Genomic DNA, 72089 nt, shown 5'->3' with positions numbered 1-72089 from the left:
TGTCTCAAAACTAAAAAAAAAAAAAAAAAAAAAGATAAAACAAAAGTCATTACAAGAGAAGAGGAGTAAGCACATTCTTTATGTTAAACTTGTACTTTCATATTGCTTCCTTTCTGTTTCTTTGGGATTTTTTTTGGACATGAGCCTGAATCTTTGTTTTTGATTTTAATTTTGTTTTAGTACATGTTTGCCAGTAAATACAAGAAAAAATGTTAAACATCTCTGGTCGTTAGAGAAATGCAAATTAAAATACTAAGATTCCAGAAAAGAATGGCAATCATTAAGAAATCGAACAATAGGAAATGCTGGTGAGGCTGTGGGGAAAGGGAATCCCACATTGTCGGTGGCAGTGTAAACTAGTACAACCATTATGGAAATCAGTATGAAGATTCCTCAAAAAACTAAAATTAGACATTCCATTTGACCTAACTGTTCCCCTTCTAAGTAACTTCCTGAGTTAAAGACATATTATAGTGCATATCCGTGTTTACAGCAGCACCCCTATTAGCTAAAATCTTAGAAGTTAACTATACGTCAGTAATTTATTCTTGAGTGAGTAGGGTAAGATTATTCTCCCTTCACTGTAGCAGATCTGCCCTGGGACACTAACTCCTCCTAGACTGTTCACATTCCCACTCAGACCTGGCAAAGACTGGTAGTACAGTAAATGTTTGTGCTTCTGCCTGTACTAAGGGCAAGAAGCATATGCCTCATGGGGAAGGAAAGTTTCATACACATTAGCCTCACCCAAGCCTAACTTATGAAATTTTGTCTTAACAATGATAAAATAAAATCAGAAAATTTCAACACCACCATAAAATTGCAGCAGTCATTATTCTATATTCTGTTGAGCTGGGTTTGCACTCTAATGGACACCATTTTGTTTAAAAAAAAAACAAAACAGTGTTTACAGATGAAATTTTATGTACAGCAAGATTGAGTGCATGTGCTTGTCGAGGCACAAAAGTGTTCTTATTTCTAAATCAACTAGTCATCCAAAATGAAGAACTCCATGTCTCTGTTTACCAAGTCGTACACTGGTAGGTCCTTTCATATATGTTGTATCATATAATCCACATGACAGTTATTAAAAGCTTCAGTGATCTTAATATTCTAGATATTGAAACTGAAGCTGCGAGAGCTTATGTAAAATTTTCAGTTTGCTTTCTCCACAGCCTCTGCCATTTTCTTTCTGTGAGTAAAATGGTGGGACATTTATGCTACCTACCATTACATGTAATAAGATTTTTTGTGTGTGTGCCAGGAATCAAACTCACGACCTCACACTTGCCAGGCAGGCACTGTGCCACTGAGCTACATCCCTGGCTAGATTTAAGAAAGATTTGCACTTGTGTTTCGTAGTTATTGATAGAAAAAGTGGCATATTCCTTTTCAGATAAACTTTCTGTTGTATTGGCATACACGTACCTTCGTTTACTGGAGGAAAGAGAATCTCCTGATCAGCTCTTCCTTGATTTTTCTCATGTTTGACGATACATTTGTGTTGTTTGTCCATTGAAGCCCCAGTCACTGTTAGCCAGCTAAGCTTCATGTAAGTGTCTTTCGTCTTCATGGTGTCCCCCTGCTGGGATCTGAGAATTGAATTCCCATCCTTTTCTTTCCAATATACCGTAATAACATCCGGGAAAAATTTCTCCAGAAGACAAAGATATGTCCCAGCCTTATGGAGATTTATTTCAGCAATTGAAGGAAGAAAAATTGTGGGCTTAGGGGAAGTGTCTCCATCAGAACTTTCATCTGTGGGGAGAATGGAACATCAGTAAGGAGAATTATTAGATAAATGTAAATACTGAATGATTTGGAAACAGCAATAGGGAGACAGGGTAGCACTGATGGTGTGCCTACTGTGACCTTTCATCCCAATAGATTGCAAGGTTGCCGTTATTGTCCTTACTTTATAGGTGTGCAAAGAGGTTCGAGGGATTAAGTACCCTGCAAAAAAGTCACCACTGTGAAGGGACAGAGTCTGAAGCAAACCTGGCCTTTGTCCTTTCTCCACATACTAAGATGTAGGATATTTAACTGTTCATCGCCAAGGCTTCCAACATTCGTCAACCCTTTTAAATGTTTACATTTACTTCATTTTCTCATATGTTTTCCTGGTGGATGTCAGGATACAGGAGGAGACCAGGTCATCTGGGTGATCCCTCTATGGATGAAGATTCCTTGTAAAGAACTCCTCTTTCCCATCCTTTATCATATGACCAAGTAACTCACACCCTTCTGCTCGGCAGTTCTATTCAATCCACTCTTCACTTAGCTGATTCTAGGATGTATCCTATTTGTCTAACTTTCATACGAATAAATGTCAAAAGGTAGGGGTTTGTTTTTGTCCATAATAATACACTGTCATTTGTTTTAATGAAAATCTGCTTCTACATATACTAATAATCTACCAGGTTGATCTCTGAGCTCCTACTGTAGATCCCATATCAAGTTCTGAAGTTCTAGTTAATCTCTATTTTTATACAAAATCTCACCTTTACGTCTGAACTACCATAAGGTTTTTGGAACAGGCAATATTTAAACTGCACTTCAATGTATTCATAACATCCTGCCTTTAGAAGCAAAGTAGAGATATTTCCACAATTTGAATTAAAAATTTATTTTTAATTTTTAGTAATGCTCCTCAGGTAGTCTTACCATTAATGTACATCTCTAAATTCTGTTTTGCTTTAGAAAATGCTCACTGAAACCACACTTTATTTTAGAATTTCATTTATTTGAAGTTGAAGCATTACTAACTCTATACCAGAAATGCATTTTTCATACTTGTCTTAAAACAAATTGAGCACCTTAGGGAGAGGATGTATCCAGAGCATATTTGGACCATCCCCAAATTAGTATCTACGCCATGGCTATGCTGTATTTTGGAATTTCTTTTATTCTCGATGTTAAAAGTTTGGTTCCAGAGTTGTTGCAGACACAGCATCAAACTATAACACAAAGCCTCATCTTGTTTAAAAACACGCATGTATCTGCATTATAACAGAGTATGTATTTTTAATCTAAAGATTTATTATAAATGTTGAAAGGCTTTCTAATGTGATTTGCAACTGATGTGCAAATGCTTTGCCAATATTTTTTTCATACTAATTTGAAGTTATTGTACCAATTCATGGATACATTTTTGAGAAAAGAGTTGAGTTTCTCATTTGAGAAGAAAAGACAAAAGTTTTTGAGGCTCTCTGCCTATTTCAGCAAAGTTCCTGTTGTTGTTTTTTTTTTGTTGTTTTTTTTTTTACAGAATACGTAAGTATATATTGTGAATATTTCTGAGTATGTAATAAAGATAATGGGGTAATAATGTGCTTATTTTATCTGCATCTTGCTTTTAATTCAAATAGTCTATATTTCTCTAGCTATGCACATTATTTGCAGTTTAAAAGCATGTTATAAAAAGAAGACTAAATTTTCCATTGTGCTGTTATCGTTCTAGCCTGTCAATATATTAAATCCAATTTTCATCATAGGAACACATGTTTCTTCAGAAATGCTTTATTTTCATTGTAAAAAAGAAACTGAAAATCAGCTGATGAACTGGAAAATATTTATGTACAATAGCACACTCTTCATTGCCTCTTGTTGCTTTTCCTTAGAAATATTCTTTGAAGTGTCATACTTTTGAGTAAAAAATAAAATTTATCTTCCATAACTTTCACATTACAGTAGTTAGCTAAGGCTTAGTGTACTTGATTTATATGGTTATTCCTTACACTCTGGATTTTTATATTCCCCACTGTCTTTTTAAACGTGACTTTTAAATATTAAGAATGTTTTTTGTGGGAAATTTGTTTTGTCATCTATACAGTGGCATCTATTCTATCTTATTTGAATAATGAAGAGAATAGCTTCCATAGATTTTATTTATTAAAAAATAAATCTGATTCATTTGTGTATGTTCTTTTACCTATTTATACAATACATTCTGAGTTAAATTCCCTAACTTTGTATTTTAACATGCAATGATTTGAATTACATATAAATTTACCAAATATCAGTGGCATTTTTTTCTTGAAGGTATGATATTACAAATCTGCATATGAAAGTTCATGCGCTCTAGTTTTTGTTTTTTTCTTTCACCAAACCATTATAGCTATTTTATATTTAAATATGTATTTTAGATTTTTTTTTTTTTTTTTTGGTACTGGGAATCTCACTCAGGACGTCACACTTCCCAGGCAAGCTCTATGCCGCTGAGCTGTATCCCCCAGCTGTATTTCAGATTTATGACTAGTTTCCAACTATATTTAATTGATTTTGTAACTTGAGTATTTTCTGTATGAATTTAAAGTTTTTTCTGACCAATATAGTGAGAAGCCTCATTTTATTGGCTAAAAATTTTGGGAGTAATTAAGACTAATTTTAGAGATATTAACAAAGATAAAGATAAAGACTTATAGCACATAGAACAAGACAATTTTTACAAAATGTCTTGTGATTTAATATTTTGCCAACTGATGGAAAACTTCCAAGGAGAAAGAAATATCTCCAGATTCCATTTCTTTTTGTACAAGTGGATGTTAAAATTAACCTTTCATTTGAGCAGCCAGAAATACAGCTGAATCCTATAGAGAATATCTTCTCTGTAAATTAATTTGCTGAAAACTGTTCTGCAAATTGGACAAAACATACTCTTTATATTTGAATTGGAAGAACATTTATCAGTCTCCTGTTATATGTTGGACATCAGTCTAAGAACTTTATTCACAGAATTTCACTCAATTACTATATACATTCAGTTCACACTGGTTTAAAAAACTCAAGCCAAACAAAATGATCACCCACATTTAGTACGCTACGTGTGGTGTAGCTAGTGCTCCAGGTCTGCCTCCCTTGAAACTCAGACTCACAACACACTTGGCCATGAGAAAAGGGAATGAGTGTGCTTTAGTAATCTATCACAGACATCAAATAATAGTGAACTTTGTCCCAGAGTCAAACACTATAATGGCATCATTATGTATAGTATATGTGAGCACTTTATAGAAGGTTCACATGTCCACATAACCAAACCCTAATATTTGCTCATACAGCATTGCCTACAATTTCCTTTAGTATATGCATTTGTATCAGAATCTCTAAGATTTGTACATCAAATTCCCTTCAAATTCCTCTTTTTTTCTAAACATTCTTACTGTTATTCCAAAAAAAAATCAAGCTTTTTCTTCCCTCTAATACCTTGGAAATACCTTCTTCAGATACTCACCTATGACAACAACTTTTGTTCCTCCACCGAAGACTTTCTTAGCATAATTCCACAGTGATTGAACACATATCAAAAACTGAAAAGTAGTTTAGGGACCCTGAGTTCTCATCCTGAGGAAAGAGGATGACCTGTGGTTCTGTAGACACTAGGATTCCTGTCGTGGTTCATTTTGCTCATAAACAGTTCAGTGGCTGAGCACATTGGGTAATAAGTTTGTAGTGTTTTATTTGTCTTAATATTAGAATAAATCAACATCACTACCAGCACTAAAGTGACACCAAAGTGAAATGGTGTAAAGAGCAATTTGATTAACAATATAGTATTGGAACACAACAGGACGTTATTATTATCATTGTTATTAATAATTTACTCTGACTATTCCAACATGACATTTTACTCTCATAGAACAAAACCTCACCTTTACTTAGAACCCCACATTCTGAGTTGCTGCTAGCTCCATGGCTTTGAAGGGAGGAGACACATTCATCTGTCCTGGGTTAACAGTCAGCTTTGCTCTCAAAGCCATCACGGGAAATACGCCTTTTGCATACTCAAGTTTTAGTAGGCTCTTACCTATCTTTTCTGCACATTAAGACCATCAAAGGGAGCCCTGCTCGAGCTACTAGGTGAGTAGGGCTGGGAAAACACTTTGTGTTGTCCAGGACCATGGCTCTTTCCCAATCAGTAGCACAACCCATGTGAATTCAAACCTTTCACCAGAAAGTTCAGCATTCTGTCAGCTCATGCCAAAGCCAAGCTTGCAATTCCCATCTCAGCCTTCCCAGGTGGAATAATTACATAATTCGCAGGAGACCCGGTCCTCAAAGACATCTTAGATCATTAAATGTTGTTTGTGTGACCCTGTGTGCAGAGGCCCCCATCCCGGCATGGCACTGGGTGTTGGAAGACCCACAGCACCGATGCCATAGTGATGTGAAGTGGGTTTGTTTAAAGACCATTTCCTCAGTTTCCCAAATGGATGTGGAAAATAATGTCCATTGCCCACTTCACTTTCCTCTTTGAAGTTCTTTTCTAATTTTAGAATGAAAACTATCATATATGATAGTTTGTTACCACTTATCAAATGATAGAAAGTATGGACTCCACTACATTCTCCTTTCATCTTTCAGCATGAAGTCTTACTGTAATTTTTTTTTTTTTTTTTTGCTAGATAATCACAGGCGACAGGCATGTTTTCTTCTACTTGCCGTACAACTTTTGCCTTCTATTCTTATTTCATGGTCATTGTACTTACATATTTTATTTTATGTCTTTTCAAATAGGTTTTCAAAACAGTTTAAATTAAGATCCACATATGTGCCTTTTAACATGTTTGTCTTTTGCCACAGGTGTTCATTTTGTTGTAAGGTGTAGCACAAATAAGGCACGGGGAATGGAAGATATGTTTGCAAATCCTAACTTTGTGATAAAATCACAGACATGATGAATTTAAACAGACTGAGAGTGCAGTAACATACCATGAGGGTTTCATTCCTTAAATTATCCCTTATGATGCAGGGATTGCTTTGTGAAACAGTCTGTGTATAGCCTGTCATGAAAAGATGCTCTTCCAGCATTCTGATCTAAAAATACAACTTGGGTACACATCAACCTAAAATGAACCCAGTTTAACACTGGTATTTGGAGATAGCACTAAGAAGAGAAAAAAAAAATAAATAAAAGGAATTGAACATGGCTTTGGTCTTATTACTTGAGACTAAGGTCTCAAATAATTTATACTTACTTCATACATATATAGACTGATAATTAATGAAAAATGCTTCCTTTTTGTTATATGTAAAGATAATTGGTTTGGGGGCTAAAATATCCACTGACACCTATCATGGTATGGGGATTCTAAATGGATACTCTGATATGGGGTGACTTAGAAAGTTGCTCTTAGGAAGATGTTTTAGATATAGGTGCATGAATCACTTCCCGGCTTTTTGGTTAAGATCAAATGTAGATGCAGGTGAAGCCTGGGCAAAATTTCTAATGAAATTTGGGAGGAAAAAAGCAATACTTTTAGTTGATTGTTGTTTTAAAATAATTTTCACTCTCTACACATATACCGATTTAAAAGTTATATATTATAGGTACAAATTGGACTATTATCTATTTAAGTTTATATACACAAGGTAAAAGAAAATATATTTAATTTTTAGAAGTTGATACCCCTGGGAAATGAAGGATCACCTTGTATTCAGGAAGGTAATATTGTAAAATCATGCATATGACTTTCTAATCATGTTTAGAAGCAAGTACTATTAGTCTTACAGATAAAAAGCAAGTTGCACATACTAACCATTTATTCTAATATGAGCTGTAGATTATATGTTTAATAAATTTGTCTGTATTCCTGAGTTTATATAGGACTGTAATGAGTAGTAATTTGAATTGTGGAAAAGAATTAGCATTCCATCTCCTACCAACTGCCAGCCATTGGGTTAGGAACTTTCCATACTTAATTTCAATTAATCCTTATAATATATTCTTGTAGCAAATCACATTTTTATTGCACAGATAACTAGAAATAAAAAATCCTGAAACTTTCTCAGTTATTGAATGATGTTAAGGACATCAGAGAAGAATGTCCATGAAGTACTGTTAAATACAACTCAATCAGATTCATTATTGTGTATCTAGTGTGCCTTAAGTTTTTACAACAAAAATCAAATATACATAGATAAAATATTTGAATGAAAATATAACAGATTGATAACGGTTATAAATGACAATATGAATTTAAGGTTTTAAATATTTTTTCATAATTTTACGGTTTTTAAATGGTTAGCAAGAATTTTAATGATTTTAAAAACATAACCACTGTTGACTCTAAATTTACTTGTTATAGGATAGGTAATAGGAAGGGGTAGCCCCAGAAATCATTTTCCAGAATTAAGCTATATCTATCCTTATACTCCTAAAAATTATTTCTTAGAGAACTTATGAATTATGTTTGTGTCATCATTAATTTTGTTGCCATAGTTGAATACTTTAAAAAAATCAAAATTAGTTTTCAATTTATAAGTTAATTTGTTTATATTCTCTTAATCAGTAAAGAAATAAAAATTATAATGTATTTCCATTTTTCAGTGCTGTATCAACTTAATGAAAACATCTCTGAAAATTTCTATTTCAGTGGATCCAAAGCAAAATAGTCATCTCTTGGATGAAATGTTCTCCCTCACTCAAGCAAAATTGCATCTTTTAAGACTAATTAAAAAATGAACCAACTGAATGAGCTGTTGATTTGAATTTAAAAAATTAAAATGAACCTTTTGTCATTCTTGAATAGAGTCGTAAAGAGAAATGTTTTGACACTTGATATTAAGTACCCTAGTGTCAAAGTAACCCTATTTAATTTTTTCTATAACCAAATGATAATTTCAGCAGATTTTGGTTTTGCTTTTTCCCCTGACTGCTTTTAGAATTAAGCAAATAAAATACAGAATCCAAACTGATTCATGAAATCTGTACAGCAGAGATCCTTTCCCTGCAGATTCTCAATGACTCTAAACTCCTTGCTGATATCTCCCCTGCCAGGTCAGGGAGAGCACTGCTTCTTAGAACCTGGACTAAGTCCCTTGGCCTCTGCAGAGGTCCCACTGTGATGCGGGTCCAAACCAGGTGCAATTCCAAGAACTTGAGCCAGCCCCTGCCCGGGGCCCAGACCACCTGCATTCCTGCATCTCCCCTTCCCACTGCACCTTGCAGAATGGAAAGGAAATTTACCTGGAGTTTTGTGCTAGTACCAAAAAATTGATGATCCTGCCCTTCGTTTAGGTACTGCCTTAAAAGCCTTTACCTAATTTTTTCTTTTCACTTGTTTCAAAATTCTGCCAATATTTTTTTTTAATATTGAAAGTTGGCTCTTCTGAAATTAAACAATAACAAAACTCAAATACAATCAGTTTAATCTAAATATGATAAGGAATGGAAGGAATTTAAGTTCCACTCTTCCTAGGGAGCTTGAATATGGCAGTTCTTTTGCATCACATATGTCTGAACATGTATCTCCTTCCTTAGAATGTGTCAGAATATTCTAAATCTCCTCCCTTAACAGATTTCCAAGTATGAAGTCAATTCTTGATCTACAGTATAATTTACAATTGTTTAATATTTCTTCAATTTAAAAAAGAACCAATAAAAATAATCATATGTTTGAGTACTTGACAGTGTTCAATATGGTTTATAGATGTTTTGTGATTCATATGCATGGAAGGATAGACATGTGCATTGATTATAAAGCAATTTCTTTTTGGAATCCAATTGCCCTTGATAGAAGATTTGCTAAGTTGTTCCAAAATGTCAATACTCAGTGATGATCTGATAAACAGTTCATGCTCTGAAGCTAAGAATGTGTCAGATTCAGATAAAGTTGATGGTAAATCATTGTTTTCTCAAAAACATCTGTCAGTTTTTCACTATTGGGGTAAAAATGCAAAACTGTACTTACCAGGAGTGGTTACAATGAGTTTAGGTCCTTCTGCAAATATCTTGAGCCAGCCTGCACTATCACACTATTCACAGTCAAATCTCAGCTTTCACCTCAGCATCAGGACGTGGTGATCAGTTTAACAACTTGTCCTGGTATCAATCTTCTGAGTTCCTTTGAAAATCCTTGAATGTAGGTTTTGTGTCATAATAGAGTTTGTAAATTTCCTCATGAACTTATTTTATACACTATGCATTTCCATTGAGGCAATGACTATCAGAAAACACTAGAGAAAATAAAAATACTAAAAGCAAGAAAAAAAAGGATCTGATCCAACTGGTCAACCTACTTTTCTAAGTTACCAGTCAAATTATTCTGAGAAATAAGTTGGGTTTTTTGTTTTGCTTTTATTGTTTTGTTTTTTAATTTCCAGGTATTCAATTGTGTTGAAACTGCTCAGAGATTCTATCAAAGGAAAGGGCTTTATGGTCTCACAAACACCAGGGCTTCTCTGTTGGCAATTTGGGAATAAATTTCTGAAAAGAGGAAGCATGTTAGTAACTGAAAATGAAAATGTGCCAACACAGTGGAGAAATGTCAACGAAGATCTCCACTTTCAATAGAGCCACATTTACCGCAAAGCATGAAGATTCATTATCAGGACAAAACCAAAGGAGGAAATTGGTTCTGTGATGACTTCTTACTCTGCTGGAATAACAGAATAACATGTAGAATTATATCTCTGATGACATTACAGATTTCTTGTTTAAATTCTAATGTGAAAAAAATTTTCCAGCTTCTTGGAATCAGTTCTGTGTTCTTAGGTCACTCATCTCAGAGTTAAGAACAAGAAACTGCCAGAATCATCCAAGTTCTCCCAGAGTACAGATGAGGTGTCCAATTGTAAACACCAAAAAGAACAATCCCCAGTGACCCCCATATCCAATCTAAGCCCACTGTATCAAGGCACAGTTTCAAGAATAGACATGGTCTCTGCCCCTAAGTGTGGAGAGAGGAAGGGAACCATAGTGGACTACAAACATGGTACAAATCTCCTCTGAGACTCAAGGCAAACTCTTAGCTGTAAGTCATACAACAATCCAAAAAGCAAGTTACCTTATTCCAGGAGACAATGACACAAGGTTAACAGTCCCATTCCAGAAGGGAAAAATAGGAAAATAGAAAAGAACTGGACTAAAGTGGGACCCAAACTGAGAAAGGAATATATTAAGTCCTATAGTTTCACATCTGGCATCCAGGGCACATGATATGGTAATGTGAGTTGCGGAGGGCTTGGACAGGCCCACAACTATGACCTTATTTGTTGCAATATACAAGACCTATTTCTTGCACTGGCTCCACTCACTGTGCCTTTCTTTGGCTAATGTTCCATGTAACTGGCGTCGTCATCTTCCAGGGGTCTTCACTGAATCTTTAGCTTCACTTTCAGAACTTCACATATCATCCTTTCATAGACTTCTGGTAGAGAATCTGATGTTGTCACACATATTAGCCCAGCATCCCAAACCTTCCTTTGAAATTCAGGTGGAAACCTTCATGACCCCAAAACTTTTCCATTCCACATGCATTCAAAACCAGCTTTATGTGGAGGATGCCAAAGCCTGCCAGAAGCTTGAACAGTAGCCAGTCCACTTTGGACCTTTGAGTACCTGGATGGCTGAACACAGTGAAACTGAATCCCAGGGAAGTAGTTCCCTAGACAACTCTTCTTGACCAGGGGGCCAGGGACTCTTTTGAAATGAAAGTTTTACATTCTTACACCCATAAACCTACAATGGGTGGAAGTTTTTATGATTCCCTGGATGCCCTCAAGTCATCTTTCTTCCTGTTTCTGTAAAAAGTCCTCGACTTCCTTTTAATGACAGCAGTTTTTCCAGAAACTTCACCTTCTTTGGTTCCAACTTCCCATGTAAATCTTTTTTATATAGAATTTAAGTTTTTCAAGTCTTTCTGCTCTACTTTTTCTCCCATTTCTCAGTATAAATTTAGCAAAAAGCAGCCAGCAATAGTCATGCCACAACCTGAACTTTGGACTGACTTGAAATTTCTTTTGCCAGATCAGCTAGCCTTCCATGTTTAAATTCAACCTCATGCAAAGTTTTAGAAAATGAAAAAAATACAGACAAATTTTTGAGCCAAAATGTCACATACATTGCCTCAAATCCAATTTTCAACAGAATCCCTATTCTCAATTGAAACTGCACGAACCTGGCCTTTACTGTCTACATTCCTATCTGCATTCTGTCCTTCTTCACTGCTGGGAAATTGAACCCAGAACCTCATATATGCTAGGCAAGTGCTCTGCTACAGAGCTACAACCCCAGCCCCACATTCTGGTCTTCTGGGGTCTAACCAAAACTACCCATCAAGTTCTACTTACAACATTCTAGAATTTTTCTGTTTCACATCTCCAAACATTTACAAACTTCTCCTACTAACATTTTCCAGAATCTTCTCAAACATCTAGTCATATGTAGTCAAGCAACCTCTCCACTTCTCTGGTGCCTATTTTCTATAGTGATCACTTTTTCATTGTTAAGACAAGTACCTGACATACACTACTTACAGGAGAGGGCCAGGGATATAGCTCAGCAGCACAACACCTGCCTGGCAAGTGTAAGATCCTGAGGTCAATTCTTGGTACCCTCCCAGAAAAGGGAGAAAGTGTTTACTTTGGCTCATGGTTTCAGAAGTTTCAATCAATGATTGGTGGGCTCTAAGGAAGTAACACCAGAGTGGAAGAGTACAATAGAGCAAAATTACTCAGTTCATATCAGTTGGGAAGCAGAGCACTTCAGTGTTAGTGAGAGATATGCCCTCAAAAGGCATGTCTTCAGTGATCCACCTCACATTGAGCACTACTTCCTTAAAGCATGTCAAACGATAAACTTTAGTGGATTAATCCATTGACTATAGCACCCCAGTGATCCAATGACATCTTCAGGGCCCTCTTAATCTAATCAGGTTTACAATTAAGGTTAACTGGTAAAAAAAAAAAAAGGTGTGAAGATCCATCTCATTTTTTATTTCAAGTTTTGGTTGAAACAAAATGGGATTGTATACATTGTCTTCAAATTTGCTCATCTAAAAATACCGATGACTTTTAATGAAACATGGTACAATAATACATGCCAGAGATTTCCAGTGAGGCATATAAAAAGACCATTGCCTTTAGCAAAGTAAACGTATTAATGTGGCATCTACAAGACTACTTCTATAAACCATTCATATTCACATTCTGACATAATTTTGATTTTACTTATACCAACACTTAAGCATCACCAGATATATTTTACATAAAACAGTGGATCATTGGAAAGTACTAAGCTTACTCATTTATAAAAAAGTCAAGGGAGCAGTTCATGGAAGAAGCCAGGTTACTTCATTTTCAAGCAATATCTCTTTAGTGATTTTACTTTACTAGAGAGATTTTACTTTGCTAGAGAGAATGAGGTGGATCCTTCTGAGTCAGATGATCTTTTAGTCTCTTAGAGCTTCTGTTACACTTTGAGTGCTTCACATGGCCCTACCTCTATTACAGATACTTCATAGTTTGTGCGGCACCCACAGACAAACATGGCTGTGCAGCCTCTTTTCTTTTTTGGGAACAGGAAATGTTTGTTTTTCTCTTCTGAACGTGATGCATGAGAGGCACTTCTGCATGGAAGAATCTTTCTTGGGGAATTAACACTCTACTCTCAGCTCCCAAATGTCCTTTCCACTTCCTCTCTCCCTGTTCAAGGATAAGAGGCTTTCTCATCATGAAAGGGAAGGAAGTTTATAACATAGGGTACACCAGAAGTCAGGCATCGTCAACAAATTTATCTCTTTTAGTTTCACCTATTAATCATATGATCATTAAAAATCAGATGGGAAACAATTCAAACTGAGTTGAGATTTGAGTTCAGGTTTACAATATCCCATATCCTGTACATTCAACTGCCATGTCTGAACCAGTTCTACATAAGACAGAGGGTCTGCACTTCCACCGGTGGTATATGATACTGGTGTTGCTTTCTGAGTTCTCATAGAGATTATCAAACTGAATAAAAAGTAGATGAAATGATTGATTTATATGTATTCTAAAAACCATGTACCAGTATATGGTTCTGTGAACTCAGTGTACAGCAGGTTACTATAAATAAAGATAATCTTATACATATTGTAAAAGCTAGAAGAAAGAATTATTATTTCCACCTCGAGGACAAAAATGTTTGAAGAAAGAGATATGTTTAACTTGGATAATTTTTATGTTTTTATATATCATTTATAGAATAAATTTAAATTTAATAAATCATTTTTTTAAAAAGAAAATCTTGACATTTTAAACAGCAGTGCTCATGTCAGGCCATAGCTTTCCATGGAATGATTATTCTTGAACTTCCTTAAGCCATAATTCCAGTTCTATTAGTTATCTGTAGAGTAAAAAATTTATTTGAGCAAGTTATTACTTTACATGTGCATATTGCACTTATCAGATGGGCTTGTATTACTTAGAAATCTAAACAATGAAATGTCCTGGCTAAAAATTAATTATTTAACTACCAAAGCAACGGGAAAGCAGTGCAACCATGCAACAACTGAATCTCTCAGTACTTGATCTAGTTTAACCTGAATATCAAATTTTATCCTTCAAATTAGCTATTCTTTTTCTTTTTGAGTTTAAACTAGTAAGTTATAGTGTTTTACTAAATTGTGTGCTTTTGTTGGATATTCAGGATAAACTGGAGCAGGAATTTTTGAGCCTTGCACCTCAGTAATATGATCAGATGACTATTGTTGTCATGGGTTACCCATTGCCCCACACTTGTTAGTGTGTAAAGAAGGACTTTAGAATTAGAAAAGGGAGTGAGATTCTCCATACTGGATCCTAGAGTTTCGATCTGAGCTCTGTCTTTCTAGATGGCTATAGTCTCGGGCAATGCCACACAGGATTTAGTCTTCAACTTTCTAGCAGGTAAACCACAATCTCTAGTGTCCAGTCATCTTCCACATCTCAGGTCACAGGAAACTTATAAACACTTGAATCTTCTGTTATCTGTTATTACCAGAGTGGGTAGAAATATGCTAGTTCTGAGAAGCACTATCCACGTAACGAAATATCCTTGCTACTGTGATTTATGACACAGCACACTACAGCTACTTCCTGAGATAAGAAAGTTTGAAGACAAAAATACTGTATGTTATAGAGACTGGGTTCAGGGACTGAGATTAGATGCAAAAATTATGTTTTGGCTACTTGTTAGAATTCAAACACAGAAGTGTTTGATTAAAAAGCAGTGGCATACATTTTGTTGCTTCTCTTCAAAATGGGGCTGCTGGAACTACATGAAATGTGGAACATTAAAAATCCTGAATCACTCTAACTTGTCAGAGCACCATCCAGCACTACCAGATGTGCACCAAGTGTGTAAATACCAAGCTATGACAGGTCCCTAGTGTCATTGAAGACTAGAAAATTTGGACCATAGGTCAATAGGTCCTTGTGGAACTGGTGAAGAATTTACATACTCATGAAGAGGTCAATATCCATCCCACATATACCCTTCTAGTTGGAGAATGTGCCAAAGAAATTGATGCAGTATTGACTTCAGAACAGAGAGAAAGCTACAGAAATGAAGGGTAGTGCATCGCCCTTGGCGAGTAGGTGGAATGTGGGGTCCATGTCCTGCCAAATTTTGTTCTCAACAGTGAGTTTGTTGTGCACTATAAGGATCCTTTGGGTTCTTATTGTACCCTGGGACGGAATGGCGGTGAGAATGAGGGGAAAAAAAATAGACAAGAGACAAAAAGCTGAGATCAGGTGGAGGTCCTCTCTCCCGAATGGAGGAGAACTGCCCCAAAACAGTACAGCATTTACTTATACCCTCGGGAGGTTGGTTAATTTCTGCCTCGCTGCCCAGCACCAGTTAACAAGCTATAATGGCTTGTTTACTCCAAGGAGCTCCCATGTTCTCAGGCTGGTTTCATCCTGCACGTGTAATTACTTTCCAGCCTCAGCGGCTCCCAATAGTGTACTAGACCTATATTATACCTGCTTCGGGCCTGTGATGTCACTTGGGAAGATAAGGCATAGGTGTCACACCTCCCTTTTGATCAAATGTGATGTTGCTAAAAGAAACTTATCACTGCCCACAGCAGATTCAGGAGAGGCCATGGACTGAGACTGAACTATGAGAGTGTAGCGCCACTCCTGTGTATAACTAGCTTGGGAGAAGCCCCTTGCCCAATCTGGTCCCCAGCTTCATCAGCTGAAGTGAGCACTGGGCTAAACACATTTCAAGGACCCTCCCAGTTCCAACCCTTGTGAACCATGAAGGAACACACTGAAGAGTCACTCTGGGCACATGAATGTCCATGCAGCTGACAGGCAGAAATAGGAAGATTTTCCTATAGGTCACTTCTGCTTCTGTGACACACTGAACCCCAGCAGGCACAGCAGTGTGTGGGTTTATCTGGTGGGATAGTATTATGATGATCTGGTAAAAGACACCTTACCTTTCTTACCTGCCTCTGCATGGGAATCAGGTTGGTTTTGCTCCCACCTGGTAAGCCATAAAGGATCCATTTTTGGAGCTCCCTTCTCTCAGCTGGTACAAAGGCACAATGCATTCTGGAGGGGACCCCACAGAGCTTGCAATGTAGGTGCACCATCCTGTCTGGTCATATGAAAAGCAGGGAAGAGAAACCAGAAGTATTCAAACAGTTGGTACTAAGAGCAAAAGTAATGGGAAGGGAAAAAAACAGTAAAGTCATCCCACATATGCAAGTCAAAAGCATGAGAGAAATCCATGGGGTTGGCATTTCCATAACTAGTCAGAATAGACACTATAAGGGAGCACAGAATAGGACCTAAGACACAGTGGCATCACTGACTCTGAGGGGAAGAAACCAGGGTAGGAAATGCTTATTCATGAGCCAAGAAACATCCTGCACAATGAGATATGGCACAGATATTTTTTTAATCATGTTACAATAATTACATCATTGGTGTAGCAATGATGAGATCTTAGACCTCATAAAAAATAACTCATAAAAAACAACTCATACAGTGTTCCTTTCCCCTGGGAGGATGTCTCTCCTGATTGTTCTTACATATTTCTTCAAAGGTACCTATCCTTGACCTTGTTTCATTCTCTGAGTTTTATCTTTTTTTGCTGTATTTTGTAAGAGCTGTAGATAGCTTTGCATGCCTTTCATAAGTATGAAAGACAGTTTCATCAGGATATATAGTAACACATGAGATAATAATTCCATGGTCTGGTGCAATAGTAGGTACATTTTATAGGTCAGCAGTTTACTTACATTTCACAGATTGATCACTTATCAATTAGTGTAGTTATATATCTTTGATATTATTATATTCTGCCAGAGAATGCAACAACCTGTTGAAGGAAAAACCTTTGTTTTTTTTTAAATCCTTTACTTTTGTTTCTTTTTTTGTTTTGTTTTGTTTTTCTTCTGGTACCAGGAATCGAACTCACGACCAGGCGCTTTGCCACTGAGCTAAATCCCCAACCCTCTTTACTTTTGTTTCATTCATCAGTCTTAGATTTTCAGAAAGAAAGCTGTACTTACTGAAGCTTGAGGACAACAAAGAGCTGATTTCCTAAGTATCCCCATTTTATCTGAACTGGCTCAGTGAAGTGATTGAGTCATAAAAGGAAAGACTGGTGCTTGTTGAACATAATGTAATTAACTTTCAGATAAGATCTCAGGAAGCAACTCTTTGAGGCTGTTAACATTGTGCCCTCTTAAAATTGCAAAAACAGAATGAAAAGCTCCAGTAACTTTTCTAGGTCACAATGTGTGTGAGTGGCCCAACAGGAATGTGGGGTGACTTTGCGCAGTTGGGGGTCATAAACAATGATGATGTCCTATACATTTCAAAAAGCTGGAAAAGATGATCTTCAAAGTTTGTCACAAAGAACTGATAAATTTTTGAGAAAACTATATTTAAGTTGATTTAAATGTCACACAAAGTATACATGTGTCATACATTATTTGGTATCCCATTAATATGTACGACTTTTCTATTTTTGTGAAGGTTAAAAAAATAGACAATCATAAAGAAGCCTACAGAGAAAATATGAACTTTTAGTATGATCACCCAGAAACAATTACTGATAACAGCTTAATATATTCCCTGATAGATGAACTCCTGTTGAGCTTTTAAAGTTATTGTGTATATATATTGTATGCTCTGTCCTTATTACTGAGAATGACATCAGGAACACTTTCCAACCCTGTAGTTCTTTCTTTCCAGTGCTCTGACTCTATGCAAGATTCCTAGGTTCACCTGCCATCTGACCTTCTGATCTCTTAGGGGTCCATAGGTGCTTCGTTATAATCATTATACTTGGTCGGTCCCACAACACACAATGGCAGGAGAGCCTAGTTCATCACTCACCTTTCAATCTCCATGAGGCCCCAGCCTCTCACTTTTCAGCTGGTTAGGAACACTCACCCCTGCCAGCCTTCCTTTTCCGGCTCCATCCTCCCTCCCTGCTGGTCTCCCTGCCCCTCCATCATGAACCAGCTGTCCTCAGCACCTGAGGCTGGCCTGTGAGGGAACCAAACTAAGGCAGGTGGGTCTTATCCCTATAAAAAGGCCACAGCTCTTGTCTGCAGCCTCACAACACAGATACCTCCAATTGTCACTCATCTGCATGACCCTCCAGACTTCACAGTGCCCAGCACTTTGTGCTCCTTCTATGACCATGTTGAATAGATGGAACAGAGACTATGTGACCTTCAGAACCAAAATTATTCACTGTCTGACCCTCACACGAAAAAAAAAAAACAAAACTCCTATTTTAGTGCAGTTAAAATGATTTAAAAGATTGTGTTTAGCCTCTATTTTACTTCTAGCGCTCCTCATTTTTTTCTGTAGATTATATACAAATACCTAGAAATAGTGTGTGTTTTAGTAAAAAATTTCTTACAGAACAAGACCTTCTACTGCTAATTTCCTTCAACATTCTGCCCCCTTGCTTCGATCACATTTATCTCATGATTCGTGCCACTTTCTGAAGCAGTTCTGGAAGTCCTCTTTTGTGAGTGTCTTTAATTGTACTGTTGTGGCTGCCTTGATGTCCTGAATCCATTAAAACTGTTTATATTTCATGGTCACTTTGACTTTGGGGAGGACCCAGGAGTCACATGGTACCAGATACTTTGATTAGAGTAGGTAAAGACACCTATAATGTTTCAGGAGCCTGCCTTTCTGTTGAGTGACATTCTCTGGCAGCATTCATTGAATTTTGATCATACTTTGTAAAAATATACATATTTTGTAAAAGTACACATAGCCTTGCTGTGCGGACTAAAGAATCTCTGAGAGACCAGACATCTTGTGAAATCAGAATTGGCCTCTGTAGACACCCTTCGGCTGAGGCTTGATTTTCTGGATGTTTAACAACTTCATGTGAACTAGATACTTCTGATTCACAAAGCAAACTTTGAGTTTCAAGGGTTTATAGCACTATTCTAAATAATTTCATTCTCTCATATGCAATAAATTCCTGTAGGATCAATGTAATGACTCAATTATTGAATATTAGGCATGGGCCAAGCACTTGTAAGAATTTCGTATGTATTAGTTGAGTTACTCATTTCAACATTTCATTCACATTCATTTTAGCATGTTCTCCATTTTAAATGAGGAAAATGAATGAAAGATTTGCAAAATAATGTTTCTTCAGTCATAGAGTTAATATGAGAGATTTGGATATACAACAGAGAGTCACTGTGGACAAATTGAAAAATAGGGGAATATAAAAGAAAAACAACAGTCACTCATCAGCATATCACCTCAGGACAGTAATTAAAAATATTTTGTAAAGAGCCAAATAGTAAATATCTTAGGCTATGTAGGTATGTTTCAGCTATTCTGTAAGTGCATTTTACAAAAGCAGTTATAGGGAATATGGAAACAAAGTAACAAGATTATGTTTCAATAAATTTTTATTTATAAAAATGGGAACTATAGACCATGCAAATAGCTTGATGACCCTCTATTAAGGTTAATGTAGGTATTTTTGTAAGTTTTACTGAGAATCATAATTTAGTAACGTGATTAAGTGGGAAAATATAAATGTATAACAATTTTAAGTGCTCTATATAAATATATTTGCCTACAAATAATTTATTATATGCATAAAACAATAACATGTTGAGTCTATTAGGCATACATCACGTTATACATAAAGCTTTTCACTAAAATGTAGGAAATCTGCCAAAGTACCAAGAACATGTTAAAATTACCTGTTATTTCACAGACATCTGCTGTTTAAACTTTGGATGATTCCTTTCTTTTTGCTATTTTACTTTTTTTTTGCCAAGATACATATTTATGTATTGACCAATTTAATAGTGGTGAAAACTTTCAGTCTTACTTACACTTGCAACAATATGTTTAATGACCACATGTTATTTTGTTATGTTAAAGCCACATAGATAGGGTGTCACTTTCCCTCCTGTCTTTCAATTTAGTGTGTCACCAGGTCCTACGTTAGGGTTCTGTGGAGCAGCCCAGGTGCTTTCATCTCCTGACACGTGATCTTGTGGCAGCTGCCACACTGGAGCTCTGCCCTGCTCTTGTATGGATTCAGTGGGGGAGTCTGGTAAAGGATGTGGCATAGACTCGGTGAGAAGCTGAGTCCCATCTTTTCATTTCCTTCTACCTGGAGAGGACTACTACTGTATTCTCTGGGTGGTTTTTCTCTCTCATATCTTCTCTTGAGACTCCACCAGGGACTTTGCCATTCCCACTGTAATCACTTGGATCAGGAATCATCGTGGACATGGCGTAGGACCCAATGTCCTCTTTTGCCTCTGGGAAAGTGCCCTAAGGCTTCCTAGTGCTCCCTGGACTGGCTCCATATGATCTCTGCACTTCACAGCACAGCCTGGCCTTGAGAGGGGAGAAGTGGAGCGTGCATGTGCTCCAGTGACCTCAGGGTCTGCAGCGAAACTGCACTTGTGGTTGCTATATGCTGTGATGTCCATATTAATAAAGAGTTAGTATAAGAAAAATTTCTGCAGTTGGAATTTTTTCCTTATTAATTTCCACTCTGTTTGAAGGTAGAATTTAAGGATGGGGACGAATAATTTTTATATTTTTAACATCTTATCCTAATAGTCCCTGAAAGTGCTCAGCCATCTAAGTACTAATCACAGAATAAACATAAAGTCATTGTGTATAATTATTTTTTCTTTTCTTGAGCTGTGAGTGATGTTACCTTTGCTTTTTCTGTAGATACAGTGAGCAGGTATTAACTCCCAGTTAACTGTCTGATCCTCATATTCAGGATTGTTGGTGTATTTTCTTTCTTTTGTTTTTTTTTTGTCTGAACTCTCAAGCACAAGGTCTGTAAGGCCTGTCCCTGGAGCAGTGCTTCTTCTGTCCCAGCCATGAGCCCTGAGTGTTAACTGAGATGCATCCCGTCCATAAGGCACAGGACTTCTCCTTTGGTGTCTCATGTACCCAGGTTTGCTGATAGATGCATGCTCACAAGGTTTCTTCAGGATGGCTGAGGGTACTAATAAAAGTTGTACAATTACTATGAAAGATCATTCCACATCTGAAAACCTCCAATGCTCATCAATGAAATGGGAATATAACAGTAGCGGGCCATATCTCTGCACTATGTACTCCTCTCTCCTAGCATGTAACCCTCGCCTGTCTTCATTCTGAACCATTCAATTACCAGAAATCTTTGTACAATTAACAAATAACTGGATTGCACTGTGAGCCATCCACCTGGTATTTTCAGAGTTCCTCATAGCCTCATTTAGTAGGAAATGGTGCCAAATCATCAATAATTTGGGTCATACCTCCTGATCCTCTGTACATCTTCGTGGGAGAGCAGAATCCCACAGTCTCCCTGCAGAAGGGCTGCAGCGAAGGAGCCCAGGCTGGCTTGCAGCTGAGCATTGATGTGGTGAGCATATGGTAGGATGTGGGTGGGCACAGACCTGGAGGTGTTCATGTGTAGGTTATTCTGACAACTCTAACACCGTGCGAGTCCCAGTAGGTGCAATAATATGTAGCCTCATCTTCTTTCTTTAAGAAATTTATTTTTAAGTTTGATGTGGAAGTGTCAAAATTTTTACTTGCCTCAAGTTTCTTGTTCACTCCTCCTAAGGGACGTTGATTATAGGCTGTGCGGACATACATTAGGTGCTCAAACGCTTGTTTTGATTTTTGTCGGTACCAGTGCATGTCTATATTTTTAAAGTTGCTGTTGGACAGCTTACAAGGTATGTAGACACTCCCATCTGTTGTTTTGGAAATGACTATTTCAGGTTGCTGCAATTGTCCCAGGCCAACTGCAAGCAGAGAAGAGAAATTCTCATAAGTAAATGATATGTGAAGAAGTCACAATAAAGCATGGCTTCATTTTTCTGTAGATGGAAATGACTTACAAACCCAGAGGGCGGAGAGGAGGACTGCTTTCAGGAGCGGCATGCTGTCTGCCCAGCTGGTTTCCCAGGGAGCAGGTGAGACAGTGAGGACCCTGTGAACTGGAGGCCTCAGGTCAGTGGCAGGAGGGCAGGGCTGTCCTGGGGCTTATGAAGAAGCAGAGGATCAGGTGATTTCCTGAGGTTCTTCATGATCCCCTAAGGGTGAGGAGCAGTTCTGGGGTTTCCTGGCCCATAGCAGCTGGCCGATCCATAAGCAGGTTAACTGTGGAAAGAGATCGATGGTGTGCATGGGTGCATCTCAATTGGGAAGGGAGGCTTCTCTTACCCCCTCACTAATTTCCTCTGTGATTTCATACTGTAGAAATAAGGTTATAGAAATTTTTTTTTTTTTTTTTTGGTTTTTCTCCGGTACCGGGAACCAAACTCACGACCTTGCGCTTGCCAGGCAGACGCTTTGCCGCTGAGCTAAATCCCCAGCCCAAGGTTATAGAAATCTTAAAACCCATCTGTTGTATTCTGTCCCTATGGCTATCTTAGTGTTTTTCTCTTGTCTCAAGACTCAAATATTTAGACTGACATTTATTTTTAAACAACACAATAAAACAAAATCAGCTGGTAGAAATTTAATTATACCAATGCACAAACTGTGTATTCTTTAAAAATTCATGAACTCTCAGGGTATTCAAAGTGATCCAAGGGTATAGTTGAAATGTCATGAACCTTTTGTTTGAACAGGTCATAGACCCCCTCTAAACAACTGCTCATTTTAATCTTTGAATAGGTTCATGTGTAGGGCTTTTGTGATGATCCACTGAGATGCTGAATATGTAGAACTAACAACCTATCTGACAGTGAATGGGAGCTGAATGGATATGAATTCCATCCATCCTTCCCCACACTATTGCCCTGAGTATTTCACCATTACTAGAAATGTCTGGGGAAAAAAATCATGGACCTTGTCTTCTCTTTCAGACATTCAGACAGATTCAGAGTGCAGAGTCAGAATAGCAGCCCAAGTGGATAGGAAGTGAGATCAAATCAGCCATCTGGAAGTACAACGCTGACTTCTGTGGGAGTGCTACTGATAGTCACCCAACTTCCTCTCTTATGGAGGTGTCAATCTGAGGGCGACAGGAAGTGCTGCAAATTGGGGCTGAGGCTTGGCAGGGTGCAGGGCCGGACAAGGTAGCTTCTTCACTTTGGGAAGCCTGAGGTCACAGCTACAATAAATGACACAAATATTCATTGTCGTGGCCCCGACACAGTCAGTTCCCACAGGCCAGTATTAAGTCCTTATGTCTTCATTTTTTTTTTGAATTTTATATTAAGAAAAAAAAAGGGGAAGATACAGGTTTTTATATACTTCATGGTTGCAGGTCTTTCCCTATAAATGACCTTAAATAAGGGTTATTTTTCTCCCAATTAAATATCAGATCATCAAAAGCCTGAATTGGCATGAGTCAGTACCTAAGTGTATACACAAATTGTATCTGTTTGTTCTTTGGTGAATATGTGTACTTCCTTTGTATTCCTGTAGTAATATTTTTTTCACTAACTTCAGCTGTATTTCTCCAATTTACACTAGAAACAAAAGAGAAGCATTTTCAACAAAGCCAAAATCACCAAAAAATAAACACTTCATTGCTTAAACACTCCTCCACCAATCTGAAAAATGGGGGAACAAATTTACATTCCTAAGTAAAGAGCTGATAAAAATTTGGAGCCATAAAGTCCTATCAGCCCAGGCCGAGTGCCTGGGAGAAAGGCCGGGGAGCAGGAAGTGCCAGGCCATAATAGGCTGGGAGCCTCTTCAGTGTCAGCAGAGAGATGGGCATCTCAGGCCCTGCGCCCACAGCAGTCATTCTGAGGTTACAGATTGGTCAGCAACACGTAGGGATATACCCATATCTATACGATACCACAGTAATCTATCCATTTGACAGAGTGTAAAAGTAACATAAGTTATTATCTTACTGACCCTTAAAACTCTAGGAAGATTGTGTTTTATTACTATTATTTACTTTGTTTCAAGGGAAAGCTGGCCCAGGTTACTCAGTCTCATACTTCCTTCTTTCCTTCCTGTGTGATCGGAAGTTCTGAGAAGACGCTTGGAAAAGGAGGCAGTGTAGAATAACAACCTCTCTTATTCTGATACATCCATAAGGGTTTCAAGTTTTATATCTCTCCTGAAATTGATAAAACTGAGAGCAAATGGCAAATTTCCTCCAAACAGGACTCAAATCTCATGCCAACGTTCCCTCTTGAACTCTGACCGCATTTCCTTTCATTTAATTACCCATGCAAGCGATGCTCTATTTTTATGATAGCAGAAGGAAAATTCCATTCCTTTTTAGCATTGTTCTATTTGTGATCCTGAAGAATTAATGTAGATCCTGACCTGGATGGTTCTACATTAGGATTGGGGAAGGAACCCCACCTGCTAGATTAGGCATCCGTACCTGTTTGGGTGGACTCCACTCAGTACTGAAGGTAGTCTGGCAAGTTCACAAAGCTTAGTCACTTTATGTTTGTACGTATTTTAAATACTTGTCATTTTTTCTTTCTTTCTTTCTTTTTGGTGCAGGTGTGGAGAACTTGCAACCACTGTACATTATAGGTGAGAATACAACATGGTGTGCTACCCAGAGAAAGGAATATGGTGTTTCCTCAAATATTAAGCATAGAATTACCATACCATTTAACATCTGCATCTCTGGGCACATATCTAACAGAAGTGAAAGCAGGAACACAAGCAGACATGTATACACCATGCTCACAGAAATCAGCATTATTGAAAAGAACCACCAGGGGAACAAGGCCAATGGCCATTAGCAAGTGACTGGATAAATACAACATGATAAATGTACCCAGTGGACTATTACCCATTCCTGAAGAGGAAGTGAAGTTGGACACATTCTGTAACATGCGTGAACCTTATATACATCACACTAAGGAAAACAAGGCAGGCAAAAAGCACAGCTCTTTTATGATTCTACTTTGATGAGGTAATGGTTTAATAGGATTGAAATGGCAGCTGCCAGAGAATGAGGAGATTCTGGAGATGGGTGGAGATAACCCATGCACAACAATGTGGAAATACTTGATGCCACGGAATGGCACACTTAAAATGGTCAAAAGATTACATTTTATGTAAATTTATTTTTCAGAATAAAAAATATTTTCAACGTTGTTCACATTTTGTGGGTGCCAGGCTCTGCTCTCAGGGCTTTTTGGACATTCTCTCATTTACTCCACTCACGCCTCTGTGATGTGAGGCTCTTGTTATTCGCAGTGTGGACCTGAGGAGACCGAGGCAGAGAGGACAAGAGTAGTCACCCAGCGTCTCACACAGGATCAGTGGCAAAGCGCAGGTTGGAGCCTCAGCTCTAGTGCGAGAGTCCCGATTACAGCTCCTGGGTCTCACGGCCTTTGTCAGTACCTATGAAAATGCAGAATTAATGGTGTCATTCCCCCAGTCAAAAGCCTCCCGAGGCATAAAGGAATCAGAAACAGACCCTTAGCCTGGTAGAAGGTGCCTCTGTGACCCCTTACCCAGGGGCTCACCTCCTCGTGGCTGCCCTCTTGTGTTGTGTTCCTGTTTCTCTGAAAATGCTGTGCCACAAAGCCTTCAGCTGCTTTGCATTTGGCTGTTTCTGTTCTGAACATCATGTCTCCAGTCCCGTGTTCCAGAGGCTTCTCCCCCACACCTTGCCTACTCACTCGTCCCGCTTGGCTATCTCGGTCAGGCTGCCCTTGCATGGAGAGCTGAACGCGGCTCTCTATGGGGGTCAAGGCAGCACTGCCACAAAAATCACCAGTGCACATACTTAAAATGACATAAAAGTCATCATTTTTCCATTTTTTTGTAGTAGCAAATAATTGGAAATATACCAAAAATCTATTAGAGGGAACTGATCAAATACTGTATGTTATGTTCACCAGGAAAATACCTTGTATGTGTTCAAATGTGTCCATAACACGACTTTAAAAGAGCTCTATTGCTTTATTGAAAGGAACAATTAATGTTTAATTGTTTGATCAATCTTACATGCCTATATTTGTTTATCTGAGTAAGCAATTTGAGGATATCAATATGTAATACAATAACCACTGTTAATTTCCTGTCACCTTGTCTGAAATTCTGTATTGCTTGTATTGTTTTTGTGTTATTTTGTAAATATATTTGTGTTTGTTAATGCCTTTGTTCTTTTACCTTTAACATAAAAAAAAGAAAAAGAAAAAAATAAACATCTCTAGGATTTATAAATAAAATATGTTAAAAATATGTGTTTAAAGCTACCTTTGTATAAGAAAGAGAAATGGGGTTATATAGAGATGCATATATATATATATAATATATACACACACACATTTATGTATATACATCTGTATTTGCAGAAATTAGAGTGTTTTAATTTTTAAATCTTGTCAGTACATCATTTAAAAATTTCAGAAAGTCCATGTTGTGCATTTATATTTCAAGCTTATGTCCTGATTATTTTCCAATTATTTAAATAATTCGTGTATGTTTTAAGAGGATGCATATGGGTCTATGCCAGGGCATTCACCTTTCTTACTGGGCATTTGGGTTCATTTGCAGCTTGTCTTGGTAGTGCTATAGTGAATGAACATTCTTGACATGATTCTAGAAAATATACATCGCTTCCTGAGTGAGCTGATGGCTCAGATGCTGACAACCCTGCCCAGGCGGAGCATGCCCCATGCCTGAGCAGTGTGCTCGGGCTCTGATGGCTCCCACTCACTTGCCATCTGAGACAGCCATGCTGGAGGTCAGGAGCTCTTTCAATCACTTGTTAGCCTTAACCTTGATGTGCATTGGAACTAAAGAGTTGTTAAAGTCTCTACAGGAAGCCTGTGACAAGATCTGGGCTTTCATGACTCTTAAGGGCCCTTAAAGGAGAGGAAGAGCCATTATTAGTGCGGTAGAGAGAATACTAGATCTCAAATTCAACAGAACTACGTAGACTCTGGGGTTTTTAACGTTTGACATATTTAACAGTGTGGCTGACTTGTATGGCATGCACATATTCACCATGCAGGCTTAGTCTAGGTTCAGCATTGAACATATTTAACACTAGGGCTTACTGGGTGATTAACATGGGATCTCTGAGACCTGCTTGACATAGTGACATGAACATAGTGTCTGTACTGTGCAGCTGAGAGCTTTAGAAATAACACAGAGTGCCTGGCACTCTTGATGCTCGAAGTACAGGCTTTTTGACATTAATCAAATAAAACACAAAAGCAAACAAATAAATAGCCTAACAGAAGATGATGGAAACCATGATTTCAGTCACATAAGCTTTCATGGCTCATTAAAATGTTGGGTTTCTAGCCTTGGACTAAATTACATCACCTTGGTGTAGTATCTTTGGTGATGTCTAATACTCTTAATTTCTAACTAGTGATTACATAGGGTTATGATTAATATAATGTTGCAAATCAGTTATTATTAATTGCATCCTCTTACACACACATACCACATGCACAGACACACACACACACACCCTACACACAGGCACACACACACACAATAAAAAAATGAAGTCTATGAAGAAAATAATTCCAAGGCAGTAAAAAAAGTTCGTTAATCGGAATGTGTTGAAAATTGTTGTGTAAAAATTTGCCTTTTCTTAATAATTCAGAAAAATGCAGTTTGCTTGATAATGTTTTAAATGTGTACAGTTGAGCAGTGTATGGAATCCTTTACCTCTGCAAAGACTGAGACATAAATGGCTTAATGTGGAATTGCGTAAATCTTTGCCTCAGGCTAGAAATGCAGCTGGCTGTTCTCATATTTATTTCATCCAGATACCACAGACTTGAGTCATAGACGTCTCCTGGTAGATGGGAGAACACTGTGTAAAAGTTTCCCCAGTATCAAGAGATTGGTCTACAGCCTTGTGATTGTAAGAACAGTAGAGAGGCCAGGAGAGCAAATTATCAGCAGGTCAGGCGGGTAAGGAGGCTGTTCTCTTCCCCAGAACTGCATCTAGTGAGGAAGGAAAATTTCTTGAACAGTAATACATTTTTGCTCTAGGAGCAAATAATGTACAAGACAAGAGCAGAGCTCCTAAAGCCAAGCAGGTTAGGTTCAATCTCAGCTCTTTTTTATTAGCTATGTAGCTTGGGGAAATTCCTCAGCTCCATTTCTCCGTCTACAGAACAGAGACAACTACATACAGCTCAGGGTGTGCATGTGAGAATTAAATGGTTCAAAACACACTTAAACCCATACCTTGCACAGTAAACACTACACAAGTGACTGCTATTATTAATTTATTAGATGTCAGTCACTGAATGTGTTACTTTACTTTGCATAGCAATCTGAAAGTATTTAATTTGAAACAGTTTTCTAAAAATGGATGAACTTAGGCAGGTGTGAATCAATACAGAGGATGAAATATGATGTGTTTTAAAACAACATAGGAGAAAGGCTTTCCTGACAAAGCAATGAATGAGGAGAAAGATAAACTTATCTTGATCTAAGCATGACACAATGCATGCAAACGTCAAACAGCACAAGATTCCGTAAACGTGCAAATTTTATATGCCATTTTTAAAAGAAAGAACAATCATACAGATAGGTAGAAAACAACTCAGTATCCAGAGCTGGCTCTGGCTGTGACATGTGACTCCTGGTCCTGAGTCCTCCCCCCTCACCAGCTTGCTTCCCTCATGGGGCAGCTGTGCTATGGTGAAGAAGTCCTGGACCACAAAGGATGCATAACCCAGCTCCTGCCCTGGAAAAGCACCTGATCCTAGCAGAACATCCCTGGGAGGAGCTGGGTGTCAGAGTGCTGTCCACACCCGAGGACATGGTGAGAGGTCCCACCATGTCTGAGGCTCACCATTCACATCATTGCTGCTCTCTAGAAATGAGCAGTTGCATATCAATGATACTTGCAATGAAGAGCAAGAGCTAAGCAGGATTTCCCCTGTATCTGTAGTAAGGGGAGCAGTTATAGTAACTCCAGCGTAGGTCACAGTTTTAAAAAAGATGAAATTAGTGACAATCAGAGGGGTAATGTGTATATGAGGAGAAAACACAGATACACTCATAACTCTTTCAGGAAATTCTCACTGACTTATTGGAGGCATCCTCCAATAAGGAGGCAAAATACATTTTTGTTTTCACAACTGAAATGAAAGGAAGATGCATGACATTAGGGGAGAAAGGACAGATGTGTGGCATTAGAGGAATTATATATGTATATACACAGATAGGGACATATGTGGTATTCTTAGAGACCTAGTTTTAAATTATGACTACTACTTAAATATAATGTCCTTAGTGGGTAACTTAATTTTTCCAATCCATAAACCCTGGTCAATAGTTTTATCTTCTTTGAGGAGCTTGTAGAGAATCATGTGTTTTCTGGGGGCACGGCAGAAGCTAAGTCTCTATTCCACTCCAGTCATCCTCTTTGCAGAGAACTAAGAACAGAGATCATCTTTTATACTTTTCTGTGTGAGTGTGGGATCCACTCTTTCTACAGAAGAATTCATAACACGACAATGCTGTTGAGGATTTCTTGTGGCAAGTGTGATTAAGTCATCTGAGCCTCACAGTTGCATGACACAGTGCCTAACTTTATTTTACGGGAGGAAATTTTGACACAGATAATTCTAATATTAGAGGTCACCGAGATACTAAATTTTGAACTCAGGATTGAAACACACACCCTCTGGGTCCAGAGTCCGTGTGATCACATTCTCAAGTGCACTGCCTCTCTTTGGCTGGTACCTGTCTCTGGGGGACATTTGGAATTCAGGACACATGATGCTGTGAATGCTGGACAGACCTGACGCTACAAGGCACTTTGCATCTTTCTTTTGCTATGGAAACTCTCAGACTAAATGAAGCTAAATCCCCTGACCTTGGGAAGAGCAATGCCATGCTCATTTTCACTTGACTGTGTCTTCTCTTGAAGACAATCCCTAAGGAAAAGGACATAACCACCTCTCTGGACAGAAATAGAAATATAACACTGCACCCCACTTAGCAACCAGCATAACATGGTTCAGTTTGAATGCTGTTTCTCATCTTGGAATTTAAATTTCGTCAAATGAAAATATGCATGGACAAAACTTGAATTTTGAAAACATTTATTATTAGTATCAAAACACAGTTGAATAGCAAAGAAGGCTGTGGCAGGGTGGGTAGAGTGGTGACTTCCAGAGGTTACCTGTTCCATGGTCCCAGAGGCCCTGACCTAAAGTGGTGAGCTATGGACACCGAGGCGGTCAGGACCTGATCTGGCTGGAGGGGCTATGGAGACTGTGGAGGGACGGGGCTCAGGCACCTTGGGCTGTGCCATGTTTTGTGACAACGTGAAATTGTGCAGTTTCCCTGCTGGTTGGGAAACCCTTACTGTATATTGACAGAATAGTGTACACGTGGCCTTCAGGAGCCTAATCTCAGCAAGCCTAGCAGACCCTCAGGAGATGCAGCTGGGGAGAGGAAACAGTGGAGACACCATAGACCCGCATGTCTCCGTTTCTCCGGTGCTCTTCGGGTACCCGCAGACAGCTGATCTTCTGCATAGACAGAAAGTGAGGAAGGTCCCATGGAGGGCGCTCTTGAGCAGCAGCAGGAAATAAGTATAGTAGGCAGATGTGCTGGCGAGCTGCAGGCTCAGCAAACCTAAAAGAAGTGGGATCATGAGTTTTACTGTGCTGTGACAGTGTGGGACACACAATAGGGAGGTGTCACAGGGTGTTGAAGTGACACCACCCACCACATCCAACCCCAAAGGTCAGCATCTACTACTCCCATCACGTGACCAAGGGTAGACTGAGCTTGCAACTCAACTGGATTAACATTTATTGAATTACCTAGAAGTTTCTTAATATTAAAAACATAACGTTGCATTTTTAGTGAATGATTCAATTTGAGGAAAAAGGTACCTGTGATAACTATGTAGTAGAATGTGTTTATCCCCATAGTATCTCTAAGTAATAGAAACAATATATGTTAGCCACTGACCATTTTGCAAGTGAAATTTTACATTAATTAATCTTTATATCCAGCTATGAGAGAAAGAATGAATTTCATTCCTATTTTGCAAAAAAAGCAACTAAAGAAACGAAGAGATAATTGACTAGATATCATGCATCTCTAAACTGGTAGCCCCAGATTTTGACCCCAGCGATATGACATTAAAAACACATTCTTAACTACATTCAGATTCTGCATCTCCAAGTTCAGTTAACACACAAGACAAAAAAAGGTTAAACAGCTATGTCAAGGTGAGTTCTTATTTAGGGGAATCTGAGCCCTTACACTTTGCACATGCCACGAGATCTGGAAGAGCAGGACAATCCAAGGAAATTTGATGCTGCTCCTAGTGGGGTAGGTAGGAGATTTTAGAAATGAAACCTCAGTAGAAATTATGAGAAAGTGGTTAATTGAAGTTATCTGAGCTGTTCTGTGACTGTGACACACTGCTCTCTCTTTCCTAATTGTCTTTTATTGGTGGTACTATGTTACTGGGTAACTGAAGTCAAGATTCTTTGAATTTTTGCATGTAGTATGTGATGTTAAGTTACGATTAAAGACAATGACAGTGGGCCATAGTGGCTACATGATGAGTCACAATGCCAAGTCCTTCTCTGTGGAAATTTCCATTTTACATGACCCCCTTCTTCAGAACTCATGAATCACTAGCCCTTGGTGTAGGAAGGGGACTCCTATGGAAAAATGTTCCTACCTCCCTGCCCTTGGTCAGTGAGGGTTGCTGCCCTCCTTGCCTGGTGTGACAGCTGAAGTCCAAAGCTCTGTGGACACTAAAATCAGAGCAAATGTCGACAGTGTGGATCCAATGTTTCAAGTCACATTCTTGGTGCATATGTAAAGAGGAAGAACCAGAAACAAGTCCTGGTCCTAAGCCTGCTACATGGGTCTCTATGATAGATGTGGTGGATTGGCAGCTGGTGGTCAACTTGTAACACCCAGCTGAACTGAACCAGGGTGGTGCTGGGTGTAGGAGGCCAACCTGGGGATTGTCGCCAGCAGCATAAGAGGTAGACCTGGAGAGGAAGAAATTTAAAAGCTTCTTGGAGGCTGTTAGGGAAGCTGTAGGGAGCTGTTAGTTTTCCTGTAGGATCTTGTCAGACTGGCTTTCCTGATGAACTCAGCTGTTCTCATTGTCAAAGGAAATCGGGACCTTGGTGTCACTGGGGATGGCTACGGTTCACTTTGGTGGAGCACTGGTCCTTAATTTAAGCATCACTTCCTGGCTCTGGAGGGGAAGATGATGCACTGCTCAGTTTCCTGGAGAAGCTTGTTGTGCTGGCTTTCCTGATAGGAGCTTGGATGTTCTCATCAGAAGAGGAGCTCAGGACTTCATTATTGCTGAGGATGGCTGTGGTACCTTTTGGGGGAGCTCTGGTTTACTTTGAACATCACTTCCTGGCTCTAGTGCAGATTCCACAGCCTACTGGCACATGTCCTTCATCGCGGTGGCACAGGCTGTCTAGCTTCCACCACTGAACTTTGGGCCTTCCCAGTGCAGATCCATGAAACAGGCCTGCATGAGACATTGTTGTGGGCACTTCGCCTCCAGTTGGACTCGAAGGGAGCATTGTCTTGGGCTCTAGGTCTTCAGCTGGGCTCATGCAGAACAGCACCATGGGATCCAGGCCCTCAGCTGGCTTCTTAGGTCATTAGTGCAGCAACAGATTTCCTGTACTCTCTTTGTATATGATTTTTGGATGACTATTATAAAATAATTCTATAAACTATATGTCCTGTATTAAATTGTTCCCCTTGCAAAATCCCAAACTACAACAGACATTTCTCATCTGGGTCTTACATCTTCAAAACTGTGAGTTTAGTGTAATTATTCTCAAATAATTGCCCACAAATGATGTCACTCCCCATGTTCCTGCAGCTGACCATTGAGAGACCTGTGCTGAACCCAGTCTGTGGCTCAGAAGCCATGTACTTCCTACCTCACCACATGTCCATCCCATCTCAGGGCATTGGCCTGGGGATTTCTTGTTCTATTACTCTGCCTTAGAGGAAGAATAGAGGCCTAAGTAAGGGTATGAGCTGTTCTCTTAATGTCTTATGCTAAAACCTCATGTCTAGCTGTATGGCATGCCCAAAAGTCTGAATTTTAAATCATTGCCTTCATTTGTAAAATGGGGGTGAACTTTTATACCATTTGATAGAAGTGTTGAAGATCAAGCTTGAAATTACATGCAGGATACAGGCCAAGCCCTTCTGGGTAAAATATCAGTTCATTTTATTAACAACTAGCAAAGTAGCAGGAAAATGAATAAACAAACGTAGAACTAATTTAACATCATGATGTCACATAGACATATAGATGAATGCAGTCCCTTTGTTGAAGTAGTTTAAGGTATGTCACTGTGTCTTTTAATTCACAGTCATGTCTTTTGAAAACCAGGTTTTTCCTATGATAATATGACACTTAACAAAAATGGATTAATTTAAAGTGTCAATCTATTTGCCAATATTCAGCCATTCTGATTTTCCTACTGTGAGTGAAGGACATTCAGAATTAAGATGATCACACGGAAACAGTGCTACAACCGGAGGCAAAGATATGAAAACTTACCATTTTCACCTTTCCGCAGAGCTTCAGGATCAGTCGTATTGACAACTAGAGGAAAAGACATCAAGAACAATCCAATCAATTATTCTCGCCCACTACTTGACAGTGTATGTGTGTGTGCGCGTGCGTGCGTGTGTGCGCAGGTGTATTGTATGCTCATGTGTGAAATCTGTGGATAGAGACACAGAAGTACTCAATTTTAACAAAAGGTAACAGCTGTCGTGTGATCACCGCTGAGGTAGGCACTGTGTTACGCTCTGCCCTGGCAACTTTACTTCCCCAACAACACAGGTGTTATTGATCAGCCCTGTATCTGAATGAAGAACTGAGTATAAAGACCAGAGGAGAAAATCTCCTCCAGCGTCAATTATCCTTAGCAACTGGACTTTTCTTTTTACTTCAGAGGCTGAGCGTTCAGTACAATTTCTTCCGAAGGCAGATTAGACAAGTCACATATCTATTTCTGTGAATAAAACTTGGAGTGAGAGTTATATTTATCAGGATGGCTCCTAGGAAATGATCCCCTCCATCTATTCTGAAGCAGACAGGGGTCTGGCTTTCCTACCTGAGGCCAGCAAAATTCCACAGTTAAGATGGTCAGTTGGAAAAATAAAAATGCTACACCATGAGACAAAAGCAGAAGAAAAAACTTACCATCTTTGCCTTTCAGGAAAGCTTCAGGATCTACGGTAACACCAACAACTAAAGCAAACAAAAGCAAGAAACAGTCAATTCCCCATGCAGATGATATGAAGTGCATATATGTGTGTGTAAGCATACTTTTAAATATGTATACTGTGCTACCACAGATTCAGGAGCGCCTCCTGCTCCCCCTGCTGGCAATCAAACCCAGGACCATGAAGACAGTAGGAAAGTGCTCTGCCACTGACCCACATGCTAGTTTGACACGCTTATTAAAAATATGAGCCCCATGGTTCCAAATATAATCATCTCCTTCTTGTAATTCATAGATGTTACTTACGTTTCTGATAAGAACATACTGAAATTCTTGAGGGACACATATTTTTCTTTGTTATCAAAACTAGACTATAATATCCAAGAATGTCTGTCTTTCCTCTATATTTAATGCTCCTTTCATAGCGTGTCCCACAAAGCAGTAGACCTTCAAATCCATGATCACTTGAAAAATAAAAGAAAAACTGGTGGCTTTTAGGTTTCCCACATGCCACTGGATTGAAGCATTGCCACCGAAGTGAATTTCTCTGATCCAAGAAGGGACAAAAGAATTACACACTTTTGAAGGCTTCTAATTCAAACAGAGGAAAGCAGTCCAAACTTTCCACATCATATATATTTCCAATGTCCCTGACTCATATTCATGTTTTTTTTTTTTTTTTTTTTTTTTTTAAGAGGAGGTGTTTAGGGACGTAAAGACAACAATATTCAAAAAAGCTAACATCTTTTCAATGATCATTGCCTGTCTAGATTCTTTGTTAAATGCTTCACCTGCATCGTTTTAGTTCACCAGTGACACTGAGTGAACTATGTTCTGGATAAGCTCATGGTATGAACAAAAAATAAAGTTTAAGGAGTACAGGTATCTCATACCAGTGAATGGCAGAGCCAGCATTCAAAAAAATCACTGGGTGGATGTGGGTAAAAGAGAAAAGACAAGTGGAAAACACTCTAAATATAATGCAAGTAACACAGAGAAGATAATTTGTAGAGCGCATAATTTCACCATGTAGACACTGAAAATCTCTTATTATATGTATTATTCTTATCAGTGGCTATTTTTTTCTGAGAATAACAAGACAGGCCAAGTTACATTTCAGGTTCTCTCAATAAACCTTGAGGTACAATTTGTCTTTATGATAAAAAACAAAGTTAAGGTAACTTGATATATATTTTTTGCCAGTCATTACGAACAATAAGCCAGTGAGTGAATGAAGTCCCTTGGTTGAAATCGTCAGGAGCACATCGTAGTCTTCCCTAACTTACAGTCACTGCATACCAAGATCAGTAGTTTACTGTTTTAATATGACACCGAGGAAATGATGGATTGATGTAAAATATCACTCAATTAATTCTGGAAAAATCTAGCCATTCTTGTTTTTCTACACAGAGCCAGGGAATTTTAAATGTTAAGATGAACAGGGGGAAATGCTACAGTATGAGATAAAGGCCATAAAAGCAAATTACCACCTCCAACTTTCAAACTGACTTCTCTGAGAGTACTAGTGACAGAAGAACTACAATCAAATAGCAGTCTCTCTCCTCCTCACCTCTCTCTCTCTCTCTCTCTTTTTATATATTCTGTTCACATAGATACTTGAAAAACAGTCATTAAAACATGGTACCCAAAGGATTGGTGTCACCCTATATAACAAAGTAAATGTCATTCATATATTATATTTCTCTACATTAAGACATAAAGGTTCATGACGGGTACATTTTTTTAATTGCAAGTGGAGTATAATGTCAAAGGCTAACTGATTTTCCTATATATTTGTAGTCCTTAATACAGTGCTTACTACAACACAGGTGATGTAAAAATATTCATGAAAAAATAAACAGAAAACTGCCTGCTTTACAGGCTTTAATGTCCACTGCTAACATGAAGAAAGCAGCCCAGAAAAATTCCACCCAGTCCTAGAGCCACCAGCAGAGCCATACACAGTAGGAGTCTGATTTAGGAAAATTTTACATCTAAGTAGAGAAAAACAGTCCTATGTGTCCATATCACATACTTCCCCAGTAACTCCAATGTACACATGTGAGATTTTGGAGGCCAGGAGGTCATGGACATGACAACCTCAATATTAACAAAAGCAAAAGCCTACTCAGAGATCACTGTTGCACCAGGCACTGGTTAAATGCTTCATTTGCATCAATTTGTTTAATTCCTCCAGTAACAACTGAGTTGTATTGTGTATTGTCCATTATTTTGAATGAAGGAATAGTGCTAAACATTATAGATAACACTGCCCCAGTGAATGTTGGAGCCGGACTCAAAGGACAGTACAGTGATTTAAAGGAGACAGGGCAGCTGTAAAATACTTTGCAAAAATAGTCCTTAGGAAAATATAGAAAATAATAAAGAGTCAACATACTAATTTCACCACTGTGGACACTAAAAGAAAAATTTTTCTATCATCATAATTATTCTTAGTCTATGGACTCTTTTCATTGCAAGTGCTGAGAGTTTCAGTGGAATTCTTTCTAAGAGTGGAAAGTTAAGTCATAGTTCTAGGTTTCTGAATGAAACCTGAGACAAAACTGCATTTCTTTTGTTTGAAAAGCAAACTAGAAAGAACTTTATATCATGCTTCCCACAGGCAATGGAAACAATGGAAACAGGAGTGAATGAAATCGTTTGGTAGAAATAGTTCAGGATGTATCACTGCATTCTCTAATTTATATTAGTCTCATGTCAAGATAAGTATTTTATTTTGACGATGTGATACCAAGGCAAAGACAGATTATAGTGTCACACAGTCTATTTGGGGATATTTAGTTCTTCTGCTTTTTCTACCTGCAGCAGGAAGTTCAGAAGTTAAGGCGAAAAAAGTGTAGCGCAAGATGGAAGCAAACATACGTTGAAACTTACCATCTTCTTCTTTCAGAACTGCTTCTGTGGAATTGCTATTGTTGCCAACTAAAAGGAATAGGAATAAGTAACAGTCAGTTGTGCCTGTTTTGGACAGTGGGTGTGTATGTATTTACCCACATGTTCATATATGTGCATAAATATGTATATATAATCTGTCGGCAGAGATATAGAAGAGACAGTCATTAAAAGATGAGTTCCACAAATCCAAAAATAATTGGTCTTACTCTATAAATTTCAATAGATAGCATTCATATCCTATGTTTCTGCCCAGAAAAAAATGTTTAAGTTCATGAAGGTAACAGATTTCTTTTCTTCACAACTGAACTATCATATCCAAGATTTTGAACTTCATGAATATTACTTTCTTTTCTTTTTTCACAACTGGAGTGCCATAGCCATGACTATCTGCTTTTCCTCTATACAGATAGCTCCTAGCAAAGTGCCTGCTACAAAAATAGACGATATACAAATGCTCAGTCAATGGAAAAATTAAGAGAATTGGCTGCTTAAGAGAACTGGCTGCTTTCCAGCCTTCAGCATGCACCACTGACATGTGGAGGTGGGAAAGGGGATCTGAGGATGGGGGAGCCAGTGAGGAGGAGAGGACAAAGGAAAAAATAAAATAAAAAAGAAAGAACATAAAGAAAGTATCCTACTCCTTCCCCCGCAGAAAAGCCTGTCCAATCCCAGAACCAGCACCTGAAGGAGACCGACTTAGAGAAATTTCCCATTTGCATGCAGGAAAGCGGCCATCCCTTCCCAAGCCATGCACGTTCGCAATGTCCCCTGTTCATACACTATGTTTCTCGAGGTCCAGATTTTGTGAACCCAAGGAATACAATACTGATAACACTAATAGCTACTCGGTAACCGTTGTTGCACCTGGCACTTGTTACATGTCTTTTTCTGCATCATACTGTTTAAATGTGCAATTAGCACTTAAGAGAGTTGTATTCAGGAAGGTTCCATGTGATGAACGAGGAAATAAATGTTATGAGTTTAGGTAACTTAGACCAGGAGATGGTGGAGCTGGTATTCAAAGGATAGTGCAAGGAATAAAGGAACAAGGATATATGAAAAGCACTTTGTAAAAGTAATCCATAGAAATATATAAATAATAATTCACAGGGAGGCAGGAGAATCCACTATTGTGGATACTAAGAAAATATTCTATATTAGCATCTTAATTTGTGTTAACCCATGACCTTTTAAAATTATAGGCACAAAGAATTAAAAGTTAGAGGTGCTGAGTTCAATTATTTCTGGAGATGGAAAATATGCTAAACCTGTTTCCTAAATATCTTAATAAAACTTGAGGTGAGATATAAATATCTCTGGTATTTTTAAAAAGAGAAAGTATTATGAAGATTAATAAATTAATGGGTGAAAACTAGAAGCATAACTACTGCTTTGGTTTATTCTTTTTCTGCTGGATGTGCCTTTGTTCACATGAGTATGTTTCTGCTATGCAATTTTACTGAACAGTGAATTATTAAAAATGGATTTGATGGTTAGGATTTTTGAGTAAGACCCATAAATTTAAATATTTGTATGATTATGTTTTAATTAAAAATTTCTTTAAGAACTAACTGTACTGGATCTGAAAAATCTATTTCTTTCTGCAGGATACTTTTCCACTAAAAATGAATGAAAATTATTATTGCCATGAACTGAGGAAAAAAGAATAAATTGAAGATATGAACAATAAAATGTACATGTATGCTATGTATTTTTAAGTATACTGAGTATATTTTTTGTTAAAAAAATCCCTCAGGCAGCAGATTACAATTTTTCTGTTTAGTGACATTAACAGAAATGCCCTACTCAACTTGATTGCCATGAAAAGCATGGGAAAGATACTTATTTTAGATTTAGTGTCAAGAGAAACATCATAAAACTGGAACTTCTCTCCTACATAATAGTTGTTACCATGGAATGAATATTTTTGTTTTGTTAAAAACATCAAGATCTAATTGGATACTTAAGTGGAGCAGTTTCATTAACCTCATACCTTGGGTATTTGCCTACCCTTTATTACTTAGCAATGTGTTACACTCAGAACTGGGATGCACAGTAAGTTACTGCACCCTGCTGGACCCTGTCCTCAGTCCAGCTGTATAGTCACATACCTCAGTATGTAAGATGGTCCCACTGTGGACACTGGCCTAAACTGCGCATGACCCTCAGTGATGAGGAAAAGGTCATTCTCTTTTCATTGCGACGCATCCACCCTGGGACACTAACTTATCCTACCCAAATCATGCTTATTCCCATTCAAGCCTTGAAGAGTCTAACAGTACAGTGTTAGTGTAGCTGCATTTACCAATGGCAAGACATCCACCCATCATGGGAAAGGGAAATATGCTTAGACACATGAGCCTCACCCAATCTCTAATTCTAGTATTTTGCTTAATGCTGAAATAAAAATCAGAAAATATCAACACCACCATCAAAGTGCAGTGGCTAACCTTACTCTATTTTTCATAAGGCCAGATTCAGAGTGTTTTGTCTGAGTGCCATTTTGTCAATTACTAACTCATTGTTTGTAGATGAATCATGGGGCATAGCAAGGCTGAAGTGGGTGACTTTGCTTACTAGATAGAATATCCCTAAGAAATGCATAGTTCTCTTTCTCCCTAAATCAAATAAAGTTATCAAAGTGGAAACTTCTCACACCATTTATCCTGTAGTTCATTGCTAGGTGTCTCCAAAATATGCTGTTTTATTTGATTCAAATAACAATGCTAAAAAGTCATAGTATTTTAAATGGTGAAATTGAAGTTGAGAAAGTTTAATTAAAAAATTTCCCTTTGTTTTCTCAAACTTTTACCATATTAATTCTATGGGAAAAGAGCAGAAAACCCTACCATTAAATATGATGATATTTAAGAAAGACATATTTATCATTAATACTTAATACAAAAGATGGTATGTTCTCTTGCAAATAAGTGTTCTGAAGGTTATATTCACATTTATATCCACATACCTTTTCCTATGGGAGGAAACAGAATCTCTTGATCAATGCCTCCTTTATTATTCTGGTGAGTAACAATGCATTTGTGCTCTTTATCCATTGAGTCCCCAGTCACAGTTAACCAGCTGAACTTCATATAGGTGTCATTGGTCTTCATGGTGTCTCCCTGATAGGATTCTAGAACCGCACTCCCATCCTTTTCTTTCCAATATACCTTAATAACATCAGGAAAAAAATTCTCCAGGAGACAGAGATATGTCCCAGCCTTATGGAAATGCGTTTCAGCCACTGAAGGAAGAAAAATAGTGGGTCTGGGGGAAATGTCTCCTGCGAAGACTTTATCTGTAGAAAAAGGGAGCATCAACAAAGGGAATTATTAGAGAAACACAAGCATTGTGTGTTTTGGAAAAACTTAATGTGCAGCAAAAGGACAAATTACCATTGAATTAGTAGCATCATGGCCCTTCTCCCCTGTGGATTTGCAGGGTATTGATTACTGTCCTCACTGTACAGATGTTTAAAGAGGATGACCAGGTCACTCAGACTTTTAAAAGTCACAGCTTTCAAGTGGCAAAGCATGGATGGAAACTGTCTTGTCCTTACTCCTCATATTAAGATGGGATATGACTTCAACTGCTTTATACCAATTCTTCCAATGTTAATAAGTGGTTTATTTCCTTACCTTTACATTGTCTTCATGCTCTCACAGTGGAGCATGTTTTCACTGTGGCAGTCAAGGGAGAGGAGAGGACCAGTCACTTGGATGAGCTCTCTGCAGATGAGGCTCTGAGGTTCCTTCTAAAGAGCTTGTCTTTCCCATCCTTAAATTCTCTGACCAAGTAACTCACATTCTCCTGCTCTGCCATCCGTGCAACCCATTTTTCACTTAATTAGTGCCATGATGCACCCTGTCTGTCCTGCTGATCACAGGGGTAAATGTCAGATGGAAGGTTGTTTTTTTTATTTGTCATTGTACACAGGCTCCTGTCTCCTTGGGAATCCACTCCATGTGTAGTTACAGTGCCTCAAGTTGAGCACTTAGTTTCAAATATGAGATTGCATGCTCACCTCTCAAGTTCCTGGCTTATTCTGACTTTATAGGGCATCTCACTTTCACATCTAAAATACTCTGGATTATTGAATTGGGCAGCATTAAAGCTGCACTTTCAAAATAATTACAGTATTTTGAATTTAGGACCAAAATAACAATGTTCACAAATTCCTTTAACTTGTTTTTATTTTTAGAAAAGAGCTTATGTTAGTCTTACACTGTGATTCATTTATCCAAATTTTATTTTGTTTAGAAAAGGTTAGCCAAAAGCCCACTTCAGGTTGTAATTTCAATTAAACTTCAACTATTCCTCAGGATGCAGCATACACGTGGTTTTTTCTACTTTGATTACTAAGGTATCTTTTGACTCACTTAGGGAAGACCTATACATATCTGAAAATCCATATTTTGATTCTCAGTATTTTTCCCAAAATATGGATCGATTCTATGTGCTGCTCCTCTGTTCTGAAGCTCTTTATTCCTCTGTGTTATCCTGCTGAATAAAGTGTATGCATAACTGGTGTAATGTGTGCCCTCGATTTCTTGCAGACACAATGACAAAATACATAACAAAGGGTCACATGGATACAAAGATACATCAGGTCTTCTTGAATACTACCTCGTTATACTTTTATTTTCAATACAATGACATGACAAATGCTGGGATTTTTTTGATTAGATTTCACATTGAAACTCAAATATTATGCCGATTTTGGGGGGGATAATTTGAAGTTTATATAACAATTCAGTGAGCAACATTTTAGGAAATGGAGCAGTGCGTTCCTCATTTGAGAAGAACAGAACAAAAATTCTTGCTAATTTCTACTTGTAGCAGTGACACACCTGGTTTTTATATAAAATCAGTAAGATTATAATGTTAATATTTTCAAACATGGTATAAATATCATTATATGATTTGCCTGTTTATAAGTTCATACATCTTGCTATAAGTGCAAAAAGTACGATTCTTGTATTTCTTGAATCATTTGCTGCATATGTATTTCTAAGCATGTTATAAAAGAATGTTTAATTTTCAATTGTATTTTATATAAACTTAGTGTAAACCAATGTAGTGCATCTAATGATCATTTTAATATATTATGTTTTTTCATCAAAATGCTTTACATTTATTATAAAAAAGAAGTTGAAATCACATGCTATATAGAAAAATTTCTATATAGCAGCACTTCATCCATTATCTCTTGTTTTTTTTTTCTTTGAAAAATTCCTCAATGTTCAGCTTCAAGGATAAAATAATAGTTGAATTTCTATAACTTTTTCAGTGCAATAGTTAGCTAAACTTTATCATACCTGATTACATATGATTATACATGGTTACTATCTACACTGTGGATTGTTGTCATTACATTGTCTTTGTAAATGTGACTGTTAAGTGTCGGTATTGAGTGCTTTTCCTAATCAATTTTTTAAATGACAATAAATTTCTAGGATTCCATTTTGTTTGAATAATGAATGGAGTGGTTGCTATATATTTTATTTAAAAAATGAAGCTGTCTAATTCCTTAATGTATATCATCTGTCTAATCACTCAATGCATTTTGTGTTAAATTTCTCTGAGTATGCTTTTAAAATGCAACAGTCTGAATTGTACATAAATTTACCAAATATAGTGTTATCTATTGACAGTATGGTATTTCATACCAACATATAAGAATTTATTTAAATGTTCTCTAATTAGTCTCTTTTTTCATCAAATAGTTACACTTATTTTATATTTAACTGTGCATTTCAGATTTATGACAAGTTTTCAACTATATTTAATTTTAAGTTGGTCAATTCCTATATGAATATAGCAATCCCGTCTGTAAATACAGGCAGAAGCCTAAACCAAGTAGCTATAAATTTTAGCACTCTTAGTACTGATATTAGAGACATTAACAATTAGGATAAAACAGAAATTTAAATGATACAGACAAAAATTTTCTGAAAACACTTTTAAATTAATTTTCTTTTGCCAGGTAAAAAAAAGTTTCCTAAAGGTAAATAAGTACCTCCAGATCCAACTCTCCATGTGAGTGGATGTTAAGATAATCTGTTATTTAAACAGTACAGATACAGGTTAATCCTAAGGAGAATTCTGCCCTGTGGTAAATATAGTTGCCTGAAAAGACATAGTGCAGACAATTCTCCCTTTACATGTGACACGAAAGAACACCTAGTGGGCACCTATGACGTACTGGACAAGGAGCCAGGACCTTATTCACATTATCATAATCAATTCTCATATATCCCTGCAGAGTCACAGTGCTATCCTATTTTATAGGCTAAGAAATAGTCACCCAAGGTCCTCAACTATAAGTGGTGGAGCTGGAGCTGCAGATCTGCCGACCTGCAAAGCCCAGACTCTTCCACATCACACTTGACCATGAGAAGCCAGAATGAATCCGCTCTACTCAGTGTATGACCGGTTTATCTGGAACAATGAGCTTTATCTCAGAGTCAAACACTTTAGTGTTATCATTATGCATATTCTATGTGAGCACCTACTTTATAAGAGCTCACATGTACTCATAGCCAACTCCTGTTAGAAGATCTGTACAGTGCTGACCCTGCTGTCCTTTAGGCTAAGCATCTATATGAAAATCTCTCCTCAGATTAATACACCAATTCCCCTCACGTTCCTCTTTCTACTGAACACTGTCACTATTATTCCAACAAGATCATTTCTTTCCTCTCTTTTATTCCCTTAAGAAATGTTCTCTGAGAGTACCCACCTGTCACAATCAGTTTCGTTCCTCCACCGAAGATTTTCTTATCATACCACAGTGATTCCACTCGTAGCAAAAACCTGAGATTGGATTCTTTATGTTCTAGCGCCAACATATCCTGGAGTTGTACAGAGACCACAGTTCTGACCTGGTTCATTTTGTTTATAACAAGTTCAGTGGCTAAACCTATCAAAAACTTGAACATTTTTCTGCTTTATTTGTCTTAAAACAACGATGTTACTATAAATCAATTCAACATCACTACCCGCGCTAAAACGAAACCAAAATTAAAGAAGTTGTAAAGAGCAACTTGATTAAAAGGACTAGAGAAACACCAGAGGGTTTTTATTATCTTTACTTTTGTTAGTATGAGCAATTAGTTTGCTCTGTGTGTGCCAAGTATTTTCATCTCATAGGTCCAAATCTTGCCCTTATATTCAGCATTTGGGAGCTGCAGTTCGATCCATGGCAATTAAGGAGGGAGACCAGTTCCTCAGTTCTCCATTTGCATTATCACAAGAAGTACGGTTTTCACACACCCAGGCATTAATAGGCTCTCATCTGTTTTCTTCTGACCATCTAAGACAATCAAAGGGAGGCCTGGCTAATGCACAATACATACAGTCACTGTGCAGAAAAGCTTCACTTGTGTTTTCTAAACCAAATGACTCTTTTCCAATTAGCAGAGCAACACATGGCAACTCCAAGCTTTCTGCCAAAAGGTTCAGCCTCCAAATGACTTTGGTCAGTTCATACCAAAGCCCAGCTTGCAACTCCTGGCCTGGCTGTCTCAGGCAGAACGACTAGGGAAACAGCATGAGGCCTGCTTTGCAAAGGCATCTAGGGGCACTAAGTGTTATTTGCCTGAGCATAAGTGCTGAGGTTCCCATCTGTGCATGAGATTGATGTTATGAAGCCCACAGTTCTGAGGCCATGGTGGGGTGCAATGGGTTTGCTTAACAACCGTTTCTTTCACTTCCCAAATAGATGCTGAAGTCAGTGTCTGCTCTATACTTCACTTTCTACCTGAAGAACTCATGAATTAAAGTCCTTTTTAATTTAGTAATTAGGCCCAAGTCATCTGGCTTCTCCAGAAATCTTACTGTGATAAGGGACCAAGCCAGGAGTGATTCCAGGAAGTTGAGCCATCCCCTGAACTGAGGCCTGGGGCACTGCACTGCTGCTGCCCCTCCTCACTGCACTCCGCAGAATGGAAAGGACATTCACCTGTAAGTGTGAGAATGAGCCTTGTGTCAGACCCAAAACATTGATGATTCTGCCATTCAAGTATCCCTTGTCTTTAAACCCTTTATAAAACCACTTCATCCTCATTTTAGTTTACAGTATTTTTCAATATTTATATAAAAACCTAAAAATCAGACACACTGCCTTTAAATAAAGACAAAGCTAAAACACCATTACATTAGATCTGAGTGTTACATTTTCGAGGGATATCGGGTTTTAAGATTAAAAATGCTCATATTGTGTATGGATTTTATAAGTAACAACTACTACTCAATTTAAAGAATCCATGAACACAAGACCTCCTGCATTTTTAGCAATAACAGGCGAAAGAACCAGTAGGTCCAATCCAAGTAGAATGCAGGGTAGTGTTCAACGGACTGGAAGCTTTGGGGTGTTGGGCGTGTGTCTTGTCTCCTGTTTTATCATCAGAAAGAACTGACTTCAGTGAACATTTTCTGAGAGAATATATGAGCAAATGAGGTTAGAAAACCATGTCGATTCTTTTCATAGCCCTTGGACTGCAGTGGTTTGCGGAACTTGCAAATTTCACCTTCTCCAGTCATTATTAGGACTGTCCAGATAGCATATAATTTTAACGAATCATAGTCTAACCCTGAAAGAGTTAGAGAAATAGGAAGTAGAGATTCTCAATGTTTTATAGCAATTTAACACAAGAATTGTTTGCATCTCTAATAACTGGAGATGACATTAAAATGAAGAATACAGCTTTTGCAAATTATTAGGAGGAAGGAGCACTATGTCATATCTCAAAACACAGAGAAGCAGAATTAGTTAATTCCACTTTGAGAAGTCTCACCTAAAAGACCCACAAAAATTATCTTGAAGCAATCACTTACCCCTGTGCTGTATAGAAATGATCCTCAAGCCATTTAACTTCTAGCTTGAGTGTATCACTTGTGTATAGGTGCTTCTGAATGTAGAATTTTAAAGTGCTTTCTTACAGGAAGGAAAAGAAGCCAATTACAAGGAAATTTGGTTTCCATATCCATTGTTTTTGTTGTTCCTGTTCTCAACCCAAGAACACAGTGGAGTCAGAAAAGGCTGATGGTAAATTGTTGTTTTAAAAAGCATCTTTGCTTTATTCATTGCTGGGGTAATGACAGCTATTGCACACTAGTTACCAGGCGGCATTTCTATGAGCTTGGTCTCTCCTGCAAATGTGGTGATCCTGCCTGGACAATCACACTGCACCCAAAGTCTCCAAACATTTCAGTATCTCCAGGACTTTATGACATGGCTGGCAATGTAATAACTTTGTCGTGGCCCTTCCCCTTTTTTGGGTTTCTTTGGAAGTCCTTGAACACATTTTATGGCATAGGATTAGTAGAGGGATTCCTCACAAAGGGACTCATGCGTGGTTTCCTACTAAGGAAGTAGTTTTTTAGAAAGCGCCAAAAGAAAATAGCAAGAATAAGCAAAAGAAGAGGAGAGATGGCTCCTGGTCCACCAACTGATTTTCTCTGCTACCAGAAAAAAAGTTCTGAGAATTAAGCCTTGAAAGGAAATTTCCAGGTGTTCCTTTGTGTTGAAGCTGCTGAGTTTTGCAGCAGAGGAGGGGGCTGCCTGTTCTCACCCACACCAAAGATTTCACGAGCAATTTGGGAAAACGTTTCTGAACAAAATGAATTTCTTTCCTTTAGTAACTGAAAATGTGAATGCACCCACATATTTCAGAAATGTGAGTCAGGGTCTCCATTTGCCACAAAGCCACACTTGCCACTTGACATCACGATTAATTAGAGGAGCAAATCCGAGTGAGCAAGTAAGCTCTAAGATGACTTTGTTATTCTTCCTGAACTAACAGAATAAAACTGTGGAAGTCTAGCTCCTATAAAATTGCAGATTCTCTGTTTAAAAAACAACTGGAGAAATCCCAGTCCTCTGATATATTGAAAGAGGAAACCTTTAGAAACAGTTCTCCGTTCATATGTAACTCATCTCAGAGCAGAGAGAAAGCAATTGCCAGAACTGACCCCTTTAGAGGACCCGAAGAAGAAACTACCATCATAGAGTAGCCAATATCCTCTGAATTCATGCATACACTGACTGCAGTTTCAATCAGGATCATGACAAGATTTTACATTTTTGGTCTGGGTTTTGAGTGTTAGTGGTGGCCAGGTAAGTGAATTTAAAATTCTATAAGGATTCATAAGCGTAACAGAATAGAAATAGTGACATTTTAAGAGTGAATACATAATTGGCATATAGATTTTAGTACTTATTATGAAGCTACTGATATAGTAGGTCAATGATGTAAGCATAATATGAATATCCAAAGGATAAATGTAACTAATATCCAAAAAGGATAAATGTAACTAAAATATGCCAAAGTGTATGGATATTCAAAATATAATACAGCATTTTTAATTGTAGGAAAATGATAGGTTATTTTATAACTGTAATTAGATAATGCTTATCTGTTGGAAAGATAAAAAAATCTCTACTTTCAAACAGATTAAAATTAAAACTGTAGCTAGGCATGGTGGTGCACACCTGTAATCACAGTCACTGGAGGCTGAGGCAGGAAGACTGCTGAGTTGAAGGCCACCCTCAGCTACCTAGCAAGTTCCACGCCAGCTTGGACTACAGAACAAGACTAACAAAACAAAAACAAAAAAAATTGAAACTGCAATTGCAAAACTACATGTGTGTCAGGAAGGACAGGTATGAGTCATCGAATCCACTGGGTAGAGGAGCTCACAGGGTGGGGATGAGGTAGAAGCTTTATTAAGTACATTAATGTTTAAGTAACAGTGTGGAGAATTTTCACTTTTAAATAAATGTGTGTTTTCAAATAAATATTTTTGAAAGCATAGATGAGGAGCACTAACTTAATGTTTCAGGGAGGAAAATGAAATGAGTAGATCATGAATGGGTGTGTGCTTCGGACTTTGGACATTCATCTCCAGGTGCCCAGTTTCCTGAACCTCTTACTGGAAACTCTCCAGAGAGCTTCCAGCCTCTCATTTGGGCTGGTGCTGCATCCTTGATCCCTCTTTTTCTCGGTTTCCATCTTCTTGACTGGGAAGCTACAGGATCTCCCTGTAGCTACAGGATCTCTGCATCTGGTGACACAGATAGCCATTACAGACTCATCTGCTTCTGATCCTTTAAAGTTACCTGATAAATCTCCTTTCATATTTTCTATTGATTCTATTCTCATAGAGAACCCTAATAGAGTTTCCACCTTGACAAAAATAATAATGTTCACATTTCCTTCACATTGGTTCATCTTCTGGAAATGTTGATGGTTTTTAATGTAAGCTGATCTACCTGTAAGTTAGTTTTTCAAATTGAAAATGAACAGATTATCTTTTTTTTTTTTTTTGAGGCAGGGTCTCTCTATGCAGTTCAGGCTGACCTTGAGCTCACTTTGTAGACCAAGCTGGCCTAGAACTCACAACAGTCCTCCTGCCTCAGCCTCTGGAGTGCTGGGATTATAGGTGTGTGCCACCACACCTGGCTGAACAGATTATCTTTTAAACTGCAATAAATACATTACATGACATGTTCAAGAGATAAAAGTCATGTATTTCTTCTATAAACCACTTACTGTCACAGTCTGGCATAGTTTTGGATTTTTTTTTTCTTGTTTTTGTTTTTTTTTCTGGTACCAGGAATCGAACTCACGACCTTGCGCTTGCCAGGCAGGTACTGTGCAGCTGAGCTAAATCCCCAGCCCCTTCTGGCATAATTTTGATTTCACATATGCCATCCCTTATGTAATATCAGATATGTCTCTACACAGAACAGTGATTATTGTAAAGTACTATGGGAGAGGCCAGATTATTTCACCTTCAGGCAAGTTTTCATAAGCAGTTTTCCCATCAATGGTTTTTCTGAATTTAATGATCTATTCAGATAGGGTTTCTTTCACACGTGGGTATATGGTATGACCCTCTGTCTACAGATATTTATTGATTTATGCAGCACCTATTATCAGCTGTACCTGTGGAGCACGTATTTCTTTTTGGTAGACAAAATATGTTTGTTTTTCTATTGTGAACATGAGTACATGTAAGGCAGTTATGTGTGGAAGAATCTCTTTTGAATTAACACTCTGCCTCCAACTCTAAAATCTCTTTTCTACTTCCTTTCTCCCTCTTCCTGGACAACAGGTCCTAGTCCTGGGCTATCTAGTGGCAGAGCAAAGAAAATTCATATCAGGTCTACTATGAATCAGGAACTACCTATATATTTATCTTTTTCAACCTCAGCTATAAATGGTTATAATCACTGAAAGGAGGTGGTCTGCAAGATCCCAGCTCCTGTTCTTCCACTTACTTCAGACTGGTTGGAGTCAGACAGATAGTGTGGCAGAGACAGTTTCTAAGTAAACCTGAGGCCTGTGTAAAATAAAGACTCAATCTCCACTGGTTGTATAAGATATTGAGGATTTGCTTCTGAAAATTATAGGGGTTATCAAACTAAATAAAAAGTAGGACTGGGCATGGTGGCACATGCCTGTACTTGTAGTTACTTGGGAGGCTGAGACAGGATAATTGCAAATATGGGCAACTTAACTAGACTCTTTGCAGAAATGAGGGAAAAATAAAAGAGGGCTGAGAATATAGGTCAATAGTAAACCATCTCTGGGTTCAATCCCCAGTACTGCAAGGAAAGGAAGAAAGAAAGAAAGAAAGAAAGAAAGAAAGAAAGAAAGAAAGAAAGAAAGAAAGAAAGAAAGAAAGCGAGCAGTTGAAATATGTTTTATCTGCATATTCTGGAAAGCAATGAGGTAGTACATAGTACTGTAAACTAAAAGCAAGAAGAGTGTAGATAATAATTGTTATGGTTTGTGTCTAGATAGTCTCCTAATGCCTCATGTAGTCAGTCATGAAAAATTTTGCTTTAAGAAAGCCACAGAGCATCATGCTCCAGAATGGCAGTGGCCTAGAAAATTTGTTCTGCAGAATTAATTCAGAGTGCTCAGGGATCCAGGCACTCTATCCCTACAGGCAAGAGGGAGGAAAGCCTGGCTACTGCTCCAGCTGACAGAAGGCCTTGGCATCATCCATGTGGTGCTGATTTTATGTGCAAGCAGAATGCAAGAGTTGTGGGGTAAGGAAGGCTCCTACACAGATTTCAGAAGGAGGCCTGTACCCTTGAAAATACAATGTGTGAGGCAGTGAGTGTGAAGCTAAAGGTTCAGTGGAGACTGCAGAAGTTTGGAAAAGCCAAGAACATGGATCCTCTAAGGAAAGCTACAAGAAAGGAGCAAAAAAAGCCCAAGAGAGCAGCTGTGGGAGCTACAACCACCAGCAGTACTGTAGGGCCAGAGCCACCCAAGCCCTTTGGAGTTCACAACTTGCCACGGATTGCCTCATGTGCTGCACATGGAAATACAGGACTTAATGTTTGCTCTGCTGAATTCTGGGACTTGATTTGGTCCCTTTCCTTTGTATCACCCTGTATGTAACTTTTGGAATGAAGATGTCTATCTTGTGCCATTGAATGTTGGAAGTGTTTAACTTTCTTTTCATTTGTACAGGGGCTTACAGGTAATAATTTGCCTTACATCTCAGAGGAGACTTGGGACTTGAACTTTTTGGCAATGCTAAAACTGTTAGGACTTTGGCAACTCTTGCAGATGGACTAAATGCCTTTTTCATAAAGGGATGTGCATGAGTCTTTGGAGGGACTGGAGTGGAATGTCATAGTTTGTGTGTGGGTGTCCCCCTAAAGCCTGATGCAGTCATGGTGGGCAGGCTTTTCAGAGGCTCTGTCTTTCTTCTTTCTTGTTGCTTTTCCTGCCTTCCACCGCCACAAATGATTTGCCCCGTTGCCGTTCCACCCTTCCTTAAAGCCAGCTAATTAGACTGAAACTTCCACAAACTGTGAGCTGAATAAACCTTCCTTCCTTTAACTTGTAGATATTGAGTATTTTGTCTCAGCAATGACAGAAAAATAAGTAAGATAATAATATATATTATATTGCAAAAATTGAGAAAAAGCATCTCAGTATTTTATCATAAAAATGATAAGCATTTGAGAAGATAGATGTACTTACATTTACTTGAACATTATATAAAGTATGTACACATTGAAACTTCATGTGAATCAGTAACGAATCCTAGTCTTATGCACTAGAAAGTGCATTTTATAAATGAGCTTCTTTCCAAAGGTTGCCAGCTTAATCACTCTTAATCATCAATGTGGCTAGAGACACTTTGGAATTATTACAACTTGTGATGTAGGAAACTTACTAGAGGAAAAACCCTTTTCTTTCTTTACTGTCCACTCTTGTCCCATTTATAACTCTTTCTTCAGAACTAAAGCTGCACTTTACTGTGGTTTGAGGGCAGTGTATGCTAGAGTCTTTAACCAATCCCATTTGAGCTGAGATTGTTCAGTGGAGTGATTGTATTGGGATTTGTTGAACATGATACTAAGATCTTTCAGATAGACCTTACAGAGTCTTCAGCAACCCAGCTCAGTTGTTAACTGTGTTTTTACTAAAGTTAGAAAAATAGAGCAAAAAGCTCTAGTATTTTCTTTCATAGGTCACACTGTTTACAAGTGGCCCAGTAGGAATGTGAGAAGTAGGCCTATCTCCTTCAAAACGCCTTGCAGTCTCCATTATTCACTTACTCATCTACTTAAATTCATCTTGGGAATTGCTTTGTTGCCTACCCTGAAGCATCCTATAGTTGGTATCTTGGTTACTTTTCTCTTGTTGCTGAGAAAAACTACCCAATGCCCAAAATTAAGGAAGGAAAGGTTTATTTAGCTCACAGTCTGTGGAAGTTTCAGTCCATACTCGGCTGGCTCTGAGGCAGGGTGGCACATGGCAGAGGGCAACTGTTTATGGTAGTGGAAGACAGCAAAGCAACAAGAACAAAAGGAGGGGAGCGGCAGCAAGCAGCCTCTTTCCCTCCCTTACATTTACACAAACTACCTGCCCCATGGCAGGTGTAACACTCACATCCATAATTCCAACATTGGACCATGAATCAATCATAAATTCTAGAAGCCCATCCATGACTACATGAGGCTTTGGGGGGGACACATCCAGACACAAACCATAACAGTTGGTGAGGAAGAGATTATTTGGGACACATACAAAAGCCATCCCTGGCCCAGAGTGTGAGGAAAGAGGAGGACACAGCTCCTATTAAAAGAAGCATCAAAGATGGCAGTGGAGTCCTACATCACCCTTCTGGGAGTTAAAGAAGTAATCTCCATGAAGGATGTAGCACAGATATACTGACATATTTGATTCTATCTTTTCATGCCTTTCTTTCTAGAAAGTTTCCAGGTCCTCAGGCTGGCTTTACCCTCTGCATGTTTTCTTTCCTTTGCATCTATGCACATCTGATGAGAGGCAAAGTGTACTGAGACTGAGCCAGGCTCTCTAGTCATTTCCACTGTGGTCACCAGGGCCAGGTGTCACTTTGACAAGGTGTGGAACCCGAGGTCCTGTTCTGCCTCTGGAAAGATGCTCTGGAGCCTCGTTAGTGCTACCTCATTGGGCTTCAATGGTGTCGTGGCACTTATAGCACAACCTGGCCCCTACAGGTGAGAAGTGGAGAAAGATGTGAAATAAAAGATGTAGGCCCATCCCTTCCCTTTTCTCTTCTTTAGCATCCAAAGAGACTATGATCTCCCTATCAGCTGTTAGGACCCTCCAGGTGATGCCCCTCTGGGGTCACTGTTACCTGCAGTATCTTCTTGGCTCCAGTATGGTTCCCTTAACAACTGCAGTCTAAAGGACATTGGCACCTGCATCCCTTACAGTTCCACTGAGAGCATTGATGCCTCTCTCACCCTGGGCTGTTCTGAGGAGCAGCTGAAAGACCACTCATGATGGGGCAGAAATAGAGATACCCTTCATCCCCAATGGGCTATGATCAACAGACTGCTTCTATTGGACACTCACTGGAAGTGGCACCAGTCACAACTTCAGCACTCCCTTGCTGCTCCTGCAATGCAGCCAAGCTATCACAGTGACACCTCTGGCTGTCCTAGGTGGCCCACAGCTGCATTTAGACTGCCACAGGCTTTAGACATGGGTTTATCATGGACATTTCTGCCCTGAAGCCACTCCAGATGACCCTGGACCCGTCTGCCAGTATTTGGAAAGTCCAAAGATTGGCCCATGAGATGTAGGAGACTAGGCATACTTGGGCCAATATAAGCAATATCCCCTCACTTTCCTGGGATCAGTCCAAGAGGGCTTTCCCCTGTGTATTACCAAGAGGGCTCCCAAAATAAAAATAGCTTCCCTTGGGTGGTCTTATTGCCTACTTGTGCTTTTATCTTAGATACAATAAAATATCTTAGATAAAATAAAATATCTTAGATGCTTAGCTGGTGTATTAATTAGCTTTTCCATTGCTGGGACAAAACACCTGATACACAAAATTTGAAGGAGAAAAGGTTCATTTGTCTCATGGTTTTAGAAGTTTCAGTTCATATTCACCTGGCTTTGAGACAGACATATCATGGCAGAAGGGCAGTGCAGAGGAAAGCTGCTCATCCCATGGAGCAAAGAACCAGAGCAAGCAGAGAAGAGCTAGAGAGATCAGAAGGGGCTGAAGACAAGAATATGCCTTCTACATTATGCTTCTAATGACCTACTTCCTTTAACTGAGCTCCACTTCCTAACAGTAAACTTAGCTATAAACTCATGAACAAATTAATTCACTGAGGAGTTTAATGTCCCTATGACCTAATTACCTTCCAAAAGCTCTACTTCTGAACACATGACTCTTGGGGTGGTGAGGGTTGGGTACAACCATGATAAGTAGGCTGAGCATATTGCACTATGAAAGAGCAGGAAACACTAAGGCCTATTAGACTTGAATACACAAGGTAGTCATGGGCTCCTGAGAAGGTCCAGAAAGCAGGGGACTCACGAAGAACCAAAAGTGTGGATACGTGCGGAGATAATTGGAGAACAGTAGAAGGTCCACCAAGACAGATGCTGGAAGCTTCTGGAAGATCTCCAGAAAACTGTTGAAAGATGTATAGGCTCAGGAGCTGACAAAAACAACTGGGAGGTGCTAATACTCAAAGCTTAGAGCCATAAGAATGAGAGCTGTAACACTAACAGCTAAAGTGTACTTGCAATTCAAAGTTCAGAGTTGTCAGACACTGGCTGTCAAAGCCTAGAGCTACTGGGCTGGGGATTTAGCTCAGCGGCAAAGCGTCTGCCTGGCAAGCGCAAGGTCGTGAGTTCAGTTCCCGGTACCGGAGAAAAAACAAACAAACAAAAAAAAAGCCTAGAGCTACTAAACTCTAGGAGGCTACCCTTCTCCAATTCAAGATTTCTATCAAAATTGAGCCAAAGAACCCCAGCTGATTGATGACAAATACTTTCCGTTTCTTTTAGTGTTACTAGGTAAAGTATGTGTATGGTTCCTATGTGGTAGGATGTTCATATTAACAAATATCTCAGTATGAGAAAAATTTCTGATGGAATAATTTTTCCTCATTAATTTCCACCTGATTTGAAAGCAGACTTCAAGGACCAAAGACATGGGAAAGGAGTAGTTATAGTTTTCAACATTTTGTCCTCAAGTTTCCAACTGCTTGTCACAGAATAAACATAAAACAGTTGAAACAGTTGTCTGTAATTACTTTTCCTTTGTTTATTTGTGAGTGATATTTCTGTTTTCTGTATAAATGCAGACAGCAGGTTTCATCATTCTTTTAATGTTTGATACTCCTATTTAAGATTTTTTTGAGAATTCTTAAGCACAAGGTCTTCACAGCCTGCGACTGGAGCTGGGTTTGATCTGTCCCAGGTAGGAGCCCTAAGTGCGGACCAAGCTAGATCCTACTCCCAGACACAAGGTTTGTTCTTGGTTTCATATCTCCCAGTGAACTTATTGTTTACTTACAGGTGAAATGGTCACTAGGTGTCCGCAGAATGCTTACACAATATTACTGAAAGACATAGAACTATTACCAAACATCATTCTGACTCAGGAAACCTCCATTTCTCATGAATGAAATGGGAAAATAGTGATATCAGAAGATATCTCTGAAATATGTATGCTGGTTTCCTAACATATTGCCTTTCCTGCCTTCACTCTGAAGCTTTCAGCTGTAGGAAATCTCTTAAAGTCATGTAACAAATAACCGGGCTAACATTTGAGCCATCTATCCTGTATTTGTAGAGTTCACACATAGAACAATGGTGTAGGAAATAATGCTATATCACCCATATGTGGATAATAATTGCTGACCCCGTATGTGTATTGCTGGGAGAATGAAATGTATGAGTCTCCCTGGGCAGCCACGGAAGTGGGTATGGGGAGGGGTAGAGTTGCACTGGGTTTGCTCATATGTGAAGGATGTGGGTTGGCACAGACTTGGAAGTATTTCTTGTGTAGATTATTCTTGTAAGTCTAATGCTGTGCCACTACCGGTCCAGTAAGCACAGTAGTACCTGGCCTCATCTCCTTTCTCTAAGAAGTTTATTTTCAAGGTTGAAGTGGAAGCTCCAGAATTTTTACTTGCCTCAAATTTGTTCTTCTTTCCACCAAAGTTAACTTTATTAGTGCTAACCCTAACATACAAGAGGTATGTTAAGCCTTCATTTGGTTTCTGTCGGTACCAGAATATTACTGTACTTCCAAAACCTGAGATAGATGCCTTACAAGGTATGCTGGCACTCGTATCTGCTGCTCTGGAAATGACTATTTCAGGTTGCTCCAACTGCCCCAATCCAACTGCAAACAAAGAAGAGAAATTTCCATGAATAAATGCTATGAGAAGAAGAGACAAAAAAGCATGCCTTCATTCTCTTTTGTGGATGGAAATAATTGGAAATGACTCACAAGCCCAGAGGCAGGAGAGGAGGACTGCTTTCAGGAGCGGCATCCCGTCTGCCAGGCTGATTTCCCACGGAGCAGGTGAGACAGTGAGGACCCTGTGAGCTGGAAACCTCAGGTCAGTGGCAGGAGGGTGGGGCTGTCCTGGGGCTTATGAAGCAGTGGTGGGTCAGGTGATTTCCTGGGTTCTTCATGCCCTGTTGGAGAGGAGCAGTTCTGGGGTTTCCTGCCCCACAGGAGCTGGACAGATGGGGTGAGTGGGTTGTCTAGAAAGGCATCCATGGTGTATATGGGTTCATTTAAGCTCAGGCACAGATGGTTCTTTGGAACCATCCACCCTTCCCCCTTCAATTTCATACCAAAGAAAGCATTGTTTTGAAGCTCTGAAGACACACTTGCTGTGTTTTGTCCCCATATCTAATGTTCTGTAATTTTTCTCTTGATTCAGAACTTAGGTAAGAAATCTGTTCTTAACTTTTCAATAAGAAAACAAAAAGTCAGTTCCCACCATATTCCACTGTCATAACTTAACTGTATCAATCACAGGAGTATTTTCTAAATCAAGTTTGTCAAAAAGCAGGATATCAGTCAGAGAAATCACATTTCATTTGTATCCTGGTTGCCCCTAACAGGAACTAGGCTGCAGGTGCTAGAAGATATAGCACAGTGAAAGTGTGGAAACAATGTGGAAATCAGCTTCTCCTCCCTCCGGACCATGAAAATTCCTCAGGAACATATGTCATATAGATGATGATTCTCAAACCATCGTTATGTTTAACATGTAATGGCAGCCTTAAGATTAACGTAACACCTGATAATCATCAAAGACTTGCTATTCTTCAAGCATTGTACATGATCTCTTCTATTATTTAATTTCACCCTTTGAATGGCTCTGTGGGGTGGGTTTTATGATAATCTGCATCTGACAAATGATCATTCAATATCACAGAATTTATAAATAAAAAATTCAGATGGATCAGTCTTTTGTTTTAAAAAGCTAAGTGCAATGTGATATGAAACTATCAACAGAGGCAACTTTCATTTTTTCCCTCTACGTGTTTATGGATAGAAATGCGATTGCCTCACTATTGGGCATACAGACAAAAGAATAAGAATCAGCATTTCAAAGAGATGCACACACCTGTTTATTGCAGCACTATTCATAATAGTGGAGATATGGAATTAACCTAGGTGTCCAGCAATGGATGAACAGATAAAAAGTGCATGGAGTCTACACACAATGGGATACTCTTCAGCCATAAAAACGAATTAAGTTCTATCACTTGCAGCCACATGGTTGTAACTGGAAGATATTTAGTTACATGAAATGAGTCAGGCAAAGAAAGGCAAATAGTACTTCTTTCTATCAGCCTGTTATTCATAAGGTATTCAAGTTTCCATTACTATATGTGGAAGCTTAAAAGTTGATCTCACAGATATAGAGAACTGGGTAACATCACCAGAGCCTGGGAAGGGTGAGTGGGAGGGAAACATGGCAGCAGGAGGCTGAATTGGGTACGTGGAACAATTTTTTTTTAATGGTCTGTAGCACAGTATGATAACTGCGGGTGACAGTGAATTGAATATTTCAAAGTAGTATGATGAGAATTTTAAATATTCCCAGCACGAATAAATGACAAATTTCTGAGGTAACAGATATGTCAATGACTCTAATCTGATCATTCTATATTGTATGTGTGTATTGAAATGTCACACTGTACATCGTAAATATCACTAGGTCCAAGTACTATGTCGATTAAGAAATACATATATTGGGGCTGGGGATTTAGCTCAGCGGCACAGCACCTGCCTGTCAAGAGCAAGGTCATGAGTTTGATTCCTGGTACCTGAAAAAAAAAAAAAAAAGAAATATGTATATTGACTCCTCGCAAGCAAGAAATTTAACAAACAGTGTGCTTAGTGAAATACTGGGGTAAAGAGAAATAAAATCCCTTGACATTTGGGCTACATAGTTATTAGTCATGGTGGGAGGAGAGGAGCGAAGTTGCTCTGTAAAGTGTGGCATATTTAGCAGCAACCATGTCTTATACCCTCTATGTGCTACTGGTGCTTTTGCACTCTTTTAACAAGCAAAAGTGTTTTCAGTTATTTCAGATATTGCCAAAGTCCCCTGGAGGGTGGATTGCACCCAGGTGAGAAATATTGATTTAGTCTCTTTTTTATAAAGCACATATATCTTATTACAATGCTCCTGAGCTTCTGGCCTCAGCCAAGAGTGGTCCAAAATGAAACCAGTGTATAAAAATCCAATTCCCTCACCAAAAACAGCACTTATTCTCCTTGCTGGCTTCTCTTTTCTTAGGAAATAGGAGGAGATGTAGCACTAACTCAGCACCCAACACTTCTGCCCTCTGTGACCAGCTACTGTCTGTCACTTCCATATCTTTTTTTTTCCTTCATGGTCGATATGTTAGTGATAATTAAATACATTTCTGGAATCAAGCTGAATGCCTTGATTCCAGAAATGTACTCAGAGCTTCATGATCACCAGCTACCACTGAAAGAGAATTCTTGTTAGAGATCTTATTGAAATGAATGATATTATAATAAGACCCTAATTCCTTAGTTTAATATGGCTTAGTTTAATAAAACACTTAGTTTAATAAAACACTTTAATATTCCTTAGTTTAATAAAACACTTTGCATGGATTATTGGATTATGCTATTATTATTGGATTACTGGATCATTTTATCCACCCAGTGCTATCTGTGGCTGAAGAGAGGTCAGAGGTTTTTCCTGAGGCTCAATTAGCATGAATCACTATGGATTTTGTTCAAATGTAAACATCACCAGTCCAAGGCACTCATGAGTTATGCTTGCCATTGCAGTCTGCCCTGACTGGGGTTAGATCATGCCATATTTGTTACACTTTAGCCTCTAGGAAAATGAATAATATTTAATGTAATACTCTCTTTTAAATCAAATGAAGAACTTCATGCAACAAGAATTGAGTAGAACAATAGAAGTAACACAAAGCGTATATATCATGCAAAAAAATCGAGAGAATGGGGATGTTGGCCCACATGAACACTCATGAATGATCTGAAAATCCAAGTGAGAGAGAAATGATGTATGAGAAAAAGAAGCAAAACAAATGAAAGAGTGATGACATTCATTGATTGAGTTGGCTCCAATCAGCTGCCCCTGTTCACCTCCCAGAGACACCACAGTAGGCAGCAGAGAATGAAGAAATTTCAGGGACCGTTTCCACTTCAAATTTACCCAGTGCAGTGCCTGGTCCCATGGAGACAGCGCCACCCCCTGAGAAGCAGAACAGGTGCCGCAGGCTAGTAACCGAGTGCTTCCTAGCTCATGGACACAGAATCGGTCTCTGCAGACACCACTCAGTCCAGACGCCCTGATTTTGACAGTTTTATTAATGGGAACTTGAGGTTGCTCCAGGTGACAGGCACCAAGCACACACACTGGAGAAAAGAAATAGAGGTGTGGTAGCAAATGGAACAAAAACATGGAATTAAAAATATGTATATAAAGTTAGAGAATATCAGTAAAAAATCATTGTGGAAGGAAACAACAAACAAGTTCTAACTACCGCCAAAGCTGCTGTTTGCTGCGGGGACAGAGAGCTGAGTCACCTGTGAAAAGAGGGCCAGACCCTTTTCCCATGGCCAAGCCCCGAATCAGCTCCCATCTGTGCTGATGAAATGGGACCCCCTCCCCATCAGCTCTCCTGCCTCACTACAGAAGGGGCCCACCATCTGTTGCACATCTGCTCTGTGGGAAGACTCAAACAAGATCCACCACCTTACACAGGATCCTAGAATGTAGATGGTCACCTCAGAACCACTGGATGACCATCTGCAAGGTGCAAGCCTGGAGGGTCACACTGTGCGCAAAGCTTTGGGCTCAGCTCTTTGGGACACAGACACAAGGACATGGCACCCAGCACACAGCTGTCTAACACAGAGAAGGAATGACTTCCGGCCGCAGTCTTCTCTCTTTTCATTCATTGTCGCTTACTGAGTGAACCCACAGCAAGCTGTCAGGCATAGTAAGGGGTGGTGTCAGTGTCAGGCTATGTGTCACTTGGCCATCAAGAGCTGATCTCCCTCCAGGTTAAACCTTTGTTTCTTTGGTCTGGAGACCCCTGCTGAGCTTCCCTGTCATCCACATAATATGGAGCCCCCATGGCTACTGTCCTTGGGTATAAACATCCACTTCAGGAGGTTTCATCTGTCTAAGTTGGGGTTTGTGTCTCCTCCCAGCTATATGGACTGCACATCTCTACTGAGCCCGGGCTCTGCTCCCTGAACCCCAGCTCCCTCATGTTGGATTTCTGTTTTGTTGTCTCTAATCCAAGACATTTAATATGCCCTAGAGTATTTTGATTCGCAGCTTGTCTCAAGTCACAACACAAAAGTTGTTGTTTTCTAGACTTCTGTTCTCAGTTTACCTGCCTGAGTGGTCACTCCCCTGTTCTTGGATTTAATTATCCCGGAAGAGAGAAGGGAAGGGTTGAGGGGCCGTCACACATCCATGTGAATCCCACATCCGTCTGCTGGGCTACAGGTGCAGAAATCCAGCTGACTCTAACACTGTACTTCACACGGATGTGTACATAGCCAGAAAGAGCTCAGTCTCTTGAGGGAAACATTTTCTCTTAAGTCAGAATTTGTCATTGCTCCACACTTTGCTCAAGCCAAAGACCCGAGGGTCAGCCTCAATTCCCTCCTCTAATTCATCACACATCAGTTTCTGTCATTCTGCCCCAGTGAAAGGCGGATTTCTGGCCCCCAAATCTCTCTCCTAAGCCTCCAAGCCCAGCCTTTTCCACCTACCTTCTATCACCAGGGGCGGATCTCATCTGCTGACTTCCTAGCTTAGAATTTTTCCTCCTGCTGTGCCTACTGCTGAGGTTAAAGAGCAGAGTCCTTAGGACATGAAGCCCATTTTGATGTGGCCACCTCCTCCTCGCCTGTCTAACTACAGCCCCTGTCTGCCTAGTACCCATGATCTGCATTTCACCAGAAGTTTCCATGTCCCAACTGCTATATCCCACTCTCTGTGGGACTGACTCCTGTGCTTCTTTGGGTTCAGCTCGGGCACTGACTTCCAGGTGGTTTCCCTCACCAGGAAGTTAGGGGTGGAGGAGCCTCTTATCGCTTGTTACTGGCAACCTGTGGCATCTTCCTAGCTCAGCCCTTCCTGCCCAAGAATAAGTAAGGACATTTTCCTCTTACTTGACTCCTCTGAGAGCCATCAACAGGGAGCTAATACCATGTCTTGTTTTTCTTTTATAGTCTGGTTTTTGTAATCAGTGAAAGGCTAAAGGAATGTGTGGTATAGTGGACACTGAAGTGTTCCTCTTTATTCTGACATCAGTGAAAGATTATCACCTAAAGCACGTTTTTAAAAGAACATATAATGGACATGTACCAAGCTCTGTATCCATTTTCACACTGAGCTCCATACATTGGCTGTAATCTCTATGGGCTGCACTGGAAGGACATCAGGAAATGGCTCACGGTTTCACAGCTTGTGAGTGGCAGATTTGAGATGGACTCTGTGTGGTTACAAAGGCTGGCCCTTTGCATAACTCCCTTTACTTCTGTCTTCTCACCTCTCCAGTGAATACAAAATCAAATCACCTTATTGGGTGTCTGTGAAGCATGATTAATTTCCCTCTGTAGAGAGTTCAGCAAAGCACCTGACACACAGCCTCCCTCAGAGACAGAGATGGTTCCTGTCACCCCATGTCTTGCAACCTCCAATGCTCATGACAAGGTCAGCACAGAAACATACCAGGCTGTTCTTGTCACACTGTTTGCCCACAGGGGACAACAGAAAACAGGATGGTCTCAATGCAAGTGACAGGGAGAAGGAAGGTAGGAAGACTTCTTAGAAATAAATGTTTATGAGTATACTATTTATACACTGAAGTTGGCTTCACTCAAGAAATATACCATCCCAGTCTCTAAATAATCTCTGGTAGATTTTTGCCCAAGAATGTGCTAATCTACCATTCTAGAGGTTAAAATTCACATGAAGTGGTACGGTTCATGAAGAGACCAGCAAGTCACACTGCTGTCTTTTTGAGATGGGATAAGAAAGCTGATGTCTACAGGAACACACCTGGCTCCAGATGCCAGAGTTCATATGGGGTAAAGAAAGAGCTCACGGAGGTGAAGGTCACAGCAGGCACAAAATCTCCTCTTGGGGACAGTGAAGGATGTCAACCTGTACGGAGATAACTGTGGAGCTTGGTCCTTTTGGTGGCCACCCGTCATCACCACCAGGTCACAGAGCACAGAGAGATCTGGGGAGGGGACAGAGCCTCTGCGCCCTGTGCTCATGGGTTTTTCAGCACCTGGGGAAGAGGAAAGGAAGGAACACCTCCAAACACCATGCAGTCAGCTCCAGCCCTACAGTCCTTCTCACACAAGCTGGCGGGGCTGGGGGGTTGGCTTTGACTCTGGACTGCATTAGGGGTGGGACATGGGGCTCCCTCAGGGCCCTGGCATCTCTAAATTGCAAATGTCAGACCATGAACACAGAAGCTGAGAGAGAAAATGAGTGGAGGAATCTGAGGGACCCATGACCTTCTGAATTATTTATACTTTTCAATCTTTAATCCTTTTTATGGTATTGATTTTATGAAGATCAAGGCATAGATAAACTCTGAATCATCAAGTGAAAAGCTGTTTAAATTCAACTTAGACCAGAATGAACACTTCTCTCTTGACGTTTTTTCCATGCAAGAAGCAGTGGAGGGTTTCTGGGTGATACTGGAGAACTGGGCATGCTGTTTCCCATCCTGTGTTTTCATTTATTTTGCTTTATGAATGAGGTTGACTCGTTGATAGGAAGTTAGGCAACACAGTGATATTTTACTTGCATGACCTCATTTTATTGCAGAAATTATTGTCACATTGCTTAGTAGCCATTTGGCCACCAGGAGCCCAGAGGAGCTGAGAGGTGTCCACACCCCACACTGGGAGATGATCAATGGGAAGGGGAGGGAATAGGGACTCTGCCTTGGTGCCTTTGGCTGAGAAATTATCCTACTGGGGACCCATCACTATAGTTTGACCAGGCTTCCCATGAACCTCAGGACCTCAGCTGGCTGCTCCAGGCTGAAGAGTGAATGGACAGCTGCAGGGAGAGAACAGTGAGGTGACCCCAAATACTGGTGGCCTCTCCACAGGCCTCATCCTACCAGGGGTCAACCTCACCTGAAGACAAGCAGGCCCATAGCAGGGCAAGGTGGTCAGCATGGCTCTGCAGCCTGACCAGGGACTAGAGCCCAGGGACCTGCAGGTTATACTGATGTCCTGGACCAGAACTTGGTGGGTAGGATAGGACAGGTGAGGACCTGAGCAACTGCTTGCCTGGTGCTAGGAGGTGAGTGTGAAGAGAAATGGAGGAGGGGGAAGGGCTCCAGGGAGCAGGGACAAAGATCTGAACGCACAGGGTGGTAGGGAGGTGAATGGAAAAAGCTCCAAGAAACATCAATCCAGTCATTATTTTACCCGTTCGTACTTCATTCCTGGTGCAAACAGTATACATTTAAAATTCATTTTAGAATTTTAAATTCTTGGTATTTTGTTCTATAGTGAGAGGTATCGAACTACAGACAGTGAGGCACATTGAGTTACCTTGTTCTAATAGAGTTTTATTGAAACACCCCTTCTGTTTACACAATGCCCATGGCCCCCGTTCTGCTGAGGAGTTGAGACATAGAACTTCAGATCAAATATATTTATTCTCTAAGACTTTCCTGAAAAGAGTCCCTTAACTCTTGCTCCAAAAAGTAGAGAATGGTTCTGGAGTATGTCTTAACTATTATTGCATATACTTTTCAGATTTCCATTTTGAATTTTTGCATATTCTTCATTTTTTTGCAAAGAGATTGTTTACTTGGGTTTATTCATCTGTATTTTGTTGAGCTAGAGCAGTGGTGGCAAAGCTATGGCATGGGTACCATAGCGGGATATTTGTGCCATTGAAAGCTCTGAAACATTTGCCATCACTGTCCTAGAGGCCCTTGGATGTTTCTGCAGTTATAATTGTAGGTAAGGGTCTAGATCAGTTCTGTCCAATAGAAATATCATGAAATGGTGACAGGAGGGAGTAAAAAGAGAGTTGCTCCCAGCACATTGGGAAAATAATTACAACAGCAGTCCTGGGAAGTCTTGGAAGTCTTCCTGTCCTCCTTCTCCCAATGGCTGAGCAGGAGCTTGGGCAGTGCTGATTGCTGTATGGTCTTTACTTTTACTAGAACCTGAAAATAATTGAGTGGGTTAAATATTATGATCCTCAGTTTAGCAGTGTGGAGAGCCAGGGTATTATTTTGAGCGATTTGTCAAAGACTGGACATGATCAGAGATCAAGGGTTGAGACATGAGCCAGGTCAGGCTGGAGACCTTTCTGTTGTTTTGTTTAGACAGTTTAGAATAACAGCGCTGTGAAGGTATTGCTTGCTTTTGTAACTAATTTACTGCTCCCTCTGGGTCCTTGCTCTGTGGACAGTGAAGAATGCGATCCATAAACAGCAGCTGCAAATGACTGGGTGTGGCTTATTAGAAAGAGCAAAGAAAAATTCTTGCTCGCCGACAGGAGCTATAAGGGAGGATGCTGTGGAGGCGCCTAAATCTAGGCACTCATATGCAGCTTTGGCCGGAGAGTCTGGCCAGAACACTGAAGAGGCAATCTGCAGTGGGCAGGTGCCGTTTGTTGACATTTTCAAACTTTGTTGCTGTGCAAAAATGAAAGTCCGCGGGCACCTATTTTACTAGGTCTCTGATGGCAGGAAAGCAGACTTTATTAGCCCTTTGTCATTTGTACTCCTATTTCTTGAGGCTGATCCCAGGACAATGGGCTTAACCTGCCTATTGTCCCTGTATACCCTGGTCTCATTCATCCTAAGGCTAATTACTGCATCCATATTGCAAGTGATTTCCACGTATGACCCACGTGGCCTGGTCACTAACATCATTCCTCCTTCCATGTGGGAAGTTGTTTGACTGCCCGCTGTAGAAATAACAGGAAGTAAGGTGAACGAGGCAATGCATTTTTAGTGAGGCCTCCCAGTGGACAATGAAAGAACAATCCCACAAGCAACTGTGCCACACACCAGGAGGCAGGAAAGCTAGAGGCAGGGCCACAGCCCACAGCATGGCTGCTTCTCCTAGGCTTAGAAGGAGAGGAACCGGATAAGAAGAGGGGCAGAAAGCCCTCACCAAACTCAAATCCCTCTCCACATGAAGGGATCCCTACGACAGTGTGGGGGTACTGGGCTTCCTGACCCAGTGACAGGCAGGAGCAGTAGGTGAGGATTTGAGAAGGAGGCCCAGCTGCTGATCAGAAGGGCGGGTGCCTGGGAGCAGCCCTGGCATCTCTGCCTTTGCGCGCTCCTGCAGCGCCTCCTTGTGGCTGCCAGGAATAAGTCCTCACCAAGAGAAGCCGGGGACCCTGAAAGCTCTGGACTGAGGCTGGTGATTGTGAACAAGGTGAGACCCAGAAGCGGGATGACACAGGCACGTTCCTTGTGGGAACAGTGAGTTCCCGGCAGTGCAGTTTCTCTGTGGTAACGCGGCCGCCATGTTCTTGGGCTAAGATGAAAGTTCTTTGTTATTGATCTTAAGCACCTTCACTCATATCTGTGAATAGACTCCGAGGCAGCCACTAGCAGCAAATCTGATCATCCCTGAACCCGGATCGCGAAAAGGAAGTAGGATCCAGACGTTGGCTACATTTGACACTCCTCACAGGGCAAATCACATGGCGCGAGCTCGCACAAATCCATTTGTGACATTTCTCTCTATCCTCTAATCAAAAGGCTGCGTCAGGTAGATTTGCATGGGAAATTATTTATTTTCTAAAATCAAATGTAGTAGGGACCTTGAATTGTATTTTCCAGGCATACCCTCAGAAACAGTACTGGTATCTGCATTTGATTTAAATTGACTGATGAAAAGACAGCTGAGCAAACTAGTACAGTGTAGGAATATAGGATTTAAGTGGTGCATATTAGCTCTTCTCCCATCATGTTTATCATCACATTTAGAAATAAATTAGATATATGTTTAAAAGATTCATAATGAAATGTGGGAAAATTGTCCCTGATAATCATTATTTGGGCCTCTTTCAGATAATTCATCTTCTGTTGCAGTGACCTCTGCGAAGTTACACAAATAACAACTGGGGCTGTTCAGCCTCTGCCTGGAGGGGCCTCTTGCGCAGGGAAATGGGGTAAGGTAGGAGCAGTCAGACAGCAGAGGCCCAGGCCATGTGCAGGATGGTCTTCCAGGTCCTCACGTGCTGCTGCCTGGAGCTGGGAAGGTCCCTCCTGGGACACAGGCTCAAGGCTTGAAAGCAAAGGAAGAGGGTATTGTTCTCATATTACAGTGGGAAGAAAATTCTTAAAAATGTCAAAAGCATACTGATCCCACCAGAATAGATAAGTGACAGTATGGAAATGGGCTAATACTGACACAAGAAGAGAAAGAATCCTGGGGTGCAGTGAAATATCCAGAGAAAGGTCCACAGGTATGTAAGATTTTGACATAGGATGAAGTTATATTTTCAGAGCAGCCAGGCAATAATTATTCAAGACATTCTCTTCTGGCAATTTCTTCACCTTGTGGGAGTAACTGTTGAATTATTGCCTCACCACTTACAAATAGAGATGTAGGTGTAGCAAAACTGAAAGGAGAAAGCATTAGAATTTAGTACTGGTAAATTGCTTACAAATTGGAAGAGAGCTAGGACTTCTCTAAGCCTGACATCTAAAGTAGAGGCTGAAAAGGAAAGGTGGCAAATTATATTAGAAGAAAGATTAGAATTTGTAATCACCAAAAGGTGCTAAAGTTAAATACATTAATAAATGAGAAAAATCTTTTCAACACATTTCATACAGGGTTAATATCACTAAAATGGCATATGATATATATGACAGATTATTTTTTCTAAATAAGAAAAATGAGTTAGGCCTGGTGGTGCATGCCTGTAATCCCAGCACTCAGGAGGCTGAGGCAGGAGGATCATTGCAAGTTCAAGACCAGCCTGAGCTACAAAGTGAGCTCAAGGCCAGCCTGAACCACATAGCGAGATTCTGTCATAAAAAGACAAAAGATAAATAAATAAGAAAGATGAACATTCCAATAAAAAAGTGAGTAAGGAATATAAAAGGTTATTCATTAAAGTAGAAATGTAAATGACCAGTAACTTGTGAAATAACAGTAGACCTCATTTTAAATAAGAAAATGCAAATGGAATGAACACCTTTCATTTTCAAAACACAGTATGGGTGTTAAAATTGCTACCATCTCGAGCTCTATAACTTTGGGAAAGTTAGTTAATCTGTCTCTACCAGTTTTTCATCTGTTAAATTCAGTAGTATGTGACACCTTAATAGGGCATAAGCAAAGACTAAATGAGATAAAATGCATAGAATGTGCATAACAGTAACTATTAGAAAAGAGAACACCTAAGTTCATCATTCCTTAGTATTACTTCTATTGCTATAGCAATTGTCATATAAAATTTTCAGACACATTAATAATATAAATAGTAAATAGTAAATGAACAAAACACCAAAGTCACAATAGCGTGCATTTCCTTATTATAACCTTGATGTGTGGCCATCTTTGTATGTAAAACTTGAAACTCAGATGCCAGAAAATAATGATTAAAATATATGGGATCACAATATATGGTTAATTTTTAATTTTTAAAAATTAATTATAGTGAAGGACGCATTGCATTAATTCTCCTTAACATAGTTCGCCTTGCTTTGAACGCACCGTCTCTTCATTCATGCCATTTTCCGAAACAGTTCTGCAGGTCCTCTTTTGTGACTATCTTCAGCTATCTTGTCCTGGCTGTCTTGAGGTCCTGAATAGATTCAAAATATTGACCTTCCATAGTCATTTTGACTTTGGGAAAGAGCCGGAAGTCACACAGTGCCGGATCTGGTGAGTAAGGTGGGTGAGGACACACTATACTGATTCTGCAAGCCTGTCTTTCTGTAGAACAGCGTTAACTATTTTGATCACACCTGGTAAAGGCATGAAAGCAGACTTTTGTACTGGAATATGGAAAGTAAACATGGAGATATTGTGAATATGTGTACAATATCAACTTATGTTTTATGTTTCTTATCATGAAGTCATGTCTTTCTCTAAGATAAGACTCTGTATTCTATATACTCTTACTTGGAACCCACAAAAGGACTATAGAACCATTGCTACCAATTCTCCATCCTGTTTAGGTAGTTTGAATTAAAATGAGTTGAATAATACCGAGAGCTATTTTTTAAAACATGAGTATTCACCGCACTTCTCTCACAGAAGGAAGCAGAAGGTCTCATCATTTTCCATTTTTGTCCCTTATGTCATTTAATAACAACTTCCCTGTGGGCGGTGCTGGTTCTGCTGGTGTGGGCAGGACCTGAACATTTATTTGAATGGATCTCATCCCCAGCTGTGCTTGTCCTGAGGGTGGCTGGACCTCAAGAGCAGGGCTGCAAAACTCAGGGAGGCTGGGGTGTGACCAGGGAAAGCTTCTTATGGTGCAGGGGTGAGGAAGCTCTCCAGGGTCTGGACTTGGTGGCAAAGCTCAGGGCTGGTAGTGTCATTGCAGAGACAGTCTCCTGTCTCAGGAGTCGCATTGTGTGCACACCAAGACATGGACGGAATCTAAGATGAAAGTGAGGGCAGCGGTTTCACCTCTGAAGGTCACTCCCTGCACATGGTGGGAGAAGTTACCTCTCTAATCACTCACCAAAGGGGGTGATGTACAGGATTTGTTGGTGTCGTGAAGTGAGATAATGAAAGCCTAAAGCAAATGTGTCAGCACCAGCTAATGGTCCTTGGGACCAGACACATTGAGCCCAGGGTCCTGGGCACCCACGGTCCTGGGCACCCACTTTGTTCTTGACCAGGCACGGTGGGGGTGTATGTAAAACTTGAAACTCAGATGCCAGAAAATAATGATTAAAATATATGGGGATCACAATATATGGTGAATCTTTAATTTTTAAAAATTAATTATAGTGAAAGATGGTCCTTGGGTCTCTGTGCTGCTGAAGTTCAGGGCAGCCCAGGTGGATGGGGAAGGAAGGTGCTGAGAGGTCGGAACCTCCAGAACCCTTCTGTGACATCAGCCCCACAAAGCTGTGGGTGACATGACCATTTCCTGTGGCACTGGTTCTCCAGGCTTGCATTGGTGTATGACCACGGATGACCCCAGTTGTCATTTACTTGATATGTTTTGTCCATTGCCTTCTTGGTGTGGGTCTGAAGTCCTGTAGTCACCATAGAGAGACACCATATGATACAAATGCACAGTTGAACTCAGGGCTTCCATATCTCAGCCTCCTAAAGCACACTATGTTGCTCACAACTAACTCTACCTTGGCTAAGGGCTCATGGACATGGGTCATGTGTTACAAATACCCAGAAAAGGCACAGACAGTTGGTGGAATGTTCTGGATAATCTTGGAGCTGTAGACATACAGCTGTAACTGAGAAGGTAAAACAGAATCTTATAATGTACATTATTTTACTGTTAGATGAAGGCTGCTTCTCCAAGCTCGCTTGTGGAGAAGTAAACCCCTTCTGACTCCAAGAAGGATTCACTACTTCTAGCCCTCTGGTCAAAGTTTACCCAAATTTAAATAGTTCTTGGTGGTTGTTTTACTACGACTTGGGATACTTCTGTGTGTTTAAAGAAGACAGCAGACTAGCTGCCTCTCCAATTTGATCAAATTATAAATCATCTCTTTTTTCAATTTTCATGGGTATTTCACCACTAGGGGGCGGGGCAACCAAACCCATTAAGCCACACAGCCTGGCTAAAGTCAGGCCTGACCCAGTTCTGGCCAACAACATCTTTCTGCCGCTTCCTCCAGCACAGTGTCAAGCAGTGAGGGAACGAGCAGTGTTCACAGTCTTGGACGTCAGATTCCCAACTCCGACAGCAGTTAATACCCTTCAATGTCCATCGCAGGGCGCCCAGCCACCCACAGTGGGGAGAGGAAGGTTGATAGCAGTAGCACACATGTGGAGATGGATATTTTATTTGTATTCATTAGCGGTGACCTTTTCAAAGTGAGGCAGGTTGGCTGTGGTTTAACTGCCCTCCGTTTCCCTTCTAACACCCTCACTTGCCACTGCACTGCCCCAACCAGTCGGGGCCGGTTTGACTTTGAGCCTCTTCCAAGAATCAACCACATCTGACAGAGCACAGAAACAGAACAAGCCTGAGAAAGCGAAGCCCCACCAGCCACACCAGCGCTGCCTGTCACCCACGGTGTCCCCACCTCCCCAGGCCTCTGCTCTGTGCTGCTGAAGTTCCGGGCAGCCCAGGTGGATGGGGAAGGAAGGTTCTGAGAGGTCTGAACCCCCAGGAGCCCCTGTGACATCAGCCCCACAAAACTGTGGGTGACGTGACCATTTCCTGTCTGGTGCTGTGCATTTGCAGTGCAGAAATAGCTCCACTCTCTGCACAGAGGGCAGGGATTGGTCTAAGGAGGTCTGATCCAATCAGGAGGACCGAGAAGTGGATCTCAATTGCATCTGATGTTTTTTCAGCCTGGTTGGTCTTATTTTGCTTCTAAATGGCAACTTCTCCTTGGCTTCTAAAAAAAGTTCTTTCTCAGAAACTGAATCAATCGTCAACATACTTACCAAAAAAAAAACCCCAAAACCCTTTCCCACTCTTACATAAGACATTGTTTTAATTTTAATATATAAAAGAAGTTTCAACTTTTAAAGGATTCATTAAGGAAAGTAGAAAAATATGCATTAATTTCTTCACTCACTGCACATTAAACATCTTGTTTTATGACTTTGTTACCAAGGTTAAGATCCACACTGCCCGTCACTTCCCTAAAATAGGAGACAATTTATAGGTGGAAAGGAGGAGAGGTTATTCAAAATTAGCCCTCAAGGAGGCAAGGAGGACTTTTCCTGAAACGCGTGCTTCATCATGTTCTGGTTTGTGAGGGTTTTTATTACAAAGAACAAAAGGAGAAGAGTACAATGAGTAAACAGATCAGGAAGTACTCTGGCTATTGAATCTATCAGCCCTTCTTGACACTTTTTCCCTTGCTGAAATGAAGCTAGAGCTGAGCCTTGGGGACCCAGGCTCTGGATGGATATTCCTCTCAGAGGGTGTGGTGTTTATCCCTTGTTTCTGTACGGCTGCATTCCTGTGAATGGAGAACAGAGCTGGCTTACACTGTAATGTGAAGAGATCGAAAGCAGCCTCTGTCTACAAAATCCCTCACTTTTGAAGGCCTAATTCACTCTATTCAGCTTTCCTTGCACAAAGACAAAGGCACGGAAGAAATAAGTGTCATACTCGTTAGTATTTTTACTTAATAAGCAAAATGGTCAATGGACATGAACACATGTTGTAAGGAAATACTTACAGATCTTAAATGTATGAAAATGTGTTTATCTGCAGTCTTAAGAGAAAAACAAATAAAATCCCCAAAGAGATCCTATTTTCCACTTGTCAGGTTAACATAATACTGAGGTTTGACACCCACTCACCATCTTTCACACGGTGGTAGGAGAGCTCAACAGGTGGGGGTAGATAGCACTGCTATCATAGTCACCAATCCATCCATTCAAAATGACAAAAAACTCCATGTTTATTGCAGCATTGTTATAGCAGCAAACTAAAGGAAATATACCACCGATCTTTTGGAGGGAGCTAATGAAATACAGCACTTTCTATTTACCAGTGAAATACCTTGTGGCTTTCTAAATGTTCCTATACACTGACGTTAAAAGAGCTCTCAGATTTATAAGTGAAAACAGAAGTCCAGGCAGTGTATATTGTATACCATCTTTGTGTAAGAAATGGAAATGGGAAGATATGTACACATACACACACATACAAACATACACACATATTTATGTATGCATGTCCAGTTTTACAGAAATTAGAACGTTTTGATTTTTCAACCATACGATTGTGTTAACTAACAGTTTTAA

General features: G+C 39.6%; 1 gene segment (V, D, J or C); it reads right to left on the bottom strand.

Moving 5' to 3' along the window:
* Nucleotides 1–30231: 30231 nt before the first annotated feature.
* On the bottom strand, nucleotides 30232–56191 carry LOC102023669. The segment is given in 9 exon segments: nucleotides 30232–30786; nucleotides 33728–33772; nucleotides 34379–34426; nucleotides 37296–37343; nucleotides 40285–40614; nucleotides 44059–44104; nucleotides 48725–48729; nucleotides 55686–55997; nucleotides 56106–56191. Coding segments are annotated over 9 exon segments (1083 nt in total).
* Between the last annotated feature and the right edge of the window lie 15898 nt (nucleotides 56192–72089).

This window comes from Chinchilla lanigera, unplaced genomic scaffold (genome assembly GCF_000276665.1).
Source record: "Chinchilla lanigera isolate Chin_1 unplaced genomic scaffold, ChiLan1.0 scaffold00059, whole genome shotgun sequence".
Classification (NCBI taxonomy): Eukaryota; Metazoa; Chordata; class Mammalia; order Rodentia; family Chinchillidae; genus Chinchilla; species Chinchilla lanigera.
The sequence above is the reverse complement of the archived record's forward strand: the minus strand, read 5'-3'. Positions and strand labels throughout refer to the sequence as shown.